The sequence below is a fragment of the Platichthys flesus genome, chromosome 22, assembly GCF_949316205.1.
Source record: "Platichthys flesus chromosome 22, fPlaFle2.1, whole genome shotgun sequence".
Taxonomy (NCBI): Eukaryota; Metazoa; Chordata; class Actinopteri; order Pleuronectiformes; family Pleuronectidae; genus Platichthys; species Platichthys flesus.
In genome coordinates, this window is record NC_084966.1 from 13,933,508 (window position 1) to 14,004,818 (window position 71,311).

At 44.1% G+C, this 71,311-nt stretch overlaps 6 protein-coding genes across 6 annotated transcripts in view; 4 read left to right on the forward strand and 2 right to left on the reverse strand.

Annotated features, from left to right (window-relative positions):
* The window catches only part of LOC133933440 (G2/M phase-specific E3 ubiquitin-protein ligase-like), a 3,384-nt gene extending 2,103 nt beyond the window's left edge, over nucleotides 1-1,281 (forward strand). Inside the window, exons 7-9 of the mRNA XM_062380552.1 lie at nucleotides 1-169; nucleotides 256-470; nucleotides 608-1,281. The exon at nucleotides 1-169 is cut by the window's left edge and continues 4 nt beyond it. Coding sequence (XP_062236536.1) covers nucleotides 1-169; nucleotides 256-470; nucleotides 608-852 — 629 coding nt within the window. The 3' untranslated portion in view covers nucleotides 853-1,281. The remainder of the gene's footprint in view (nucleotides 170-255; nucleotides 471-607) is intronic.
* Nucleotides 1,282-21,174: 19,893 nt separating this feature from the next.
* Nucleotides 21,175-21,549, forward strand: LOC133933555 (histone H2B-like). The gene has a single exon (XM_062380689.1). It carries the CDS (start codon nucleotides 21,175-21,177, stop codon nucleotides 21,547-21,549), a length of 375 nt encoding a protein of 124 aa, XP_062236673.1.
* A 1,934-nt stretch (nucleotides 21,550-23,483) lies between these two features.
* Nucleotides 23,484-24,059, reverse strand: LOC133933193 (histone H3-like). The gene is made up of 2 exons (XM_062380136.1): nucleotides 24,007-24,059; nucleotides 23,484-23,886 (listed from the first exon to the last, which is right to left on the reverse strand). The coding sequence occupies exons 1-2, from the start codon at nucleotides 24,057-24,059 to the stop codon at nucleotides 23,484-23,486; spliced, it is 456 nt and encodes a 151-aa protein (XP_062236120.1).
* Nucleotides 24,060-29,677: 5,618 nt separating this feature from the next.
* LOC133933525 (histone H2A-like) lies at nucleotides 29,678-30,064 on the forward strand. Its single transcript, XM_062380656.1, has one exon. The coding sequence runs from the start codon at nucleotides 29,678-29,680 to the stop codon at nucleotides 30,062-30,064; it is 387 nt and encodes a 128-aa protein (XP_062236640.1).
* An 11,911-nt stretch (nucleotides 30,065-41,975) lies between these two features.
* LOC133933459 (transcriptional regulator Myc-like) lies at nucleotides 41,976-43,567 on the forward strand. Its single transcript, XM_062380574.1, has 2 exons — nucleotides 41,976-42,259; nucleotides 42,603-43,567. Exons 1-2 carry the CDS (start codon nucleotides 41,986-41,988, stop codon nucleotides 43,238-43,240), a joined length of 912 nt encoding a protein of 303 aa, XP_062236558.1. The 5' UTR covers nucleotides 41,976-41,985; the 3' UTR covers nucleotides 43,241-43,567.
* Nucleotides 43,568-46,622: 3,055 nt separating this feature from the next.
* LOC133933194 (transcriptional regulator Myc-like) lies at nucleotides 46,623-51,629 on the reverse strand. The gene is made up of 3 exons (XM_062380137.1): nucleotides 51,472-51,629; nucleotides 47,740-48,092; nucleotides 46,623-47,401 (listed from the first exon to the last, which is right to left on the reverse strand). Exons 1-3 carry the CDS (start codon nucleotides 51,627-51,629, stop codon nucleotides 46,764-46,766), a joined length of 1,149 nt encoding a protein of 382 aa, XP_062236121.1. The 3' UTR covers nucleotides 46,623-46,763.
* Between the last annotated feature and the right edge of the window lie 19,682 nt (nucleotides 51,630-71,311).

Below are 71,311 nucleotides of genomic sequence, written 5' to 3' on the forward strand. Positions count from 1 at the left end.
AGGATGCAACAACAGTCAGAGAGGCAAACAATGCAATAACAGAGGCAGCAGATAGTCTCAGTATTATAGGTGCCTTGAGACATGTGTCCAGCCTGGAAGAGAAGGACTCCCTTGTCCAGTCAGCTGCTGACTTCTTTGTCAACGGCAGATTGGCGACTGCCCTGGACCAGTAAGTAATTGCCTCACCTGTCTTGTCTGTCAGAGAAATTAAACTCACTAGCCCAGGACAACTCACACTGTCACATGTTTTCATAGGTTTGCTGATGGGTTAAAAACCCTTGGATTACTCAAAGAGATGAGGGAGAATCCGGCCGTGTTCTTCAACTTCTTTGTCAATGAGGAAATTCCCCTTCAGGCGAAGGACCTGTGCAAATTATTTGTTCCAGACTTCTCAGCGCAGGGCAGCAACCGGAGAAACCGAGAAAATATGACAATCTGCTTCTGGCGTGACTGGTTGATTGACATAGAAGGTATACTAATTATTCTACCAGTAACAATATTGTATGTGAAAACATTTGATTTATTTTAAATTAACTTTTCTCCAATTCTATGAAGGTGTGAAAGGCATCACTTAATCACTGTTTCACACCACTTTCTTGTGTTACAGAAGGAGAATGCAGTCCAGTCACCCTTGAGAGGGTTTTGGAATTTTCGTCTGGAGCCTCTGTAGTCCCTCCACTGGGATTTCCACACCCTCCTCAAATACAGTTCATTCATGAAGAGAACCGAATCTTCCCTGAAGCAAACACGTGTATTGTTACACTATCCCTGCCGCTGCACTCTTCTTATGAATGGTTTAAAAAACATATGATGGAGGGAATTTTGCAAGCGCCGACCTTTGGTCTTGCATAATGTTACCGTGTTTGTTTTTAAAATTGTTCAGTGCAGGTTGTTAGAGGGCATGCCTCTATTGTTCCCAATTGTTTTCTACATTCTAGTTTTACAAGTGCTCTTTAACTTGGCACTTGTTGTTCTAATCACAACCCCATCACCAGATTTGTGCCCACCCTCTGCCACTCTGCCAATGCTGGGCCCACGACACAGGCCACAATGCCTGTTAGTTGGGCATCAACCACAGCTGCCATCAAGTGCCAAGTGCACTTGCACCTTCACTTTTAATGATGTGGTACTCTGTTAATGTTATGTCCAATTTCATGCACTTTTTAATATTTTCTATGTCCAAATCTTACAAGTGCTCCTTGCCTCTGTGGCACTTGTTGTTCTCTTTACTGTGGTCATCCCCACTTGCTGCACTCTCAATAAAGTGGTCAGTGCTACAATGATGCATTGTTGAGTGTATTTATATGCAGGGCCTATAATTTAACAAATCCTTTAAATCAGCATCCCAATAGCAGAAGGCCTAATAGACATAAGAATGAATGGCCTCTAGGCAGAATGGAAACATTCTCACACAAACATGGACTTTTGATCAATACTCGGACTAACAAGACTTTATCACTTTAGATCAAGCGTTTGCAATAATACACATTTGTTCCGTTTGTTTTGAAGACTTATGACCATGCATGATGCCAGCCTCTTGGGCACCTGTGGGCAGGACATGCAAATTAGTTAGACATCAAATGTATATTTATTTATTGTACAATGTTGACCAAGCACAATGGGAGCAGTAACGCAACTATACAGCCCATCCCCCTACACAGAGCAGCCTAAACAGAGTCAGGCAGGGCGTGTCGGCGCTTGTCAACCAACAATAGGCCTACAATATGACATGACAACACTTGTTGCTACTTCCAATGTCTTGACTGGCACACCCGGCATTAGCTACATCCTGGATAATGTATGCAACCAATAAAATGTCTCTGGGCTTGGAATTGGACTATACCTGATCAGTTTGCAAAATACTGACAATTGCAGTACAGCAAGCCTGATATTTAATCTTCAGATCAGAAAAGTGTTGGATTGCATTGTGCACAGATGTCTGTTGTTGCCGAGTGAGGATGAGTTGAGGTGGCTCTACCCTTACAGCTGGGAACTCTTCGTCAAGTGTAGGCAGTGTTTGAATTCCGTACTGCGCTAGGATGGCCTCAATGTTTTGGTCGCTGTAGGGATTTTCCCCAAACACATTGTTGACAGCTGTGCTGTCTGTGGCAATATTTCTGAGCATGCCCTCTGTCCAGAGTTGAGTTGGTGTGCGATTATTTTCTGTTCTCAACGGATGGAGGTTCCAGGCCTGTCTAAACTGCTCCAGTCTTTTCTGGATCTCCGGAAGATAAACAATATGCAGTGATAGTCTGTGGACATCATTATCTGGGTTTAGAACCTCTGAATCCTCTAAGGAGTAGAACATATGGTAAAAGTGCTGCAACACATGCAAAAATACATCACGCCAAAGGCGTTCAATTCTCTGATTGTGAACTGATCGTCCGGTTATGAAACCTCTGTGTTCAAGTCCTTGAACTAGATGCATGAATAAAGCCACAAGGATGTTTTCACCACCATGGTCAGATCTAACTCTTGATGGTAGGGCGTAGAGGCAGGTTGCTTTCAAAAACTGAGAAAGCACTGTTGTGGAACGATTGTCTGTGCTGCAGCTGAGGTAAGTAATCAGACGGGAGTATCCATCAATTGCACCATGAGTGACAAAGCCCCATCTAGAAAGGTTGAAAAACAAATAAAATGATTACTTGAAATTATAATACTATTGACAGTAGTCTTGAAACAATATAGCTGTGAACTCCAGTTTTTCACTTGCTGAAGTTCTCTTCAAAATATAAAAGAATATATTGACAAGTCTGGTAGTAAGTATGACAAGTCTGGTAATAATAACCTTATCAGACGCATGTTCCCATCAATGTGCCACAAACTGTTGGGGTAAGGTACATGATAAACACGTCTTGCAACTGTCCGGCTCCATCTCCTTGCAGCAGCAGTAGGATTCACCCGTGTCAACATCTCACGCACTCTGGACCGTGTAACAAAGACACCCCGTGTGCGCAACAGGGCTCGAATAATCTGAAACACATTTAAGAAAAGATCTACATTTTCTTGATATTCAAAAAACAATGGCACACAAATGTGAATTAAATACAGGCTAAAAATAAAGACCACCAATTACCTCATTTCCAGAATTAGGATATTGGCCCTGAAGTTTCCTCACATGTTGTTCTAGTTCACCATCATCTATTGCAGGCCGCATACTTCTTACAGGTATACCCATCAACTTTGACTTCTTGTACAGAAATGATGAGGAACATCCAAGTATTTCAGCAGTTTTTGCAATTGTATTGCCTTGCGCCAGCAGAAATTCTATCTGTTCTCTGGTAACATCAATAGCTGGTCGGCCTGTTCTCCCTACAAAAAGAAAAAGTCAACAAGGTTTAAGTGTTGAGGCAGCATTGGACTGTTTATTAATTATAATTTAAAGTAGGCCTATATATCAGCATACCAATTCTCAAACATGCATTGAAATTGCATATTGTTAATGAATAGGCCAATAGGCTACCCTGGGTGTGGAGAGGCTTGAGGATTTGCAAAAATACTGTATTTATTGCTGTGACCAGTCAGTGGACATAACAGTAAGACCAATACATTTAATGATTGCTGAAATAAGCACATGGATCAGTGTGCGAAATACCCATCAATATTCGGGGGGTCCCCATCTCCCCCGATTGTTGCGCCATATCGATCTAAATTTTCTCATGCAGTAGGCCTATTACATTACAATATTTCATGGATGCAAGCCAAGATAATCAGTCTAATAGGCTACATGACAAACACATGCACACACTTAACAATTTTGCAATTTTGCAAACTGAAATAAACATTTGACAAAACATCCTTTTACAACGGTGAAAAATCATTAAAAACACTGAACGGGAGCAAGTGTGCGGACTTTCCACTCTTTTTCATTTTGATAGTTATTATTGTCCAGTAGCAATTGTTTTTTATTTCTTTAGTGTGACTTCTCAACATTACGTCTTCTGTTTGGCGCACATGGCTAATTTGCATACGTGCGCACAGGACTGGCTGGCTCCGCTTGGCAAAAAATAGAACATATTTGTGAATAAATGTTTAAAATTCTGAATACTGGACATGGTGAGCTTAAACACATTGAAATTACCATTAGTGACAATAATATATATATATATATATACGAAATTTGAGACCCCTCTCAAATTTTGCTTTTGAGGCTTTCAGGCGGTCTCATGGGATAGGGGATAGACCCCCCGTATTTCGCACACTCTATGTGGTAGGCTATGCCACTCGTTTTTTTGTTTGTTTATTTTTTATTGACCAATGTACAAAATCCATAACCACTCGGTTATAGGGTCACCCATGCAGGAGCGATAGAGCAAACTCCATGGCTCTGACCCATGCAACTTGTTTTTGTATTTTCACAAACAATCAGAGTGGTCTGAACCGTGCACCTGCATGTCCGTAGGAAACACTATCGCCACTATGTCGCCACAACTATTTTACGTAGAGAACTAATGCATATTATAGCCTAATATATGAATGAGGTGATAAACGGACACACCTGAACGAATGCGCCCGACAGAGAAACTTCGGTCTTCCCCAGCCTGGAAATGTGTGCCTACTAGATTTTTCAGTTCAGCCAAACTGCTTTTGAGTTCGTTGTTGGTCTCTGGTGATAGCAAATCTTCAATTCTTCCGAGATTTCTTTCACAGCTTTCAATCGAACGACGTTCTCTCTCTCCACAAATCCCCTGTGTGAGGGCTCGTTCAATTTCATGGCATTTTCTGGTGATTTTTTCGATTACAGCCAACGCCATGACTGCTCCTTTCTTATTCCCACTTCTTCTTTGATTATGGCGGCAAACGGAAATTACGTATTTCTGGATATCTAAAACGTCATGCCCAATAATTCGCACTCAAATGACGTTTGAGATATCTTTAACTTTAATTCTGCCTAGTCAAAACTGAATTACAGATATCTGCAATTGTCATTTAAGATGTGTGACGAGTTGAATGTCGTTTTCTGTGACGTCATTGCAGATATCTGTAATTCAGTTTCGCCTAGTCAAACCTGAATTACAGATATCTTTATGTGTCGTTTCGACTAGTCACAATTACATTAAAGATATCTTGAATGAAAATTCCAACTATTCAAAATGTAATTACGACTAGTCAGAAAGAAGTTGTTGATATCTACAATGTTAATTCCGGATAGTCAAACGTAGTTGATAAATGACAATTCGGCTTGCCATACTTCCACCGCTGGTCAAACGAGGCACAGAGGAAAAATAGGCGGAGAGGAGCAACGAGGGGAGAGAACAGGAGGTCTCATTTAGAACCGTTGCGGGGGCTGAAACGTGCGTACGCCACTTCTCACGCAAACGTTGCGTATTTCCACGCAAACTCTGACCCATGCGTACGAACGTTTTGGAGAGGGGAAAGTGGCGACACAGACGTGAGGTGGTGAACTGAAGTCAGAGTATTGATCCACTTCATCATTTACAATAAATCAACAGCTTAGTTTTGCTCGAGCGACATGTCTGTTCCACTCGAACCTTTGAATTTAAACATAACTTGCAGCAAATTACGTTTAGATTCCATTTAACCGTGGAGTTACGGAGCCGAGTCATTCATAGGTTTTAATAATATCTTCTAACACTGCGTGTATCATCAAATCACTGCAGTTTGACTGTGCCATCAGGCTCACGGAGCGCACTGGAGATCACTTACAGGAAATGAAGAAACTTTCCAAATAATATCCCAGAGATATTTCGTTCGGTTATTTCCACCGCTTGCTCCCTTGTTAGCAAACTGACTCCCAGCTCTGCACTTTCCTCCAGCCATCCTCTTGAAAAGTTTCTCCTTAGATGTATGTTAGTTTCCTATGATCTGGTCTGGCTATGATTTGGCCTGAGTCATCAAAGCACACTGTCTGAAGTTATTGTTTGATCTGAATTAAACTGTACAATGTGCAAGGTTTTCTTTATGTAAAAGTTAATTTAAGACAGAAATAGAGTATCAAACGCAAATATAAGCATGTAAATATCAAGTTTTGCTAAGATATCTTGTAATTATTTCAGAGGAGCGTGACTCTGGATCAGTTCAAAGAGCTCCACTTGTTTTCTGAGCTTTCGACCACTTCTCAGGGTCTTCTTTAGTGAACTCAAATAGCTTTGGCCTCATCAGGTGAGCTTAGGTTGTAATGTTGGTCTAAAAATATCACCTGGAAAAACCCTCTTCTCCCTGTTAGTAAATTTGACCTCGTAACTTTCCCTCTGTTGGTGTTGCAGTGTCTGATGACAGTTCATCAATACTTTAGTTTAATGACAGACACTGATCAAGTTGATGCAGCTACAGAGCTCATTTGTATGACTCAAACAAGTAGCTGCAATAAAGCAGGAGAAACTTAGCTACTGGAAAACAAAGCTTCTGACAGAACATGGAGGAGAGTTCTTCTGGTAGTGGACTTTACTCAGGTTCACATCATTTGGAGAGCAGCTCCATCTGTTGGCTGCCTGAGGTTACTACAACACAGTATGGTTACATGATGTGAGGCCGGAATTGTCATTTTTCTAAGCAACTGTCACTTTTATATTTAGTAAGGAAAGACACAAGGTAATACGATAAATATAACAACTAAGGCAGACATTTTAAAAAGTATGGTATATAAAGTAATGACGATATTGCTGAACATCATGTTACATGATGCATGTGTGTAGGTAGGAGTAGGCTACCCCTTCACAGAGTTTAAAGCTATGTTTTATAATATTCAATGTTTTGATATTTACTAACTTCTTAATCTGAACATTGTAAGATGACATCTAATATTGCTCAATCTATCTAGACTCCCTGTAGTTAAGAACTCTGTCTCTACATATTTATGGACAGTGGTGATGAATGATGAGGAAACAGCTCTTTGTGGAAAGACTTGTGTGGCTCTTAAAAGAGCCTTTTACCAGGATGGACATGTTTCACAGTGAGGACAGCTCACTTCTTCTTGGCTGCTGACAACCAGCTTCTTGATGGTGGTGTTGACGCGGGAATTGTTCTTCTCCACATCGTAGCCTCCGGCAGCCAGAGCCTTCTTGAGGGCGGACACGGACGCGTCACTGCGCTCCTTGGACGCGGACACGGCCTTCACGATGAGCTCACTGACGCTGGGGCCGGCGGTCTTCGGTTTCACGACCTTCTTCTTGGCCGCTTTAACCTTGGCGGCGGCTGGAGCTGGAGCTGGAGCGACTTCTGCCATCTTTCTCTTTGAGTTTAGATCAACGACAAACTATCGGAGTGAGTTACCGGACTGATGGAGAGTCCCTATCAGGAGGTGGTACTTGAACACACCATGAGAACCGTGGAGACTCAATCAAGCCGTGGCTCCCGTGTGCAGTGTGAACGACACTTGTGTTTTCTCTTCACTGATAAACGAGTAAAAACTCAGTGGGTGAGCGGTGCTGGAGGCTGACAGTGAGGAAGCAGGTAGCGGACTTATTTGTCATAATGTTGAAGTCATGAAGAGCTCTGATGCTCTCTGCATTTGGTCGGTGGAGCCTCCGAACACGACCCGTTCACCGCGGTGAGCAGCGCTGCTCAGCGGCTTTTCCCACTAGTTTCTCTCCTAAAATGAGTTCAAAAGCACCACAGCTCCACCAAAACCCGTTTCCTAGCTGCTCCACATGTTTGTTCAGAGACACCGAGTGAAAACAAGCACCTGTTGAGGATCTCTTAGTAATAAAGTCAAGTAATTGTGCAGGAAGCAAACACACCGCTGATGGCCGAGGCTCCTGGTGAAGTTGAGCCAGATTTCCTATCAGAGCCGTGAACGTTTCATCCTGAGGATGCTGGAGAGTCATTATAGAAGTAGGGCTACATTTCATATCCATGTTGAGTTTGATCAAATGTTCATTTTAAGTCATGATAAAATTAATATTGGGGCACATTTGTCTCATTTGACACAAAAAGTCAAAAGTTTATATAAATTATTTTCCAGAAAATGTTTAAGCTTTACTGGGATTTGCTTTTCTCTACTTAGTAAATACCAAGTTGTGCTCATCATATTAACACTAGGATACATGTTTCTGTATATTATGATAATAATTATTTGTGTAAATAATCATTAAACCTGACAAACCATTCTGGAAAACTGTTTGACCAGTGTGTGAGATATCTCTGTTAATCTGTCAATATATGTTACCTATTGATCAATAGATCAAGTCTTCTCAGACTTTTATAGCCAATAACACATTCATATTACAAATGAAGGCCTTAGTGTCAACAAACACTGTGTTTATCCAGAATGTACACACGTGTGCAGTATGTGAAAGTGTTTGTGTAAATTGAAGTGTGGACACATGTCATTTTAACCATTCAAACAGACTTTATTTATTGTGACGACCCCTTCTCACCTGGACACTAGGTGTCGCTGTTCTTCCGTTCCCAGAGCTACAGGTGGAGTGGGCGTCAGCGACAATCAGAGCACATCTTGGCCAGGTGTGCTCTGCCCTATAAAAGACTTGCTAGATTCGTCTTGCGCCACCTACGGGACGAGGTTGGCTCTCCCGGACGCCAGCAGCCTTTTCGGTTTTCTTCATGGAGACTTTGGTTTGTTGTTTGTTCCATTAATAAATATTCTAATAGAGCCACAGTTCACCCGTGTCGTCTCCCTCCTTGCCACAGTCTTGAGCAAATGGGGGCTCGTCCGGTGCACGCTTTTCCTCCGCGTTTGTGAAAGACTGGATAGGCGGAGAATCGATTTTTGTGAATGAGACCTGTGATCAGGTAATGTGTGAGCGTAGTGTGACGTCCAACACCAAGTCAGCTGTGCGCCTCGTGTTTTTGTGAATGAGCGGTGTAGTTTGTTTGTGTGGGAGATGTTCGGCTAAGTGAACTGACGCTGTTGTGTGTTGGCTTGTTTCTCCGTGTTGCTGTGCCGGGTATTTCCTGGTGTTCCTTATTTTTTTTTGTGTGTGGTGTGAAAGTGGTTCGAGCAGTTGTCTCGGGAGCATGTCCGATGCTGCAGGTGGAGTCGCCAGTTTGCGGGATTCAGTGCATAAATACCCACCACAACTAGCACCTGGGGCCGGTATTTCAAAATGATCCGACAGGATTAATCCACCTGGTTTGGATTAAATCCTGATCAGATCCTAAAAACGGGTATTTCAAAGCAAATCTGATCATGAAGATTCAGATTCAGATTTGGCAATCCAATCCTGCCTTTGATCCGGATTAAAAGCTGCTGTTGAGTATTTCAAAACTTAAGTGGGAAATCTGGATCAGTTTGATCCTAAAAATCAGGATCACCCTGATCCCACCTCAGAGGTGGATTTGAGGGAGATTACATGTTAAGATTTGAACTGTTGAAGTGTAACTGCTCCCAAAGTTCTTTGTTTAATACAACTAAGCTTCACTGCTGTTTGATCAATGTTTATTTCCTTTTCACGTTCCTTTTTTTTTTTCTGCAAACATGCACGCTGTTCACTGCAATGCTTTAACAAATCGGCGTCAGAAGTGCAACACAGAATAAACATTACACTACTGCGTGCAAGTGACATTACAAACTCCAATTAACAAGGAATTATGAAGGAAAAACAACGTGATTTATTAAACAAACAGTGTTAAACTATGCAGTATACATTTCAGTCTTTTAACTGCTTTTCCAGCAACTGAATTCTTAACTTCACTTCTTCTTGTTTAAGAAGTGTTAGTTTGATTTGTTCATTTGTTAGAATTATTTGTTGCTGAGCCCGTTCCGTTTCCACCTTCAGTAGTTCATTGTAGCCATCCCCCTTCTCAGCTTGCCTTTTGCGCTTACATGGTGGTGGTGGTGCCGGTGGATTCCACATCTCCTCCAAGACAGGGCTCTGGCTTGTGCTGGGCTCTTCAAATGCCAGCTCCACAGGGGTGAGGGTGACCAATTCAGCAGACAGGTTCAGAGGCTCCGTGGGGTCGATTGACTCCCCTGTACCAGCTGGCAGTATTCCAAACAAGGCTTGGGAACTCTCACCTCCTATGATGTCCAAAACCGTATCAGTGAACTCCCCACGTTTTATGGACTTGTTCCCTGTTTGGGGGTTTTTCGCCTCAGAATGGTCCTTTGTAGCCTGTTGCTTTAAGTTTTTCCACCTAAGCTGAACCTGCTCAACACTCCGCCGTTGGCCACTACCAGTGGCATTAATTTGCCTTGTTATGTCGGCCCATATTTTATTTTTTATTTTTGAGGACAGAGAACTCTGTCCAGGACCACTAAAACCTCCAAAAAGGGCCTGGTAATTGGCACGAACACCCTCCAAAAGGGCCGTTGTCTCTGCTGTTGTGAAATTACTTCCTTTATTCTTCTCCATGTTGTCTAAGAAAGCCCTATCACTAAGGAAGGCCTTAAATACCATAAAGCTAAATTGAAAGCAGGTGAGAAAGAACAGGTCACAGACTTTAAAACTGGGCTCGTTAGGTCAATGACCTTTGCTTCTGCAACATGACATCCATAGTACATGTCCTGCGGCACCGTCCGAGACGATACAAGCCTCGTCAGTATGTCCAACAAGGTAATTTCATTGAGCAGTACTCAAATGATGAGCTTTATGCACGGTTTAGATTTCGAAGAGAAGATATTTTGTATATATGTGAAATTCTTCGCCCACATCTTCAACGTCCTACAAGAAGGAGTCATGCCTTAACTGTGGAGGAGCAGGTGCTTATTGCCCTACGTTTCTTTGCCTGTGGATCCTTCTATGAAGTCATTGCAGATGGCCTGGCTGTGACAAAGTCTACAGTGGGACACGTCATGCATTCAGTGGCAGCAGCCCTGGCTGGTCTAATTCACCAGTATGTGAGATTTCCAGATACTGAGGAAGAAATAACACAAACCAAGAGAAAATTCTTCTCAATTGCCAGGATGCCTAACACTATTGGTGCCATCGACTGCACCCACATACACATTCAGGCACCCCATGAAAGAGAATGGGAATTTGTCAACAGAAAGGGACGGCATAGTATCAACGTGCAGCTCATAGAGAATGCTGACCTTAAAATAACCAACTGTGTTGTGAGATGGCCTGGTTCTGTACATGATGCACGGATTCTAAGAGAAAGTCATCTCTACAGAAGACTGCAACAAACTGCGCCGGATGGTATCCTCCTGGGTGACAGTGGTGTCGTGGCAATTTCTACAATCCCAACTTTAGCAAGTAGGAAACGAGACACAATTCTCTCACAGTATTGTCACACATTTAATGCTCGAGCATGGTACATAAAACAGAGTTGAGTTTGTCATATGCACCCAGACAGAAGACAGTGGTTGGTATTTATACATTTGGCTAACCCACCCATTCGGGAGGGGGTGGTTAAACAGTTAATGACATGCAAAAAGGGAGCACTTCAAACATCTCACAGCTCCTAGAGAGGAACAAAACGTATCGATCAGCCTCTTTGATATTCAGGAAATAGGTGAAAGTATATCCCCTGTCCCCTGCTTTATCTCAGACCCCTGGAGTGTAACATCTGTCTTAATGTCTACTACCACCATAAATCCCCCGCGGTTTAAAGTCTTTGTTAGGTGAATTTGTGGGTGAGAAAGTCACATAACATCAAAGTAGTTCTTTACATCCAGACTAATTAGATTACTGTGACTGGAGTATTCAGGCTAACACTATTTCCTGTTGAACTCAGTTCAACAGGAAATAGCAACATCAAAGTGACATTTGTTAGAGATTCAATATTGATCAATCAAAGTATACCACATGTTACATTTCCCTTACAGTGGCTACCCACTTCTACGGTGGCTTATGACCCCCTTTGCTACTGTCACATGTGACCCACAGCAGAGGTATAACAATGCACACAGCGCAACAAGGGGAACAATTGAGCGTATCAATGGTGTTTTAAAAGGCAGATTTGCCTGCCTGAACTATCTTCGTGTGGAGCCGAAGCAGGCCTGCAATATAATATCTGCCTGCATTGATCTTCATAACATTGCCCAATTGAGAAGAGTTCCTCTGAATGAAGACATCCTGGACAGACCACCACTTGAGGCAGAAGTACCACAGCTGCAGCCACCACCACCACCACCACCACATCAAGCAGATGAACCAGCAGGAAGAGCAGTTCGAAATGCCATGGTTAATTTGTATTTCTCTTGATCCTCATTGATAAGGTCTGGTGCTTTTGTTTAACAAAACTTCGATTTGTATGTTTAAGTTTGAATATGAATGCCTTATTTAAGTAACAGTTTTTTTTGTTAAGTTACCCACTGATAAAGGCCTCCACTGAAACTCTGTCAAATGTTTTTATTCACGTGCATTCAGCACACACACTTAATTTTCATAGCCAAAGCTCAAAAAGTAATGCCATTTGGAGCAAGTCTGTGCAAGTCTCTTCCCACAGACATCTGTAAAGAAAATCTAATATTAAGGTTTTAGGGCTGTCCCCTTTGTTAACAACTGTTTCCTAAAAAGATATGTACAACACATTTTAAAATCTACACACAATGCCTTGCGAGTGAATGCATTCAAATGGACTGTGGACCGCGACATACAGACGCTAGCCTATTTACTAGCTTGTTAGCTCCTTAACACAGGAGTCAATGGAGCAGCGTTAGCTCGCATTAGCGCGAACTGTGCTTAATTAGAGATCGCCAAGCTCTTCTTTCAACTTTGTGCTGATTTACATAATTGGTTAACTCAATATAATGATTGCCTTTCATCTAGTCTGAGGACGCATCAACACTGGCTAAGATTATACTTTAATTCAGAGACAATAGTTGAGCTAGCTTCTCCTTTTTCTGTAAAATGTTGGCTCCATTTCCTGTTTCCTGTCTGTGATCCAGGGGGCGGGACGGATTTGGACATCCCAATCTGCCGGTATCAGGATCACTCTGATCCAATCCAGCAAAGTTTTGAAATACCAGGATAGATCAGGTTGATCCGTGGCTGAGGTAAGGGGGATTTGGTTATCCGGATCATTCTGATCTGGATTACAAGTTTTGAAATACCGGCCCCAGGAGACTGGGGGGGGGGGGGATCTTTAATCAGTTTCTGGTTAGGCAGTCAGCGGGACAGCGCTGCAGTGACGTGTTGCTGTGTACAGCTTTAGGAGTGTGACCACCGGTGCACAGAGTTAAATGTTAATATTCAGGCAGGTTAGCTGTGTTTTTCAGTCATGGCTACTGTGGATGAGTTTCTGAGTGCTCCGTCAGAGGAGTTATTAGACCGCTGTTCGTGAGATCAATTAATTCAAATTGCTGATCATTTCAAGATGGATATCGGGGATAAACGTTTAAAGGAGAATGTCAGGAGGATCCTCGTGATAATCTGGTGGAAATTGGAGTAATTGACACAAAATTCCAGGATGTGACTCATGGGGAAATTAAACGAATGGAGCTGGAAGTTCGCCGACTGAGTTTATCTCATGTTGAGGGCCCGGTCCCTGTTTATCCTGCGCTGTCACGCTCTTTCGATGTGACCAGTTGTCTGCGTCTACTTTGAAGTATCCTGAAATGATCGATTCCTCAAGCTAAAATTCAATAATCAGGTCCAATCACTGCTGTACTCAGCCAGATTCAATACTACGATTCTCATCTACTATTTGAAACGCTACGTGAACATGTCGCGCGATGGCGCTGCAGATGTTGTGTGGGTTCAACTCCACCAACTGAGAATGCAAACGAGTGAGAACGCATCACTCGCCCGACGGTCACTCTCATCGTTGACAAGTGAGTAAGTTGTTTATCGTTAACTGCAAATGACACTTGACAGTCTGCATGTATTGATTTTTCAAATTCTATTTGCACACGCTGCACGTTTAATTACAACCCTCCACTGTGCATGTCTCCATCACGTGCACAGATAACTGCCAGCATCGTGCACACTACAGCAGGTCTAATAAGGTCTGCTCTAGGTAATAATAGGTAATAATAGGTGGTCAGGTAAGTTACGAAAATATGTTAGCATGCTGATTGAGGATTATTCATCTGTTCATCTAGCCTATTTCTATTCAATTAACCATCATTTGTAAAATATTTTTAAAGTAGATTCCAATTGGTCATCTATTTACATCTCTGGCATTGCTTTAGTGTTTTTACAAACTTTTTTCTCATCTTATTCTACAGAACAATCCCAACAATCCTCTCATGGAACTGTCACCTTATCGTGGTGGAGAGGTTTGCGTGTCCCTATGAACCTGAGGGCTGTGTTGTCTGGAGCCTTGTGCTCCTGGTAGGGTCTCTCATGGCAGAGTGGTCTCAGGTGAGGGGCCAGACTAAGAATGGTTCAAAAAACCTTAATGAATAACGAAAAAAGAGGAGATGTGACCCGGCCCGGAGGAAGCCCGGGGCCCCCGTCTGGAGCTAGGCCCAGACGGAGGGCTCGATGGCGAGCGCCTGGTGGCCGGGTTTGCCACGGAGCCCGGTCGGGCATAGCCCGAACAAACTACGTGGCACCCCCCCTCTCTTCATCCCATGGGCCCACCACCTGTGGGAAGACCCGTTGGGGTCGGGTGCGCAGCCACATGGGTGGCAGCAAAGGTCAGGGGTTTCGACGGACCAGACCCGGGCGGCAGAAGCTGGCTCTGGGGACGTGGAACGTCACCTCGCTGTGGAGAAAGGACCTGGAGCTTGTGAGGGAGGTGGAGCGCTATCAGTTAGATCTGGTGGGGCTTACCTCCACGCACAGTCTCAGCTCTGGTACCGTACTCCTGGATAAGGGTTGGACTCTATTCTTCTACGGAGTTGCCGAGGGCGTGAGGCACCGGGCGGGTGTGGGGATACTCATAAATCCCCGGCTGAGCGCCGCGGTGTTGGAGTTTACCCCGGTAGACGAGAGGGTCGCCTCCCTGCGCCTAAGGGTTGTAGGGGGGAAAACTCTGACTGTTGTTTGTGCGTATGCACCAAACAGCAGCTCAGAGTAGTCGGCCTTCTTGGAGACCCTGAATGGAGTCCTGTATGGGGCTCCAGTAGGGGACTCCGTAGTTCTGCTGGGTGACTTCAACGCCCACGTGGGCAACGATGGAGACACCTGGAGAGGCGTGGTGGGGAGGAACGGCCTCCCTGATCGAAACCCGAGCGGTCGTTTGTTATTGGACTTCTGTGCTAGTCATGGATTATCCATAACAAACACCATGTTCGAACATAAGGGTGCTCATAAGTGTACCTGGTACCAGAGTACCCTAGGCCGAAGATCAATGATCGATTTTGTGATTGTTTCATCTGATCTGAGGCCGCATGTTTTGGACACTCGGGTAAAGAGAGGGGCGGAACTGTCAACCGACCACCATCTGGTTGTGAGTTGGATCAGGGAATGGGGGAAATTTCCGGATAGACCTGGTAAGCCCAAACGAGTAGTGCGGGTGAACTGGGAACGCCTGGAGGAGGCCCCCGTCCTAGGTATCTTCAACTCACACCTCCGGCGGAGTTTTTCTGGCATTCCTGTGGAGGTTGGGGGCATTGAGCCGGAGTGGGCGGTGTTCAAAGCCTCCATTGCTGAAGCTGCGGCGGCTAGCTGTGGCCTCAGGGTCTTAGGCTCCTCAAGGGGCGGTAACCCTCGGACACCGTGGTGGACACCGGTGGTCAGGGAAGCCGTCCGATTGAAGAAGGAGGCCTTCCGGGATATGATATCCTGGTGGACTCCTGACTCGGTTGCAGGGTACCGACAGGCCCGAAGGGCTGCAGCTGCTGCCATGTCGGAGGCTAAGCAGCGGGTGTGGGAGAAGTTCGGAGAGGCCATGGAGAAGGACTTTCGGTCGGCACCAAAGTGTTTCTGGAAGACTATCCGGCACCTCAGGAGGGGGAAGCGGGGAACCATCCAAGCTGTGTACAGTAAGGATGGGACTCTGTTGACCTCAACTGAGGAGGTCGTCGGACGTTGGAAGGAACACTTTGAGGAACTCCTGAATCCGAATACATCACGTATCAGTACTTATATGTAGGTTATGAGGCAAAACTTTTGAAGTTCATCAAACAGAGAGGTACAAATTTGGGATTTTGCAAAGAATGTATTCTTTGCCACACTTCATGTAGCATATGCACAACAAGTCTGTTTTTTTTCCTCACAACTATAAAATGATTACTGGGAAAATTGGTGAATATGTTTTTAAAAGCCCTTTACTCAAATGTTAAAGACAATAAAATAAATCCTTGATAAGCTCCTCTATCTGGATAAACACCAACGTTTAATTGATTCTTAAAGGGATGTTATGGTTGTCTTACTAATATGGCTGAATTACCAAATACATTTTCATGATCCATGCTATAATAAGTCCCAGTTGTTGATGTTCTCCCCACAAACATTTCACATGGAGCGCAAATTTAATAAATGTATAAAACTGGCACGACAAACTAGAAACTGAAAGCATAAAAAAATTGACACGGATGAAATGATACTCAATTTATTTCAGCGGACAGAACAGTGACATTGTTCATGGTATTTTCAGAACTTATAAAAGTAGAGCAGTTTATTACTGTGTCATTTGTAGTTTCTTTTATTTTGTTTGTCCCAAATAGAATGACATGAAAACAATCTGTTTTAATTTACATACAAGACAATGCACAACATTATTTTTAGAGATTGACATTTTGTTTAGAAGGTTCAGTTTGTATCATTGAGTGACATCTGGTGGTTAAGTGTCATGTTGCAGCTTAATGCACCTCACCTCACCCGCCTCTTTCAAACACATTAGAGGACCTGTGGTAACTTCCTCGTCATAAAAACTCAAAAAGTTTTTAGTTTGTCCAATGATTGTTTTTTTCTAAAACGGTGGCTGTGGGGTAAAATGGGACAAATGCTGTCGATAAAGTGAGACATGAAGCACAAGTTAAGTTTAGTCTTAAACATATTTTAGTGTAAATATGTTTATTTCTAATGTCATAAACATTGTAGAAAAGCCATCATGCCAAGAAACTACACCAGGAAGACAACCTGGGGCCAAACACCCCTCGCAGAGATGGAGAGTGCAGCCGCTGAGGTCATGCAAGGAAAGAAGTCCTTAAGAAAAGCTGGAAGGGATAGGAATATTGAGAGCAGTAGCTGAGGTAAAGAGAATATTCACAGATGAGATGGAGGAGGAGCTTTCCAAACACTTGAAACATCTAGCCGACCAGTTCCATGGCCTTGCTCCAGTTAAGTGCCGTGAACTGGCATTTGAATACGCAGAGAAAACAATATCCCTGTCCCTGCCAATTGGACAGAGAAACAATGTGCCGGTAAGCTAGGGTGTGCAAGAGATCACATGAATCATAATAATCATAAATGTGCTTAATTGACCAATCCCAATCATTCTGGTACTAGTCTGATATTAGTTTTGGAATGTGTGGTTGTCAAACTAGCTGTCATGTGTTGTTATGGTACTTTTAAAGTGGGTAAAGACCACTTTTTAAAAAACAATCATATATTCACTGCCCTTTGTCCTGAGGACATTCTGATCATTTCAATTGCTAGAAAACATCCTGAATTAATGGGAAATGTGTACATTTTACTGATATATCATTTTAGCTCGCCTAGAGGATAGATAGATAACTTTATTCATCCCCGAAGGGAAATTAATTTGTCATAGCAGCCAGTACATTTGAATACAATAAAATACAATAAAATACAATACAATAGAATAAAATATAAAATATGAAGGTAGAAAGAATAAAAACAGAAACACAAGATAAATGGGTAGATAAGGTGCAGTGGCAGATGATGGTAATAGTACTGATGATATGATGGTAATGTTATTGTTAGACAGTATATACAAAATAGTACAGTATGTATAGTATATAATATATATTTATATATGAAAGTAATTATACCAATATAATAGCAGTATATAGTAATAATAGCAGCAACAGTATATATAATAATAATAATAGTAAAATATAATAATAATAACATGTACACATGTATAAATATGTGTATATAGACTTATATATACAAAGAATATTTAAAGGGTATGATATAATATATGATATATAGTACGAGTATAAATATAAGTATTTGGCGATACAATAGATAATATAATATACTATGAGTGTAAGAATATGTAGACTGAGTGTGCAAAAGACAATATTATTGTATAAAATTATGAATTGAGACAGGTATGTTTAGTGCAGTTCTGTGATGGTGGCTCTGACAGAGGTAGATGCGTTGTACAGTCTTATTGCGGTTGGGAGGAACGATTTCCTGTATCGTTCCTTAGAGCCGCGGGGTTGAATGAGTCTGTGGCTGAAGCTGCTCCTTAGCTTGTCCAGTGTTATGTGGAGGGGGTGAGAGGGATTGTCCATGATTATCAGCAGTTTTGCCAGCATTCTGTCCTCCACCACCTCCTCCAGGGTGACAAGCGTAGAGCCAATGTTAGGAATTTAAATTCTAGATGGTATTTGGGTCTGACTGAAACTATTTGCAACTAAAGGGGGGGGGGGAAGCATGAGCAGTTGGGCCATATATAAGGCCTTTATTCAAATGATTTATAAATAACCCTTGCTGCATATTGTTAATAATGAATCTTATAATTGTTCTGAATTCTAACTTTTAGTATTAAACCATTATTCCCTTAGACTCATCCAAATATATTTCAAGCAGCGGTCTGATAAGTTCTGGAGGTCGGACAAAGTGACTTTGTTGACATTGTTTTGTCTAGTTGTTTTGGTTTCGAGGATCCTAATGTTTACATCAACAGGACATTGTTTGAATATAGCAGGAACATCATATTCCTTTCTCCAATGGCCCACATGGCATCAGCTGTGTCAAGGCCTTTCATGAAGTGAACATTTTGCTTAGCAACTATCAGAGTAGTAGTAGCGTCACAGAGAGCGGCTTCTTGTCACTTCCTGGATTTCTGTGCCAAGAGGCGTGGACATGCCTGTGCACCAACAAGGGAGAACCAAATTGATTTGCGGTGACTCCCCTTCAATCTTTCATAACCAATCATATTAAATCTACTGTTATAACTATATCAAACCCCTTTTGTTCGGGGCCATTATTAACTACCTATTGCTAACTTAATTAGCCTAGGTTGTGATAATTGTCCATAGCTATGTTGTTAAACTTTTATTGCATCTCAATAAATATTTAAATTGGACCAGTCCGGCTCTTCTCTTATTTAGGATAAACCAACACGCCTGGTGAACTGTTATATATATATACACATATATGTGTGTATATATACTGTAGTAATACCAGGCAGCCAACAGATGGAGCTGCTCTCCAGATATGTCAACTGGAACAACGTCCACTACCAGTTGAACTCTCCTACATGTCCTGTCAGATGCTTTGTTTTCCAGTAGCTCAGCTTCTCCTGTTTTATTGCAGATTCTGATCTGTTCTGAGCTTTGAAAATTAGCTCTGTAGCTGCATCAACTTGATCAGTTGAACACTAAGTTAAATATCAGAGTGTAATTAAAAAGGACCAGGGACAGAGCTGTTTGATTAGGTGCTGCACCTCACCAGTTTGTTGTTTTGAATGGATGTTGAGGCGTAGGTGAAAATGAGTCACCCCCTGTAACAGCATCACTATAAAATATCTATAACAACAATCTGACCACAAATTAAGGAAGTGAAGTTGACATTACTCATTCCATCTTTCAGTCAAGCACGTGGGGAGAGTGGTGAGACAAGAAAAAAGAAATGTTGGCCAAGTTAAATAAATTCATCATGTTACTTACATTATCTGACTTGTATTTTAATTCAAATAGGTTAACAAACAGACATTAACATGAATACACAGACACACAGACACTCACACACATATCCACACGCACACATAAATATTCACATATCTTCATTTGCTGCTATGAAGAACACACGAGTGGTCCTCTACGTGCACACCACAGCGTCCGTTAGACACTGACGTTCCCTCGTACCTCAGGAGTTTGGTAAGGGCCTTACACTGAAGCCTTCTGGACCCTGACTGACTGACCTATTGACCTACTCACTGGTTAATGGACACACTGTTGCAATACACTCTCAAATAAAACACAGCACTTGATTGGTTGTGCAATGAGAAGTTACCAGAGAGAAACTTTGTAGTATACCTGTGTCCACTGTTCTTCAACAAAGTCCCTTACCAGATTGTTCATGGTAACGCTCCTCACGTATCACTGTGTTGCTCTGAGCGAGTAAGTGGGCCCCCGGGGCCTGTGTGTGTGTGTGCTGTCTGGGATTGCAGCGCCTGCACTTTGAAAGACAGCGTGTTATTATGAAAGTCTATCAGAGTGATGTTGGCGACTTTTAACCGGCTGAAATCTCCCTGTACTCTATTAAACAGGTCGTGACGTTGAAGCTAATTGGACTATACTATTCAGAGGCAGCAGGCAGGACCACGTTTCTATAGAATTTGTCTAATTTAATAAATTACAAATAATGACGATTATAATAAACACGTGCCAAATTTATCACAATCATCTTTTTCCCTTCTTTTCTTTGGCAGGGCGGTTCCCCAGTGGCCAGCTACACCTGTATATGTTCCACGCACAAAGGAGACGATACCGGTTCTGCTGATGGGTTGATGCTCTTCTACGGCACACAACAAACCTTCTTGCTCCTGCACGTTTGGATGTTCTATCCTGGAGGAGCTAGATTATCTCTGCTACCTGAAAGGACTTCAGGCACCGCCTCATGCTACAGGTAGTGACACGGACACTAGCAGAGCACGAAACTTCAGAAGATTCAGTCGGGAAGGATGAGGAGAGAGCAAATGTCAATGGCCAGCACGTATAAAACTGTTCCCTTTCTGTTGTGGTCTTGCTTTTGCCTCTTTATTGCACTTATTGTCACTTTCATTTGCACCAAAACCGGTGAAATTCATTCACAATCACTTGGGCTTCCTAAATGGACAGGTCGATGAACCTGAAGTTGAACTTACTGTGTGTTTCACTGTAACCATTAGACCAAAAGTCACCAAAAGTCACCGTGTCAGGGCTACATATTTCCCACATATTCTATCATTTAGAGCTGTGCATTTATCAGGTTGCTTTGGTTTAGATTGTTTTTAATGATACTTATGTGATACTAACATAAATCCTAATAAGTTTCAGGGACATCTTAAAGTTCTCAACACCCCAAATGTTCCAGATGAGCTGAACAGTTCAACCTCTGTCGGCAGCAGAATAATGGACTCACGAACATGGAGACACTCCCCCGTGCTGTTACACTGGCACTCCACATTCAGCCAATGACAGAGAGGGAACGGCACACAATGATTTACATGTGATATGTTCAAATACAGCCTGGCCAGCAACGTCTGTATTCATTTGAACGAAAAAATCTCGTGACAATGCCTGAAGTAGCGAAGCCCGCGCCCAAGAAGGGCTCCAAGAAAGCGGTGGCGAAGGCCCCCGGTAAGGGCGGAAAGAAGAGGAGAAAGTCCAGGAAGGAGAGCTACGCCATCTACGTGTACAAGGTGCTGAAGCAGGTCCACCCCGACACTGGGATCTCCTCCAAGGCCATGGGCATCATGAACTCCTTCGTGAGCGACATCTTCGAGCGCATCGCCGGTGAGGCCTCTCGTCTGGCTCATTACAACAAGCGCTCCACCATCACCTCCAGGGAGATTCAGACCGCCGTCCGCCTGCTGCTGCCCGGGGAGCTGGCTAAACACGCCGTGTCTGAGGGCACCAAGGCCGTGACCAAGTACACCAGCTCCAAGTAAACCACTCTGCGGAGACCTCAAACCAACGGCTCTTTTAAGAGCCACACACTTTTTCTATGGAGACAAACTGTCCTGACTCTAATGACATGTCCATCAATATTTAAACAGCCACTTTTAACTAATAATGGAGCATGGTTTAATCAATTTGAAAAGGATTATCATGATGAATACATTCTTAACATCCTGCATAGTCACTCCAACTTAAAAATATGAATTTTTAAATCTAATAGTGGTTTCTATCAGTGATCCGCGATATTTATGAGGAGGTGTTCTACCCCCTGGTGGTTAGAATGGTATGTATATATATATATATATATATATCAGGCTATCTTCCATAGCTAGATGTAAATCATTTTGGGTGTTGGAATGCAAAATGGTCAGAGGAATAAATTCTTCAAAGTTGTTTACAGTATTATTAAGCTTGACAAATATACCTTGTTTGTTTACTACTCTGAGAATAGATAATATACAGAATATGTTAATATGCTAATCTTTCAGTAAGCATCATTGGATACTGAACAGTTTGAAAAGCACCTCATGTATGTGTGAAAGTGTTGTTGATTTCAAACTGTCATTCTGCTGGATTCTGTTTTACTAAATTCATCTGGTCTCTAATGCAGATATGGACCTTAGGAAAAATGGTCATGGTTTTGTGGTTGCATCCTTAACCTGCTTTTTTCATCCCCCGCCACCTGTAGCTGTCCGTCCACAATGATGAGTTATCGCAGTGAGCATGGGAATTACAAAAATAAAGTATTTTTGAATGGTTTAAATTACCTGTTTACGTGCTACGATTTACCCACAGCAAACTATACAAACACTCTCACATACTGCACATTTGTGTGGATTCTGAATACACAGTATGTCTGTTGACACTAAGGCCTATATTAGTAATATGAATGTCTTATTGCCTATTCAAGTCGGAGAAGACTAAGAGTAACGTATGGACAGGTTGACAGGGATCTCTCACTCACGAGACAAATAGTTTTCAAAAACATTTGTCATGTTTTAATTATTATTTTACTTACATAAACAGATATCCTATTGTTAATGTGAATAACCAAAGATGGTATTTTCTAAATCAGACAGCAGAGACATTGCAAATTCCAGCAAGGCTATACATACTCATCCATACAAATAAATGATACAACCTGTTGAATTTTTGTATTAAACGAGAGAAATGTGCCTCAATATTAATTTGACCATTCCTTCAAGACTTAAGATTTTTATTATCAAATGCAAAACAATAACATTAAGCAGTCACTGGCTATCTTCTAGCAATGTTCAGTAATTACAACCCCCCCCCCCAAAAAAAATGTTAGAAAAAATAACATAGAATATCTAAATTTAAAATAGATAATATATATATATAGCTGAAGAGAAAATCAAACAAGAAGTGAATATTTAGTCAAATTGACTATTTCAACATGGATATGAAATGAACTCCTAATTATAGAATGACTCTCCAGCATCCACAGCATTTATTTCATTGCATCTCTAACGATGGTTCCATTTAACAGGTGAAGTGAAAGCAGCGATATTAATTAATATTAGATTAAAAGCAGGCCAGGTCTTACTTTGCATAATTTTCTATGTGTATTCTTTGCAGAGCTAATAATGTAACAAATATGTGTCACTGTGAACTATTTATGTAGTATTATGAAATAGTAACCGTTTGCTGTTAGTTAATGTTATAAAACTATACTGCAGTTAAATGTTTAAACTTGTGTAAATGCTCCTTGTGCTGTACTATGTTTACTTTACAGAAAGTGGTTTATTTATGCTTTAATGGTATTGATATTTACTTTAATCTCTGCAGTCAATTATATGTATTAACAGTCTTGCACAAGCAGGGCAACAAAGGTCTTTTGTCTTGAGTACAGTGAAGTGGCTCTTAAAAGAGCCGTTGTTATGGTCAGTGGAGCAGCAGCAGTTTAAGCTCTCTCTCCGCGGATGCGGCGGGCCAGCTGGATGTCCTTGGGCATGATGGTAACCCTCTTGGCGTGGATGGCGCACAGGTTGGTGTCCTCAAACAGGCCGACCAGGTAGGCCTCGCTGGCCTCCTGCAGAGCCATGACAGCGGAGCTCTGGAAGCGCAGGTCGGTCTTGAAGTCCTGAGCGATTTCTCTCACCAGGCGCTGGAAGGGCAGCTTGCGGATCAGCAGCTCCGTCGATTTCTGGTAGCGACGGATCTCTCTCAGAGCCACGGTACCGGGCCTGTAACGGTGAGGCTTCTTCACGCCGCCGGTGGCCGGGGCGCTCTTACGCGCAGCCTTGGTGGCCAGCTGCTTCCTGGGGGCTTTGCCTCCGGTGGATTTACGGGCGGTCTGCTTGGTTCTATATCGTATAGGCTTCGCCCTTTAAGGCTATCGCTAGTGGGTTTATCCCTCGCGCGCATGCGCAGCACTGAAACCTTTAGTCCACGCCCACCAACGGTGGGCCCCGCCCCGGTCTCACCTGCATAAATTGGGGTGAGACCGGCCGCTCGCTTCCCATTTTTCTTCAGCCATGAAGCAGCACACTACTTCCAACATTCGCCTGTGCCCGGAGTGCCGAACCGGGTACATAATGTCCGATGACCTCCACCCGCGCTGCGAGTCCTGGCTCGGCCCGGAACACGCCGGTCGGGCGCTCACCCCCGGAGCTAACTGTGCGTTCTGCAAACTCCTCGAGGATTCAGAGAGACGCAGACGGGCTGAGGCTTACGCCGAGATGGACGGCGAAGGGTTCGCCTCGCAGCGTGTTTTTGGGTTGGATGAAGCCATCGACTTTTTTAATGATGATCGTGGACCGGAGTCAGCCGACTCCGCTCCCGGAGCTGAAGAGCATTATCCTCCCGTAGGTTCCCCCCTCGGGACCGAGGGGTCGGACCACACAGACACTCCGGTGTCCGCTCAGCCTTCTGGTATTGGTGCCCTCGTGCAGCTGATGCCAGCAATGATTGAGAAGGCGGCGACTTCCAGGCAGCTGTCGGTGCCATTTCCGCAGGTCGCGGCTACGCCAGATAACCTCATCGGGGTCGTCGCACCGGCACGACGGCCCCGGCAGGACGCGTGCTGGCCCTGTTTCCCGGGCATCCAGGATTACGTGGCCCGATCAGCGGAGGAGCCTGGGAAATTGAAGTCCCCGGTCCTCTCTTACACCCCCTTCACAAGAGTGGCGGGGATTTCCCAGGATGGTTTCCCACCTGTGGCCCCTTTAGAGCCGAGCTTGGCCGCTGTCTTCGGCGTGAAGGTGAATCCGCTCGGGGGTCGGCGCCCTGTACCGCCTTCCCCTATGGGCCAGACGATGACGAGACTGGCGGACCGCTCACACCAGTGCGCCGTCCAGACAGTGGCAGCGGCTAACAATGTAGTGTTACTGTCCCACTGGTTACACTCCATGTCTCTGGAGCCACACCTCCTGGCCGATAGAGCGGAAGATCTGTCCGAGGCCACCCGCATGCTCCAGACCTTGGGTGCGTCCATCGCGGTGGCGGGTTCCCGCATCTCATCATGGCAGACGCTTTTGCATCGAGGTGTGTGGCTGGAGCGCTCCAACCTCCCGGAGGGGCTGAGGAAGGACCTCCTGGAGGCGCCGATTAGTCCGGGCGGACTCTTCGGGCCTCGGCTGCAGACGGCGCTCGAAGAGATGCAGAAAACAGCAGATGAGGCCGACAGGTTCCGGAGACACTTGTCTCGAGTCTCTCGTCCACAGGATCCCCGGCGGGACCACCGGGCTCCTTCTTACCAGCGGTCAAGGCGCCCCGCCACAGCCGTGGCGGCAGCGTCTCGCCCCCCTGCTTCGGCTGTTCAGCCCCCACCTCCTCCTCCTCGGGCGGGCCCGCCAGCTGAACGACAGAATCCTCGGTGGAAGAATCGGCGCCCGGCCTGTACCTGGTCCAACCCACCGGAGGAACCCCCCAGGAAACAGGGGAAGAGATTCTGACATTCGGGGGGGAATATGTGTGATAAGTTCAAGGGGAGTTTTGTAATAAAACAAACACTTTTTCCCCAGAAGAACAAATCCTTTAAACAGTCTGCCCCTGAGTCCGCTGGCTCTGCTGCCACTGTTTCACACACATTCCCCACACTGTGTGAACTGTCCGTTGATCCACGGCACAGATTCACGACACTAAGCCGATACATCTCCTCTGTCTCAAAGACAGGGTGTTCCCCCTCACATGTTTCTGCTAACAGTGAGTGTGACCATGAGCCATCGAGCGCCGTCTTAACGCCTCGTATGGACGACACACACACTGTATCTGCAATCAGCGTCTCCCTTCCTCCTCTTTCCGGGAGCGAAGGTTTGATCGCACATAAGAGATGCGTTCAGGAGCCTTGTAAAATAAAAGGGCTTCTTAAACGGCCGCTCTCGGACAGCGGCGCGTCATCTCCTTGTCAGCGTCTGACTACAAGTGTGGTTGAGAACCTGTGTGCCCTGGGGGCTTCTGCTCAGCCCTTTCGCTGCGAGCCCCCCATGGGTTGTTCCGGAGAGTCCTCCGATGCGAACAACGGCGGTCAGGGCTCTGGCTTGGCTCGTCACCATGTCAGCCACAGAGCACCAAGCAAGTGCACGCCCCCTCTCAGAGCATTACTCAGAGTGGCAGCGCGTGTGTTTGATGGACAAATGGATGGACAGGATTATCAGCCGAGGTTACACTCTGCAGTTTGCTTCCCCTCCCCCGCGGTTCAACGGGATAGTGGAAACAATCCTTTCATCTCAGGAACATCGTCTCGCTCTTCAGTCAGAGCTACAGGAACTTTTGGGGAAAAATGCAATTTCCAAAGTTCCCGAGGGAGAGGAGACACAGGGTTTTTACTCCCGTTATTTCCTGGTTCCAAAGAAGACGGGAGGAGTGAGACCGATCCTCGACCTGTCTCTGTTCAACAAGTCGATCATGGAGAGGCGGTTTCACATGCTCACGATCAGACAGGTGTTGGAGTGTGTTCACCAGGGAGACTGGTTCACCTCCATAGATCTGAAGGACGCATATTTCCACGTGTCGATCGTGTCGAAGCACAGGAGATATCTGCGCTTCTCATTCCAGGGGATACAGTACCAGTACAACCGCCTGCCATTCGGTTACTCTCTGGCTCCACGCACTTTCTCCAAGTGTGTGGAAACGGCGCTGGAGCCGTTGCGCAGGACAGGGATGAGAGTGCTATTCTACCTGGACGACCTGCTATTATTAGCTCGCTCCAGGGAAGAAGCTGTTTTAAAGACAAAAACACTGGTGTGTCATCTGTCGAGTCTGGGCTTCACAATCAACTGGAAGAAAAGCTCCGCTCTCCCCGCCCAGTTCGTGACGTATCCGGGGGTGGAGTTAGACTCCGTCAGCATGAGAGCGCGGCTCTCACAGCAGAGAACAGAGGCTTTGACAGCTCTTCTCCGCCGCGTCCCGCCCCCCAATGTTTTGACAGCTCTCTCTGTCATGCGCCTGCTGGGCATGATGTCAGCAGGTCACGTGGTAGTGCCCCTGGGTCTGTTACACATGAGACGTCTGCAGAAATGGTTCATTCGTCTGCACGTCGATCCTGTGCGTCAGCGAAGACGCATGGTAGTCGTTCCTCCCTCAGTGAACGCAGATCTTCTTCACTGGAAGAATTCCCGCACACTGTCAGCGGGAGTGCCGCTGGGCAGAGCTGCATCACACATTTCAGTGTTCACAGACGCATCTCTCTCGGGATGGGGGGGAACGTGTCTGTCGCAAGTGGTGGGAGGACAGTGGCCAGCTCACATGTCTCTCCACATAAACGCGCTGGAGCTCCTCACGGTGTGGAAAGTACTCCAGCATTTTGCGTCACTGCTGCGGGATCAACACATCCTGATCCGCACAGACAACAAGGCGACAGCAGCCTACATAAATCGCCAAGGAGGAGTGCGCTCCGCGCAGCTGCTGAACATAGCGAGGCGGCTGCTGCTGTGGACACACACACACTTTCTCTCAGTCAGAGCAGTGTATATTCCCGGTGTTTTGAACACGGGAGCGGACATCATGTCGAGGGGAGGTCCTCGACACGGGGATTGGAGCCTTCATCCCGAACTGGTGATTCAGATTTGGAACAGGTTCGGCAAAGCAGAGGTGGATCTGTTCGCCTCTCGCGGAAACGCACAGTGCGCTCTGTGGTTTTCTCTGAGCGTGCGGGACAATCCTCCGCTGGGAGTGGACGCGTTAGCGCATCGGCCGTGGCCCAGGACGCTTCTTTACGCTTTTCCACCGGGTCCATTGATTCCACGGTTCTTGGATCGAGTACTGGAGGAACGGCTGTCAGCCATCCTCGTAGCTCCGGAGCGCACGGGCGCGTCATGGTTTCCATGTCTGCAACGGCTGATCTCAGGGTTGCCATGGGAACTTCCGTGGCGCGGAGACGCTCTCTCTCAAGCAGGAGGAGCGATCAGGAATTACCCGAAGATAGGTCAGCGTCTGTGGGCCTGGCCGCTGAACGGGAACATTTAGAGAGGCAGGGTCTCTCTCAAGATGTTGTGAGCACTATCCAGGGCGCCAGGGCCGCCTCTACCAGAGCTTCATACACATCCAAATGGAGCGCTTTTCAGCGTTGGTGTGTAGACAGGAGTCTGGATCCCACGGTGTGTCCCCTGCCTCAGGTATTGTCATTCCTCCAGCTTTTGATGGATAGGAATTTGGCTTTCAGCACGGTGAAGACATACGCTGCTGCTATTTCTTCCTGTCATGAGGGGTTCGGTGGCAGAACAGTGTTCAGTCATCCTCTGACAAAGCGTTTCCTGAGGGGCGTAAGAAGAGACAGGCCAGTGTCACGTTCTTTGGCCCCTCAGTGGGATTTAGCATTGGTTTTACGTGCTTTGGTGAAAGCTCCTTTTGAACCATTGGAGCAAATTCCACTTAAATTGTTGTCAATCAAAACAGCTTTGTTGTTGGCTTTGACATCTGCAAAGAGGGTTAGTGATTTGTCTGCTCTCTCTGTGGCACCTTCATGTCTTCGGATCCAAGGAGATGGCAGCTCGGCTATTCTACGCCCTAATCCTGCTTTTACTCCTAAAAGCATCACAAGTTCTTTCCGATCCAGAGTGATCACTTTGGAGGGTTTTTTCCCACCCCCTCACAATTCAGAGGAAGAGGCAACTTCCAATCTTCTCTGTCCTGTGCGCGCGCTGGCCTGTTATGTGGCGCGCACGGCCCCGGTGAGACGTTCTCAGCGTCTGTTTGTGCATTACAGGGAGCATTCTCAAGGGCTCCCTCTGTCGGCACAGCGCCTGTCTCATTGGCTTTGTGAGGCCGTTTCACAGGCTTACCTCTCATCAGGCATGGACCCCCCACAGAGCATCAGAGCTCATTCCACCAGAGGAATTTCTTCCTCGGCGGCTCTGCATGGAGGAATGACGGTAGAGGATATCTGCACTGCAGCTTCCTGGTCTTCTGCCTGTTCCTTCATCCGCTTTTATCTGCGGGATGTTTCCCGTTTTTCCATGACTCACTCTGTACTAAGTGTTTTGTCAGAGTGATGGATTATTGGATGCCTCTGTATGACGTTCTCCCTCCCATCTTTGGAGATGGGGAGAGACGTTTGGTTTCTACTCTGTATTTGTTAGACTGTTACAGTGCGTAACGTCGTCTGCCACGTCTTACAGCAGTAGTCTTTTCCTGACCATTCCATATTGGAATATTTTACATTATTCCATCACGACGTCTGGAATGGTTGATGGTTATTAGGCAGATGTGTTTGTGCTTGTGGAACTGTATAGACCCAGTGAGGCATGGACTACATCGAGCTTCGCCTTTAACCCACTAGCGATAGCCTTAAAGGGCGAAGCCTATACGATATAGAACGTTAGTTACGTATTGTAACTCAAGATTCTATGAGTATAGGCGCAGCCCTTTAAGTCTTGGGCCTCACTGGTTTTCCTCTATGGCTGAAGAAAAAGCTATTAGTAGGGAAGCGAGCGGCCGGTCTCACCCCAATTTATGCAGGTGAGACCGGGGCGGGGCCCACCGTTGGTGGGCGTGGACTAAAGTTTTCAGTGCTGCGCATGCGCGCGAGGGATAAACCCACTAGCGATAGCCTTAAAGGGCTGCGCCTATACTCATAGAATCTTGAGTTACAATACGTAACTAACGTTTCCACCGCAGTTTCTTTTGACGTGTGTTAGGAAACAATCTACATCCATAATGTCAGGCAGAGGCAAAACCGGCGGAAAGGCCAGAGCGAAGGCAAAGACTCGCTCTTCCCGCGCTGGGCTCCAGTTCCCCGTCGGTCGTGTTCACAGACTGCTGCGTAAAGGCAACTACGCACATCGCGTTGGTGCCGGCGCCCCCGTCTACCTGGCGGCTGTGCTGGAGTACCTCACCGCTGAGATCCTGGAGCTGGCTGGAAACGCCGCCCGCGACAACAAGAAGAGCCGTATCATCCCCCGCCACCTGCAGCTGGCCGTCCGCAACGACGAGGAGCTCAACAAACTCCTGGGCGGAGTGACCATCGCTCAGGGCGGCGTGCTGCCCAACATCCAGGCTGTTCTTCTGCCCAAGAAGACCGAGAAGGCCCCCAAGTCCAAGTAAAGCAAAGTTGCTGGAAACCAACGACACAAAGGCTCTTTTAAGAGCCACACACTCACCTCTGAAGAACAAAACTCCTCATATCACCCATCAATTTAAAGCACACGCACAAGTCATTTTTAGATTATATTAGATTCAACTTTAATCTCATTGCACAGTAGAAGTGCTTATATATAACCAGAAGTGCAATGAAGGCAGTAAAAGTGCAGAGTAATGTGCAAGTTTAAAAAAACGGAAAATGTGAAGTAAAATTTGTAAATACATAAGATATGTACAGTAATAAATATATATGGAATAGAGCAGTATTAAGAGGTATTCTATTATATAAGAATGATGAATATACTATGAGCAAGATCAATAAATATGAATACACTATTGGTGGGATTATACAGTAGTAAACAAAAAAAATAAGTAGCAGTCTAGTGCAAATGTTTAATGGTTGGAGGACGGTGGGTGGCAGTCCAAGCCAGGGTGGAGGAGGGAAGTATAGTCACTGGAGGAGCTGTGTGTGGTGCGGGGCAGCTGCTTTTACTGTGGTGCAGAGTTTAGCAGGGTGACAGCCACAGGGATGAAGCTGTTCCTGGACCTGCTGGTCCGGGAACGGAGGACCCTGTAGCGTCTCCCAGAAGGGAGGTGGGCAAACAGTCTGTGGCTGGGGTGTGAGCTGCCCTTGACAATGCTGCGAGCCCTCGCAGACATCTCTTGCTCTGGACAGCCTCAATGGTGGGGAGGGAGGAACCAGTGATGTGTTGGGCAGTTTTCACCACCCTCTGCAGGCCACTAGCATTCAATATGTATTCATTGGTATGGTTCATTCTGTGTCAGATGTTTGTGTCATCTGGTGAGGAAACCATCACTCATATGGAAGTTTAAATATAAAAGATACACACTTCAAATTTCAGTACGTCTAAGGTTCATGGATCCATGGCATACATCTCTCATGATGGACGGTATGAATGCAAAAACAACACATACTATCTTCCCAATGAAATAGAAACTAGTGTGGGTAGAACAGATTTAATGCAATTTGAACGCTCTTTACATTTGTCATTATGCAAATATAGGGTGAGAAGTAAAGATAGCTATTGGTTAAACATCTTACAAACTCTCATAAGATAGTAATGTAGTCATAAACAATCACTCTGGTACCTTTGCTTAATCTGTAAAATCTGCTTTTAAAAGTTAGGTGCTGTGTGTCCGGTCACATGTGGGATTATAGACGTGTTTCACATGAGACAGGTTTTCATCCAAAACATTGACCAGGTCCTCTGTTGTATTAAAGTGCCCCAGTACACATGACAGTTATCCAGCATTCACAACACCAGGACCATTGAAGTGGAGCAGCTAAATGGAACTCAGCCATCATTATTATTATTGTATACATTTTCTCCTGTGATTCTTCTGGTGTGACAGTGCATGGAGCTCTGTCACCATCTGAATGGTTTGGATTCCTCAATAAACGTGTTGAGCACTGAAGTTTACTCTTTTTCCCCAGAGGAGCAGGACTCTGGATCAGTTCAACCAAGACCTCCACTTGTTTGCTGAGCTTTCGACGACTTCTCAGAGTCTTCTTCAGTGAACTCAAATAGCTGTGGCCTCATCAGGTGAGCGAAGGTTGTAATGTTGGTCTTGAGATAGTATATTTTAATTATAAGCTGAAACATTTACTTGGTGTTTAAATCACAAAGCTGAGCAAAACATCACCTGGAAAAACTCTCTACTCCCTGTTAGTAAATGTAACTTTGTGACTTTCCCTCTGTTGGTGTTGCAGTGTCTGATGACAGTTCACCAACACTTTAGTTTAATGACAGACACTGATCAAGTTGATGCAGCTACAGAGCTCATTTCTATGACTCAAACAAGTAGTTGCAATAAAGCAGGAGAAGCTGAGCTACTGGAAAACAAAGCTTCGGACAGAACATGGAAGAGAGTTCTTCTGGTAGTGGACTTTACTCAGGTTCACATCATTTGGAGAGCAGCTCCATCTGTTGGCTGCCTGAGGTTACTACAGCACAGTATGGTTACATGATGTGAGGCTGGAATTGTCATTTTTCTAAGCAGCTGTCACTTTTCTATTTAGCAAGGAAAGACACGAAGTAAAACGATAAATATAACAACTAAGGCAGACTCTTTAAAAAGTATGGTATATAAAGTAATGGCGATATCGCTGAACATCCCTAGGCAACGTCTATGTCGCCAGGATCTGAAACAGACATGGAATTAATGGAAAAAGTAACACCAATAAGGAAAAGACAGAACACAGAGAGGCAAATGAGGATGAATAAGAAAAGTAAGAGTAAGAATAAAGATTGAAAACAAGAATACTAATAATGCTAACACTAATTTCATTAAATACCAGGGGGCTGAAAAACAAAATACATCAGACATATAGGATGAGTAATTATGACATATGTTTACAAGGAACACAGTGATTTGAAATCCAAATGAGAGAAGTGCAGAATGAAAAGATGGGAGATGTGTATACAAACAATGGCGATGGGAACATGAGGGGAGCTGCTATATTAAGAAAAGGAGGAGTGAGAGTGATTGTGAAATATTTGTTTTATTATTGTTATTATTGATAATTATATGTAATATATATATTACCTAACACTGTTCAAATCAATTCAAAGATCATATCCTTAGATAATTTGATCCTATGATGCTGTCATGTCACATAGATAATTGGCTCCTTTGATACCATAGGTCATTTGATTATTTGACTTACTTATAAAGGAGCAACAGGTACAATTGACTAATTATGAAAGAACAGCACGTAAGATTGACTTACATATAAAAGAGATGAAATAACCTATTACCATCAGGGTAATTATAAGAAATATGTGTTTATTATTGTTATTGTTATTATTTATATTATATATATATATATATATATATATATATAGGAATTTAAGTCGATATTTAGTGCTTTTTTCTAATACTAGACCCAGATAAGTGGGTCTAGTATCTAGTATCAACAATAATATATTTATATATTATCGTTGAGTACTAGTTTATGTCAAAGAACTAGTTGAACAAATGACCAATTTATTGAAAAATCAACCAAACAATCACAATATAAAACAGTATAACATAATACAAACACAATAAATGATGTATTCTCATAAAATAACTGTCCTTTCAATGTGTGTGTATATATTCAGTTCCCAGTGTAGTGTGTGCTTGAAGATTCACTGGTTCCGTTCTGGTCCGGGTCTTTATGTCTCTAAACTCAGTACTACCTGTCTACCTGACGGGCAGTACTGGGGTCTGATGTCTTCTGGATAAACGATCAGGTTCAATCTGGATCATACAGTTGGCCACACTGCATCCACGGTCTGGGTTCTGCTCGCCATCTCAGCATTCAGAATTACAGGATTGAGATTCTTCTGGTGTTCATAAAAAAACAAAAAATCTACACAAAGTGCAGAATAATCAGTGTCTGTTTCCTAATTATATTTCTAATGTTTAAAAAGTATGGTATATGAAGTAATGACTATATTGCTGAACATCATGTTACATGATGCATGTGTGTAGGTAGGAGTAGGCTACTCCTTCACAGAGTTTAAAGCCATGTTTTATAATATTTGATGTTTTGATATTTACTAACTTCTTAATCTGAACATTGTAAGATGACATCTAATATTGCTCAATCTATCTAGACTCCCTGTAGTTAAGAACTCTGTCTCTACATATTTATTGACAGTGGTGATGAATGAAGAGGAAACAGCTCTTTGTGGAAAGACGTGTGTGGCTCTTAAAAGAGCCTTTTACCAGGATGGACATGTTTCACAGTGAGGACAGATCACTTCTTCTTGGCTGCTGTCTTCTTCGCTTTGGGTTTGGCGACCTTCTTCGCGGGGGACTTCTTGGCAGCAGGCGCCTTTTTTACCACCTTCTTGGGGCTCTTCGCCACCTTCTTGGGAGTCTTCGCCACTTTCTTGGGGCTCTTGGTGGGCTTCTTGGCCGCTGCTGGTTTAGCCACCTTCTTCGGGGACTTTTTAGCGGCTGCTGGCTTCATGGCTCCCGCCGACTTGGGCTTTTTAGCCACTGCGGGTTTCTTGGCGGCGGGCTTCTTCGCTTTGGGAGCGCCCTTCCGTCGCTGCCTCTTTCTTGCTCATCTTGAACGAGCCGGTGGCCCCGGTTCCCTTGGTCTGGACCAGGGTCCCGCTGACCACCAGCTTCTTGATGGTGGTGTTGACTCGGGAATTGTTCATTATCATTACAAGATTAAAATTGGGGCACATTTGTCTCATTTGATACAAAAAGTCAAAGTTTATATAAATTATTTTCCAGAAAATGTTTAAGCTTTACTGGAATTTGCTTTTCTCTACTTAGTAAATACCAAGTTGTGCTCATCATATTAACACTAGGATACATGTTTCTGTATAGTATGATAATAATTATTTGTGTAAATAATCATTAAACTTGACAAACGTTTCTGAAAAACTGTTTGACCCGTCCGGAGAAATCTCTGTTAACTTGTCATTATATGTTACCTATTGATCAATAGATCAAGTCTTCTCAGACTTTTATAGCCAATAACACATTCATATTAAAATGTAAGGCTTTAGTGTCAACAAACACTGTGTTTATCCAGAATGTACACACGTGTGCAGTATGTGAAAGTGTTTGTGTAAATTGCAGCGTGTAAACATGTCATTTTAACCATGCAAACAGACTTTATTCATTGGGACGACCCCTTCTCACCTGGACACTAGGTGTCGCTGTTCTTCCGTTCCCAGAGCTACAGGTGGAGTGGGCATCAGCGACAATCAGAGCACATCTTGGCCAGGTGTGCTCTGCCCTATAAAAGACTTGCTAGATTCGTCTTGCGCCACCTACGGGACGAGGTTGGCTCTCCCGGACGCCAGCAGCCTTTTCTGGTTTGTTCTTGGAGACTTTGGTTTGTTGTTTGTTCCATTAATAAATATTCTAATAGAGCCACAGTTCACCCGTGTCGTCTCCCTCCTTGCCACAGTCGTGGGCAAATGGGGGCTCGTCCGGTGCACGCTTTTCCTCCGCATTTGTGAAAGACTGGATAGGCGGAGAAGGCGATTTTTTTTGTGAATGAGACCTGTGATCAGGTAATTTGAGCGTAGTGTGACGTCACACACCAAGTCAGATGTGCGCCTCGTGTTTTTGTGACTGAGCGGCGTAGTTTGTGTGGGAGATGTTCGGGTAAGTGAACTGACGCTGTTGTGTGTTTGCTTGTTTCTCCGTGTTGCTGTGCCGGGTGTTTCCTGGTGTCGTTTAACTCGAGTGAGCGCGTATACTGTCGTTAGTGGCTGCTGTTCTGTCCCGGTTAGGCTAAAGGGCGGACTCCCTTTGGAGTTCGTTGGGGTTTGGTAGTGTGATGTGAAAGTGGTTCGAGCAGTTGTCTCGGGAGCACGTCCGAGGCTGCAGGTGGAGTCGCCAGTTTGGTTGCTTCGCCGGGTTGGCGGGATTCAGTGCATACATACCCACCACAACTAGCACCTGGAGACTCAGTTTCTGGTTAGGCAGTCAGCCGGACAGCGCTGCAGTGACGTGTTGCTGTGTACAGCTTTAGGAGTGTGACCGCCGGTGCACAGAGTTAAATGTTAATATTCAGGCAGGTTAGCTGTGTTTTTCAGTCATGGCTACTGTGGATGAGTTTCTGAGTGCTCCGTCAGAGGAGTTATTAGACCGCTGTTCGTGGGATCAATTAATTCAAATTGCTGATCATTTCAAGATGGATATCGGGGATAAACGTTTAAAGGAGAATGTCGGGAGGTTCCTCGTGATAATCTGGTGGAAATTGGAGTAATTGAGACAAAATTCCAGGATGTGACTCATGGGGATATTAAACGAATGGAGCTGGAAGTTCGCCGACTGAGTTTATCTCATGTTGAGGGACAGGTCCCTGTTTCTCCTGCGCTGTCACGCTCTTTCGATGTGACCAGTTGTCTGCGTCTACTTTGAAGTATCCTGAAATGGTGTATTCTACAGTGAAAATGTTGGAATTTACTTTGAACAATTGTAAACAGTGAAAATTCCTGACTCAACTTTTTAAATTTAAAACAGTGTAAATGTTGGAATTTACTTTGAAAAGTCTCTAAATATATTCAGTAACAATCTATGATATCCAGTATGTAGTTAGTCAGTGAGGTGCTGAACACAGGCATCTCAGTATCTCTCTGAACTTATTGATGTGACGACCCCTTCCACCCTCACCTGGACACTAGGTGTCCCTGTTCTTTCTTCCCCAGAACTCTAGGGGGAGTGGAAATCAGCGACAATCAGAGCACATTTCGGCCAGGTGTGCTCTGGCCAGCACCCTTCTGTTTTGTTTTTGGAGACTTTGGTTGTTGCTTATAATTTATTCTGTTAAATAAATATCCTGAAATAGTAACAGCTCACCCGTGTCGTCTCCCTCATTGTCACAGTCGTGAGCCGGGCTGTGACATTCATCTTTACAGATTTACTTCTATTTCAAACACACTTCACATTTCATTAGGGGCTACTTAATACTTAATAATAAAATATTATATACATCATTATGCACACATAATAAAAATAGTATAAGTATGAAGAAAAGTAATGTCATTGCCAATGGATGGTTTCTTACATCATGGTGTAATCTTTACCTTTTTCGGCCAAGGCAAAACACCCACTCTCTCTACTCCTCTGATTGTACAAATACTTCAGCTTTGCAACCGGTACATTTGGTATAGGCATAGAAATCAGAGGAATCTTAGACATCATAGAAATCAATGACACTGTGACATTAAAGCAAACCGACAACAAAATAGAATAACTTGACTAATGAAATCCTTTGTAGTTTAAAAGTGTTTTCCCAAATGGATTTTATTCGTTTGAAGGAGTTCCTATTTACTTAAATTGTACTGGATTCGGCTACAATGCTTTTTGCCCCTGAAACTCCAAATGGGATCTACATTTGACTGTTTTAATTCCAGAAAACAACAAAAATGTATTTATATTTTTATTTTCTAAGTATTGTAACTGTATTTACACAAGCTTAAATTATACACGAATGTAACCTTAAAAACGACGTTTTTATGCAAAATATTATTAGGCTGTGTCACCGATCAAGAGGAGGATGTGGTCCGAGTACCAACGTGGCGGACGGGACAAGATTCCTCAAGCTAAAATTCAATAATCAGGTCCAATCACTGCCTTACTCAGCCAGATTCAATACTGCGCTGGGTGCGGAATACTTTAGAGTAATTCACGACAAGCAAATTAGAGTATGCAGGATGTGTATACAGCCGGGACATATACTAAGGGAATGCCCAGAACAATACTAAATGCAGCCTGTGTTTAAATAAATTGGAGTGTGTGTGCAACAAAAGTGAAACAGGGGAGGTTCAAGATGAGTCTGGGGACAGTGAGGAGGTCAGTCTGATCGAGGAGAGCACAGGTGAAGAGGAGGAGGAAATGGAGTGCGCGCAGGAAGAGGAGGCGGATGGTGCGAAGCGGGAGGGAGGAGGAGAAAACAAAGGAGCGGAGGAAAGTGCAGAGCTGGGAGTCAGCTTGCAAACAGGGGAGCAAGGGAAGAAAATAACTGAACTACAGACAAAAAAAACAGAACGAAAACAGCACGGACTGCGGAGAACGGGACAGCACGGCGCGGCAGTCAGCTGCCGAGCTTAGCTCCGTGAGAGAAACACAGAGCGGCGCGGCTCCTACAGAGACTGCAGCCCAGGCTCTCGATCCAAAAGCACTCGACTCAGACTCAGACAAGGACTCTGCGATGAAAATAACACAAATAAGGAGAAGACAAAACACGGAGAGGCAGCAAAGAGTTAACAAGAAGAGTAAATCTAAGAACAACAAATATCGGAATTTATCAAATGTGGCATATTATGTGTACAGGAAACACACTGGGATGAGGAGTGTATGAGGGAGATCGAGAAGGAGTGGATGGGAGGCAGGGCCGGCCCTAGCACATTTGGCGCTCTAGGCAAGCGTCACTCCTAGCGCCCCCCCCCCCCCCCCCACCCACCCACCAAAAAACATATTTTTTAAAAACGATTTTCCAAGAAAACTGATAAAATTATTTCTTTCATTGTCGAAGTTGCTTGGATACACAAACTCTAACCATAAGCCTCAATGTGCTAGCATGTTCTGAAAACACCAAGGAGCCACTACCCTTTCCGTTTTTACGATTTTTGGCTAATTTTACCCAAATGTTAGATCTTTTTTTTTAATGTCAAACTATTGGTTGGAGATATATGTTACGGATCCCAAGATTGATACCAAAGCAACTAAGTATGTCTGTAGAATTCAACATGAATGCAGCAGCAGTAACGACATGGAGCCTTCAGTTCCTCATCCGGACTGCATCTTATTCAAATTAAACACAATTTCAAGTACAAGCATTTCTCTGAGTGTAACTGCATGTTAAAGTGCATTTTATTAGGAATAATCTTAAATTACTGTTAAAGTAATTAAATACAATATTTTGGGCAGTACCACATATAGAAGAGGGCGCAAAAAACTCTGCCTAGCCAAAAAGAGAATTATATATTTTTTTTTGCTGGACGCAGTTTTTGGCGCCCCCCTCTGAGTGGCGCCCTAGGCAACCGGTTGCCATGTCGCCTGTAGGAAAGACCGGCCCTGCCTGCTCTGCCACCTGCTGCTTTAGAGCAGCGTTCTCAGCAGCCAGATGTGCGACGAGCTGCTTCTTCTGGTCACTATTTATTCTTGTTGAATCATCGAGTCTTGCAGCCTGATCTGCCTCCTGCTTTACAGCAGTGATCTCAGCAGAGTGATTTCATTCGACTGCATTTGTCCAAGAGACTGAAAGAAACAAATATAGATATAAGAGGTAAATACACAGTCCCATCCTAACGTCAGATATATTCAAACAGATCTTCTCCATGTTTGATGAAAGCAGTTGATCCAATGTAGGAAAAGTTCTTGTAAAGTAGTTTTGCTGTGAAGCGCTTGTCTGCTGACTGTCGTCTGTCGCGGTTTGAGGAAGTTGTCAGAGAGAAGGTTCTCGTGCAACTGAGGTCTACTAATGGTGTGATTGGACTCATGAGAGGTGTTGTTCCTTTATATATAAGGCAATTGTACCTGTTGCTCTTTTATATGTCAAATAATCAAATAACCTATGGTATCAAAAGATCCAATAATCTATGTGACATGACAGCATCATAGGATCAAATAATCTAAGGATTTAATCTTTGAATTGATTTGAGCAGTGTTACGTAATGTATATTATATATAATATAAATAATAACAATAACAAAAATAAAACAAATATTTCTTATAATTATTCTGATGTTAATATGTAACATCATCTCTCTGTGTACTTTAGCTTAATTAAGTTTCAATTGATAATTTAAATAGATTTCCCTTCAAATCTATCTATGGCCTCAGATGATCTGCTGATTTGTTCTGAGAGAAAAGTGTTTCCTCACAAACGGATAACGGCTCTAATGTCACATGACTGTTTGGGATCATGTGATGCAGATGTAGAACATTTTCTCTGATGAACTGAAGTGACAGGACTGGATCTGATCGTCACAAAGTGAGGTCTATATACGCTGTTCACTTCGGCTGCACCGATACCTGCGTCAGGTATTTGTCTTCCGCTCGCCGCGATCGCCGGGTTGTCGCCAGATGCGGAAGCGCCGCACAACTCTCTGGAGCGGAAAGGACGCGCACAGGTTTTCTCGGGGCTGCGCCTCGCGCTCTGCACTGAGGGTTTCGGCGCATCGATCGGGGAAACCCACTGGGAAATGATTTAAAGCGATATTAATGTAGTGGTTCTAAAAGGTTTAGGGTGACAGTTGAATGTCAATTGGGTTAGCCGCACATATCCAGAATAAACGGGACGGGAGGCTGTGATTTCAGAAATATACAATTGATTTAATACGTGCAAATGATTTTAAAGACTGATCCAACAGCACTGGATCATGTGCAAAGGTGGAAGTACTGGCCTGGACTTGATACAAATAACATAATTAAAAAGGGAGAAGTTAAGGGCTCCAGACCCAATTCAACAAAGTTAAAATATCATGCATTAAACAACCATAGCACGCTTTAAGAATCCTACGCAAACGTTGAGATTTATAAAAACAAACTTGCCGGGGGAATTTGCGTATTTCCACGCAAGCTCTGACCCATGCGTATACAAACGTTTTGGAGACGGGAAAGTGGCGACACAGACGTGAGGTGGTGAACTGAAGCCAGATTATTGATCCACTTCATCATTTACATTAAAACCAACAGCTTAGTTTTGCTCGAGCGACAAATCTGTTCCACTCGAACCTTTTAATTAAATAATATATGGAACAACTCACAGCAAATTACGTTCAGATTAGATTAAACCGCGGAGTTAAGGAGCTGAGTCATTACCAGGTTTTAATAATATCTTCTAACACTGTGCGTGTATCAATAATTCACTGCAGTGAACGTGACTGAGCCATCAGGTGCACAGAGCGCACAGAGGGACCCAGCGCGCAGAACGCAGATCGCGCAGAGCTGCGGGTGAGAGAAGAAGTGGCTGCAGCCGATTGACGCTCTGCTGCATGAGGAGGAGGAGGATGGGGCACGGTGGGGGCTTGTGTGCTGCCGAACATCCGCCTGGAATTATTCACCTCCCTGAGTTTTAGAGGTTTTCTTCTTTCTACCGAGTCCGGACGCCGAAAGGCGGAAAACAGCAGAGAGAGGGTTCGACCGTCCCAGGAGAAGAGAGGGGAGAGCTGGGATATGTCACAACGGGACTTAGCTAAAGAGGAGACAATGTGAGAGCAAACAAAGTGTATGTTTTTACTCTGCAAATTAGCAACGATTCTCATCTACTATTCGAAACGCTTCGTCAACATGTCGCGCGATGGCGCTGCAGATGTTGTGTGGGGTCAACTCCACCGACTGAGAATCCAAACGAGTAAGAACGCATCACTCGCCCGACGGTCACTCTCATCGTTGACAAGTGAGTAAGTTGTTTATCGTTAACTGCAAATGAAACTTAAAGCAAAACTCAGCTCCATGAAAGTGATTCATCAATACGACAGTCTGCATTTATTGATTATTCAAATTCTATTTGCACACGCTGCTCGTTGAATTACAACCCTCCACTGTGCATGTCTCCATCACGTGCACAGATAATTGCCAGCATCGTGCACACTACAGCAGGGCTAATAAGGTCTGCTGTAGGTAATAATAGGTAATAGTAGGTGTTCAGGTAAGTTTCGAAAATATATTAGCATGCTGATTGAGGATTATTCATCTGTTCATCTAGCCTATTTCTATTCAATTAACCATCATTTGTCAAATATTTTTAAAGTAGATTCCAATTGGCCATCTATTTTTATCTCTGGCATTGCTGTAGTGTTTTTACATCTTTTTTCTCATCTTATTCTACAGAACAAAGCCACGTGCACAGTTCAGCCCAGCCAATGTAGAAGGACAGGCTGTGTACATTTGCAAATACTGTGCAAAGACCTATGTGAAGAATGACACAAAGATGCAGAAGCATGTAGTCAAGTGCCCAAAGTTTCCTCAGGGCTCAAATCAGCCTATGACAAAACAAAATGTTCGTATTTATGTCTGTATATGACAAGGTAAATACAGTTAGTATAAATTACCCACACAATTTCCAGTTTATTCCCGTTAATTCCCGTATGTTCCTGTTAATTCCCATGGAAAGTTTCCAACTTTGAATATTCCCGGAATTTTTCAACCCTAATCCTGATCACTATTTGCAGCTGCAAGTTTTTAATAACTGTTAATTAGTTCATAGGTGTTTTATAGCAACCTAGGTTTTGTCTGTTTCCCCTCAGATGGCTCTATCTGTGATGTTGCTGACACTTTGCGCTGCCTCCAGGTTCACTGCCCGGCAGCTGTATGAAGCCGCACATCTGTATGAACAAGCTCTAACCACTCGTCCTTTGTTGTCTTTCCCAGCAGAGACAGGACGAGGACGCATCATGCCGCTGGATTCAAGTTTAGCGAGTAAAAACTATGACCTGGACTACGACTCCCTGCAGCCGTATTTCCACTCTGACAACGAGGATGACGCGGTGAACCAGAGCATCGTCTGCGGCGCTGACTCCATCATCATCCAGGACTGCATGTGGAGCGGCTTCTCCGCCGCGGCCAAGCTGGAGAAGGTGGTGTCCGAGCGGCTCGCCTCCCTGCACGCCGCGCGCAAGGACCTGGGGCCGGACACGGCGCCCAACAGCAGCAGCTGTAGTGAATCAGGTGGGTGGTGAACGTCTCGCCGTGCAGGCCCACCCCTCTGTGCTGCTTCCCTCTGAGCGTGCATGTGGCTGTGCATCACACACACACACATCTCCATCACAACCGCTGATGAGGAGGAGCAGAGCCTCAGTACTGTTTTGATGCATGCAGTCTGCAGACAGGCAGTAGAGCCATGCTGCCATGTCATGTTGTAGACAGCTGTAAGATCAGCAAGATGCATGTTAAGCAATCCACTCCTATGCGGGGTAGGGTTAGCCCCCCCCCCCCCACTGCTGTGACATACATTTAAGTCAGGAATGCTGGTGCTGGAGCAGAGTGTTTCTTTTTTCTTTTTCTTTTGCAGAGGATGAGAATGGAGACGAGGATCATGATGAGGAGGAAGAGGCGGACCAGGAGGAAGAGGAGGGGATTGACGTGGTCCCAGTGGAGAAGAGGCAGGCGGTGAAACGGTGCTACCCAAGTCCGCTGGAGACAAGGCCCCCCAGCCCGCTCGTGCTGAAGAGGTTTGACGTCTCCACCCACAAGCATGATTACACTGCCCATCCATCCATGAGGCAGGAGCAGCCGGCTGTCAGGAGGCTGAAGCTGGAGAGCAGCAGCAGCAGCAGCAGCGGTGGAGGAGGAGGTGGAGGCAGCGGCGGCCACAGCAGGGTCCTCAAACAGACCAGCAGCATCCGCAAGTGTCTGAGCCCCCGGACGTCAGACACCGAGGACAATGACAAGAGAAGGATTGGAGGAGCCTTTCGGGAGCGCCAGAGGAGGCTGAAGCTCAAGTTGAGCCTTGTCGCGCTGCGGGACGAGATCCCCGAGGTGGCCAACAACAAGAAGGCGGCGAAGTCGGTGATCCTGAAGAAGGCGACAGAGTGTATCTACAGCATGCAGTCAGATGAGCAGAGACTCCTCACACACAAAGAGCAGCTGCGGAGGAGAAGTGAACTTTTAAAGCAGAGACTGGCACAGATGCAGGGCTGCCGTGCTTGAAGTCTGAATCAAGACTTTTTGGCCTTTTGTCTTTTATGCAAGTTCCAGACTTGGGGGTTGTACAGTTCTTGTTGCATGGAAATTAAAAAACGGATCAAGTTGTTTTGAAATCTCGTTTGATTTCGAAGTTAAAACTGCCTCAATAGATATTATAGGTGGATTCAATGTTTAAAAGTTTATTTTTATTAATAAAATATTAAAAATAGGGCCGTCTCGTTGGGGGTCCAAACTAAAATATACATTTTTATATATAATTTATATTTCCTAAGAAAATTTATTTTTGGATCTCAATTGTCTGGATGTTCAGACCCAGTGTTTGCTTTTATCCATTATGTGCATAGATTATTTTTGAAATATAAAAAATGTTTCCTCTTGAAATTGTGTCCTTGTTCTTGCAGTGAAAACACACACACACACACACACACACACATTCCATCACAGGTTCTGCTATGAGTAGATGTAGGTTCAAAATAGCTCAAGGTACATGTTGGAGGTGGAGTGTGGGTACAACAGAGAGAGGAGACAAACCACCTCAATGATAAAAGCATCATGAATGACGTCCAGTTCTGATTAACAGGTTAATGTGGTGATGCAGTTTTGATGCAGGGTCTTGAAGACCATCAGGTCATTTGGCCACCTTACCTGTTTTTAGAAGAGCCTGTTAATAAAGGCATTGCATTATAATAAACAACCATATCCCTCCTTTGTTTCCTGGTTAATTTATTCAGATACAAAATAAATATACCAGAAACAGTTGAAACGTATTTGGTGTTACACAAAACTAATGTCTCACAGGATTTACCTCTTGACCATTGAGAGCTTCAGGTCACTGGACTGAAATAGCTTGTATGACAGATCTGTCAAATCATTTGAAGTCAAGTCTCAGATTCATAAGAACACAGATGTAGTGTTTGAAAGATAAATAGGTTGCTTTCTTAAGTGCAGAGTCATGATAGAACTCAAATAATATAGGATTTTATCAAAATAAACAAGTTTACATTTTTTAAAGAGTCAAATAAACCTTCCTCCTCGAACTTAGCTGCTGTGTCTGATTCTGATCAATGATCACTTCATGTCATGTTTAATATGAAACACAACATAATTGTGGTGCAGGAAAGTTGAACAGGTTTTTTTAAAGTTGCATTCATAAGTGCAGCATCATAATAAAACCCAATGTATGATATTAACTACTCAAACCAAACCAGGTGAAGTTCACATTCTTAGTTTAAACATACCTGCTGCTTTGATTCTGATCATTAATCACTTCATGCTACGTCTCAGATGAAATTTGCAGCAAAGTAAAACATGTTGGTTTACAGTTACATTTATCAGTGCAGCATCTTCATGAAAATCAAAAAGTGTAAAAATAATATATGAAATAAAGATACCAGGCTGAACCTACATCCCTGAACCTTCCTGCTCCAACACACCTGCTGCTTCTGATCAATAATCAATTAATTCCGTTGCAGCATCTTGATAAAACTCAAATATTACATGAACTCAATCATAAATATCAAGTATTATTATAAGTATACTTCTGATTGTGATCACTTTAGGTCATGTCTCATGTAAAAGGTTGAACTTCTGCTTGATGATTTGGATCTCATTGGAGACTTTGCTCTCATCTAAGTGAGGAGAAACGATGAGGAGAAAGGATGAGGAGAAATGATGAGGAGAAACGATCAGGAGAAACGATGAGGAGAGACGATGAGGAGAAATGATCAGAACAAACGATCAGGAGAAACGATGAGGAGAGACGATTAGGAGAAACGATGAGGAGAAACGATGAGAAGAAACGATGAGGAGAAACGATGAGGAGAAACGATGAGGAGAAACGATGAGGAGAAACGATCACAACAAACGATCAGGAGAAACGATGAGGAGAATTGATCAGGAGAAACGATGAGGAGAAACGATGAGGAGAAACGATGAGGAGAAACGATGAGGAGAAACGATCAGGAGAAACGATGAGGAGAAACGATGAGTAGAAACGATGAGGAGAAACGATCAGGAGAAACGATGCTCCATGGTGCTGGTAGTTCTAGAGTCCCTGTGCATCCTCCTCTGCTTGTATAAGGGTGACCTAGATCTTCATTTCCTATGGATGAGCTGTTCATTCAGGGATTTCTCTTTTTCCAACTGTTGTTGGGTCTCCAGCAGGTCATTGCAGGCCTGGACTCTCCACCCTTGTTCATATTGAGCGTTGTCCCTCTCGTGGTTCAACAGGTCTTTCAGATGTATGATCTCTTTTTTTTGCCCTGGTACTCATTCCTGGTGTATCAATATTTCTCTCTCTCTCTCTCTTTTCAGAATTCAACCTGAATCGTGACATGGTGGGACAACTTGCTCCTTCTTCCTGGGGTTGAATCAGGTTGAATCAGCAGTAATCTTGCTGTTTGATTCTGTCGTTGAGCAGATGCCTGATATTGTTTATCAAAAATCTTTCTCTCTCAAAGCTGTGAGATGCTCAGAATGATCAAACGCTAGTTTATAGGCAATGATTAAGTCAAGAGCTGCATGACACATCAAAGACACACAATGTCTTTAATCTTAGAGTATTCAATTCTTCTTTGATGTTGTTTGCATTGTTTACATTCTAAACAAAAATCTGTAATTCAAATTTAAACATTTAAAGATGCTTCCCTTTTAATATTGAAAACATGGTTAATTGATCCTTAAGTGATTGACAGGCCTAGCAAACCTTACACACCGTTTTTATCAATGATCAATTGAAATGTTGATGTCACTCCTTGTTTTGCTGAGATCAGCTTCTTCTTCAGTGACTCTATAACAAGTGTGCTGCATCAAAATACACATCCATATATTTACACCTCAACTCTCTGTGAGGTGCACTGAGCTCTGAGTCAGGCCAAAGTGCAGATGACCTACAGTCAGCCCAGTATCTGAAGGCATCCTGTACAGACAGTGATGAAGCACTAACTAACTGCTTTTAAGCTTTACCCCCCGTTTATTTCATAATATGTATTTGATAATTAATATCCAATATTATACTAAATCAGAATTGGACGTCATTCATGATGCTTTTATCATGGAGGTGGTTTGTCTCCTCTCTCTGTTGTACCCACACTCCACCTCCAACATGTACCTTGAGCTTGTGTGTGTGTGTGTTTTCACTGCAAGAACAAGGACACAAATTCAAGAGGGACATTTTTTATATTTCAAAAAGAAGCTATGAACAAAATAAAAAAAATCAAACACTGGGTCTGAACATCCAGACAATTGAGATCCAAAAAATTAATTTTTAGGAAATATAAATTATATATAAAAACATAAACATTTATATTTTAGTTTGGACCCCCAAAAGGACGGCCCTATTTTAAATTTTTTATTAATAAAAATAAACTCTGAAATATTTAATCGACCAATAACTTATATTGAGGCAGTTTTAACTTCGAAATCAAATGAGATTTCAAAACAGCATTTGGATGCAACAAGAACTGTACACCCCCCAAGTCTTGAACTTGCCTAAAAAACAAAAGGCCAAAAAGTCTTGATTCAGACTTCAAGCACGGCAGCCCTGCATCTGTGCCAGTCTCTGCTTTAAAAGTTCACTTCTCCTCCGCAGCTGCTCTTTGTGTGTGAGGAGTCTCTGCTCGTCTGACTGCATGCTGTAGATACACTCTGTCGCCTTCTTCAGGATCACCGACTTCGCCGCCTTCTTGTTGTTGGCCACCTCGGGGATCTCGTCGCGCAGCGCGACAAGGCTCAACTTGAGCTTCAGCCTCCTCTGGCGCTCCCGAAAGGCTCCTCCAATCCTTCTCTTGTCATTGTCCTCGGTGTCTGACGTCCGGGGGCTCAGACACTTGCGGATGCTGCTGGTCTGTTTGAGGACCCTGCTGTGGCCGCCGCTGCCTCCACCTCCTCCTCCACCGCTGCTGCTGCTGCTGCTGCTCTCCAGCTTCAGCCTCCTGACAGCCGGCTGCTCCTGCCTCATGGATGGATGGGCAGTGTAATCATGCTTGTGGGTGGAGATGTCAAACCTCTTCAGCACGAGCGGGCTGGGGGGCCTTGTCTCCAGCGGACTTGGGTAGCACCGTTTCACCGCCTGCCTCTTCTCCACTGGGACCACGTCAATCCCCTCCTCTTCCTCCTGGTCCGCGTCTTCCTCCTCATCATGATCCTCGTCTCCATTTTCATCCTCTGCAAAAGAAAAAGAAAAAAGAAACACTCTGCTCCAGAACCAGCATTCCTGACTGAAATGTATGTCACAGCAGTGGGGGGGGGGGGGGGGGCTAACCCTAGGAGTGGATTGCTTAACATGCATCTTGCTGATCTTACAGCTGTCTACAACATGACATGGCAGCATGGCTCTACCGCCTGTCTGCAGACAGCATGCATCAAAACAATACTGAGGCTCTGCTCCTCCTCATCAGCGGTTGTGATGGAGATGTGTGTGTGTGTGATGCACAGCCACATGCACGCTCAGAGGGAAGCAGCACAGAGGGGTGGGCCTGCACAGCGAGACGTTCACCACCCACCTGATTGACTACAGCTGCTGCTGTTGGGCGGCGTGTCCGGCCCCAGGTCCTTGCTCGGCGGCGTCCCTGCGTCCTGCTTCGGACACGGGAAAACCAAGGAGAGGCCGCTCCACATGCAGTCCTGGATGATGATGGAGTCAGCGACGCAGACGATGCTCTGGTTCACCGCGTCATCCTCGTTGTCAGAGTAGAAATACGGCTGCAGGGAGTCGTAGTCCAGGTCATAGTTTTTACTTGAATCCAGCGGCATGATGCGTCCTCGTCCTGTCTCTGCTGGGAAAGACAACAAAGGACGAGTGGTTAGAGCTTGTTTATACAGATGTGCGGCTTCATACAGCTGCCGGGCAGTGAACCTGGAGGCAGCGCAAAGTGTCAGCAACATCACAGATTGTGTGGGTAATTTATACTAACTGTATTTACCTTGTCATATACAGACATAAATATAAACATTTTGTTTTGTCATAGGCTGATTTGAGCCCTGAGGAAACTTTGGGCACTTGACTACATGCTTCTGCATCTTTGTGTCATTCTTAACATATGTCTTTCCTTCTACAATGGCTGGGCTGAAATGTGCACGTGGCATTGTTCTGTAGAATAAGATGAGAAAAAAAGCGTTTAAAAAAAACACTAAAGCAATGCCAGAGATATAAATAGATGGCCAATTGGAATCTACTTTAAAAATATTTTACAAATGATGGATAAATGAATAGAAATAGGCTAGATGAACAGATGAACAATCCTCAATCAGCATGCTAATATATTTTCGTAACTTACCTGACCACCTATTATTACCTACAGCATATCTAATTAACCCTTCTGTAGTGTGCACGTGATGGAGACATGCACAGTGGAGGGTTGTAATTAAACGAGCAGCCTGTGCAAATAGAATTTGAATAATCAATACATGCAGACTGTCGCATTGATGAATCACTTTCATAGAGCTGAGTTTTGCTTTAAGTTTCATGTGCAGTTAACGATAAACAACTTACTCACTTGTCAACGATGAGAGTGACCGTCGGGCGAGTGATGCGTTCTCACTCGTTTGCATTCTCAGTCGGTGGAGTTGAACCCACACAACATCTGCAGCGCCATCGCGCGACATGTTGACGAAGCGTTTCGAATAGTAGATGAGAATCGTTGCTAATTTGCAGAGTAAAAACATACACTTTGTTTGCTGTCACATTGTCTCCTCTTTAGCTAACTACCGTTGTGACATATCCCAGCTCTTCCCTCTCTTCTCCTGGGACGGTCGAACCCTCTCTCTGCTGTTTTCCGCCATTCGGCGTCCGGACTCGGTAGAAAGAAGAAAACCTCTAAAACTCAGGGAGGTGAATAATTCCAGGCGGATGTTCGGCAGCACCGAGACCAGACGTCCCAGTTTATCCGGGCATGTTCCGGTTTGCTGATCTAGATATCTATAAAACACTTGATGTTTTCAATTCACTACCTAATTTTCCCGGTTTCAATCAGAATCTAAATAACAATTACTTATAGTAATACATAGGTTCCAGCGCTTACATAGGGCTTTAGCAGGTTCTGGCGTTAGTAAAGTTACGTAACCCTATAAAAAAAAGGTAAACAAGACACCACGTAGTGTTCCGCTGTCACGGCTATTGCTAGCCTATGAGCTTGTATCTCTATCATAGGACATGTCAGAGGGATACTAGTTGGCCAGCAAGCCTGTCAATCAGGCTCGTGCACAGATAGACCCCTAGTGGTGCTCAATCACTGGTCCTTTTGCCTTGGATGAGAAAGGTGGCCCTTTCTGCTGGAGCCCAGTTTTTTCTTTATTCATCAATATTTAAGAATAAAAATGAGTCTCTGTCATCAATTCCCCCCAAATGTGTTTTGATATCTGACGGGGCATTTATTGGAGTTCTTGTGAGAATTTCGCCCCGACATGCTCCGCGGCGCTCACAAGCCGTGCCGTGCCCGCCGTGCCCCTCCCTCCTCCTCCTCCTCCTCTACCTCATGCAGCTGAGCGTCAATCGGCTGCAGCCACTTCTTCTCTGACCCGCAGCATCAGCCAAACAGGTAATAACGCTGTTTGTTAGATCCCCCGACGTTGTTTGGTGATAAATTAACCACAACGTTAGCGCCGCTTTGAAAACATTACGTCGCAACTGGTCCGACGTTTCCTAAAAAATAAACAAACAAAAAACTCACGAGATCCGTGATTTCAAATCCTTGTCCAGATGCTTACTGACGTGTGTCATGTTTAATGGAGAGAGAGAGAGAGAGAGAGAGATACAGACAAGCAGACAGACAGACAGGCAGAGAATTTAAAGGAAGTTTTACTGTTCTACTAGTTTTGTTTCATTTAAAATCGTAATTATTGAAATGAAAGGTAGGTCTTAAGTTGAGCTACATGACAGTCTGGTGAGGTATATTGTGGTATATTATTAGTGTAATGCTTCTTATGCTTCAACTCTGTCAGAGTGTTTTGTCTGTTTTTGCCTGTTATTCATTTATTTATTCAATTTGATAATTTGAGTTAGTTTGTTAACAAACATAAATATATGAGTTGTAAAACATCATACTGTGTTTTTTATTTATTATTATTGTTTTTAAATTCATAAATAATTTGGGCGATTGGTGCCCTTCTCTGGGGTTTGAGCATAATACCAAAATGTCTGTGCACGTGCCTGCTGTCAATCACTCATTTCCCTGTCCGTTGCTAGCCAATGGCTTTGAGGCTGAACAGACCAACACGCCCCTGCTAGCGGTTAGCTGTAATGCTAAGGATACGTTTTTCAAAGAGCTCCAGGACGCTCACTCGTTCCAGCACAAAGTTCCCGTCAACGTCCTGCGCATCTATAACACAATGGTCCCGGTTTGGGAGTTTTAAACTGCGGTTTCTTATATGTGAGTGCCGGCCTATGGTGGCAGCGAGGGAAGCGTCCATAGTAACAACCATAACAACAAAATGAATCAATTAAAAGTAAACTAACAACAAAATATCAGACAAACCGTCTGACAGTCTGTGTCGAATTCATACAGATTTTTAGTCGATTACTTTTAGTAATATTTCAGAGAAATTTTGATGAGACCAGCTTGAACACTGGTACCAGTTCCTCTCTAAACTCAATGTAAATTCTCCTATTATCCCATCTGTACCTGGACTTTTGTTCCTTCCTAACCCACTGTCTCTATTCCTTTCGCCCCTATCTCTCTTTCGCACATCCCCCTATCATCATCACTCATCCTAGCTTTCACCTTATCCATAACCCAGCTGCTACTCTTTTCATCGATCCCTTCTTTCCTGAATAAATCCCTATACAATCCTTGTACCCTTTCAATACCCCCACAAAATCTGTGATCTTCTCTCCATCCTTCCCCTCCACTAGTTCTAAATAATGAATATTCTGCTTTATTCTTTCTAATCTTAAAAAAACCCTGTTCATATCTCGCCCTGCTTCTAACTATCGCTCCCTCACACTTTTTCTGTTCCATTTCCTTCAAATTGTCTTTAATCCTGATCTACTCCTCTAGATCATAGCTTGCTTCCCTTTCTGACCCTTTTTATTTCTCTAGCTAGCTCTTCCTTTAACCTCCTCTCCCTTTCTCTCTCTATTTCTACCTCTGCTATAATTCCTACTCAGCTCGTTTATTTGTCCTTTCAGACTCTCCCACCTCCTCCTACCCATGTCTTCCTCATACATACTGTCATTCTTTCTCCCCATCATACTTTCTCTGCCTTTCTTTTTATATTTTCACCTTTCAGCAGCTCACCCTTCAAGCTCGCTTTGCTGCTTTCCTCCCTCCGTTTCTCTTTTCCTGAGTGTCTCCTCCTCCTCTTCCATCGTGCTCCCCTGCTCTCCGTCCTGTTCCTCCTCGTCCTCCTCCAGCTGCTCCTCGTCCCCGCTTTGCTGCTCGCCTCTCTCCTCCATCTCTATCTTTTATCATTGACGCCGGCCTCAGTCCCCACTCAGCTGTAAAATGATTGTGATGTCCTCCATGTACCCTGGCAGGTTTATGAACGACACCACCATATCATCGTTTGTTATGTCTCTGGCGAGTATATATCAGCGCTCCTTTAACTCGCGCTCCGTCCATTACTTTCTCCTTCCCCCTTTTCTTTGTCTTTCAATTTAATTTTCAAAAGTCTTCTCTACTCTCACTCTGCAACCCACCACGTATCTACATTGTTTCTTCGCCTCCTTTAATACATCCATCTTTGTCACGTTCTCTGGTCCCTCCACCTCCACTTCCACCGTCAGCTCTTTGTTGTACTGCGCTGTTCTCTTTCCTCTGTGCCTCGTTTCACCAGCGGTGGACTTGTTTGGTCCGTGTGGCCTCTCACTGGCATTTTCCTGTCTGTTTTCTTTCTCTTGTTGTCCGTCCTTCACTTCATCTTCTCCTCTTGCTCTGTCCCTGATTGTTTTACGGCTGTCTGCTCCTTCTCGTTTGTTGCCGTGCTGTCCGTCTTTTAAGAAAAAAAATCGAAATTTCCCCCAAACAGCAAAAGCTGTCAGGGGACTGCTAAAAATAATATACTCTATTTTTCTATTAAACGAAAAACGGACAATACATTGACGTAGAAACTTATTTTACCTGTGGAATAGACACTTAAGTTTGGCTTCTTTCACTGCTCTTGCCATCTCACTCTGACGACCTCAATGGGCGTGTTCAGAGTGGTGTGTCTGTGAGCGAATGATTCCACCCACAATACCTACATGTAAATAAATCAGGGGAAATGTTCGGAAAAATTAAGGTGCAATGTTATCATAATATTGTGTGACAAACCTGGAGTTGTCCTGCTGTGGTGTTGTGCTTGTGTGTGTTTCAGGTTCCTGTAGGCGGAGTCAGACCTTAGTAATCAGCAGTGATATGGCACATCTGTTGCTGACCAGTATTTAAGAGGGCTGCACATTGGGCTCTCCCCTTCACCAGATCTACCACCACATCCCAGCTTTATTATTTTACTCTAGATACTTCTACCCTATTCTTCTTATGTGTAAATCCAACCGGACGTTAGCGTTGTGCCTGTTTGGAAGTGTACCTCGCGACAGTGGCGGAGGCAAGCACGGAGCGGGTGAGTGGAAACGCTGTGACCCACGGAGGTGACAGCGGGAGAGGCACGGAGTTAACGCAGAGCAAGAGCTGCTCAAACAATGAGAGGGAGCTAACCGTAATGGTAGACAGTGGCGGTTTTGGACACGGGCGAACCGGGCAGCTGCCCGGGGCGGCTCCTTGTCAGGTCACGTGGGGGGCGGCACGGGCATTTAAAAAAAAAAAAGTAATCTGACCTGCGAAGCGGTTTTCTATTATCTATCATATCACTGTGTGGGGAATTGGCAAATTGGCGCTCCCTGCAACTGCATCGCCTCTGCTTGATACTGTGTGGGGAAGGGGAGGGGGTGCGGGGGACAGTTAATCTCTGGGACTCCAAAATGGAACGGACAAGGGGGGGGATCCACTGTATAGAGCAGTGGTTATCAAACTGTGTGGCGCGCCCAATGCTTTAACGTCCGCATCTATTTAAAGGCTGAGCAGTAAAAAAATCGCTCTTTCGCGGTAGACAGGGGTGTGCAACCCGCGGCTCTGAATAGCCGCCCCTCTGCAGTGGCTTCCTGAACAGTGTTGTGTGTGTCGCGGACGGCACACACACACAGGCGTCGGGGCTTTGTGCCATTCAGTGTTTCTTGTTGCACACATAAGCCAAGGTGTAACAAGTGGGGGCTCGTCCGGTATCCGGATCCAGGTTTGTTTCTCACTCTTTTCTGTCCTGAGAAAGTAATAGGCCTCTAGTAGGTTAAGTTTCCCCTTGAATAGTGTACTGGTTGCCCAGGGTGTGTGATAACTTTAGAGTGTGAATGTAGTGCTTTGAGCTTACATGGGTGGGACTAATTACATTAATTATTAGGCACTAATTAGAGGGATTTACCTTTGGAGTTACCTTTCCTGGTAGGAATAAGAAACAGCATCTCTCTCTGGGGGTCTGTTGGTTTGTTATTTTTGTTTGTTATTTTTGTGCATAAACATGATTTGACTTTGTGTCTTGGGTACACGTCCATGTCCGTCTGGTGAGTAACAGCAAAGCTGGGGCTTTACCTGGTCATTGGTTTTGTGTTTAAAACACCTGTCATGAAATGCATGAAGACTAGGGTCTAGAGAAGGTAGTTAGCATTGGTTAGGCAGATAGTCAGGGGAAAGGTATTCCAAAGGTGATGATATATATATATATATATATATATATATATATATATATATATATATATATATATATATATGGGTTGGTACTTTTGAAAAGATGGCTACCATGGAGGATTTTGTGCAGTTTCCAAGTGTGGAGGTGCTAGGAAAAGGTACGAGGGAGCTGTTGCTAAAAATTGCAGAGCATTGTGAAATAGAGCTTCCTAAAACGGTTTGCAAGGAAGTAATGCACTCCACTTTAAAAGCCCAGTTAGGACAGGTTGGTGTTTTGCCAGTGTTTCCCCCTTCTGTTAGTTCCAGAGATGAGGTTGTTGCTGAAGAGGAAGTAGCTGCTAGATCAAGGTTAAAGGGCAAGTTTTTTCCTTTCTGACTTTGATGACATAACATTTGAACAGAAGAAACAGGAAAGTGAAGCACGTGCCCATGAAGAGTGAGTTCAAGCAAGGGAGCAAGAATGGGAGTTTGAACGATTAAAGGTAACTACTAGGCTGCGTGAGGTTGAACTGGAGCTGATTAAAGAGCTTAAGTTGTCTCCAGTTTCGCCAGCATTTTCCACAGATACTTTTGATGTAGATTATAATTTAAGGTAACTACAAAAATTGTGAGAAGGCTGTGGATAATTTCTTTTGTCTTTTTGAGCGGTTAAGTCGAGACCGCCAGTGGACTGATGTAGAGAAGACGTTGCTTTTACAGTGTGTGCTCACAGGTAGGGCATCGTTTTTTGTTGTCTTGTGCTTTAGTTAAGGTACAGGTGTCCATGGGAGTCCAGCCATCATTACCGTTTCCAGGAGTGGTGATCATCCTAGGGAGTGATCTGTCTGGAAACAAAGTATGGCCTGATCTACTGCCTTCTCTGGTAGGTTGTTCTACCCCAGTGATGAGGGGACCTGTTGACCCAGAGGTATTTCCAGCATGTGCAGTAACCCGAGCACAGACTGATAAAGAGAACAAAAAGTTATTTCTGAATATGTTGACATATGTGTGTCGCTGCCTATTGTTCCTTTGTCTGTCTCTCGTAGTGATTTGATTAACTAGCAGCAAGACGATCCTTCTCTATCAGAGCTTCTCTCTCAGCCTCGCCCATCCAGTGAAATGTCCAGTTCAGCCCACGGGTATTTCCTACAAGAGGGGGTGTTGGTAAAAAATGGGTGCTTCAAGGTCAAGGGGTTTCTGGTAAGGAAATATTTCAAATTGTAATACCTAGCCCTCTAAGAGCAGGTGTGTTGCAAACTTGAAATGAGGTAAGACGTACAAACAAGTGTTTTGGTATTTTTATTGGCCTCAGTTAAAAAGGGATATTTCAGTGTACATCAAAACATGTCACGCTTGCCAGTTAACAGGTAAACCAAACCAAACTAGCAAGCTTGTTCCGCTGTCACCTAATCCTGCAGTATCCTCCCCATTTGAGCGCTTGCTGGTAGACTGTGTAGGCCCTTTTTTCAAAGTCTAAGAATGGGAGTTTGTACCTGGTGACGGTGATGTGTCAATCCACTCGATACCCTGCTGCCTATCCTTTGCGAAACATTACAGCAAAATCTGTGAGGAAGGCGTTGCGTCAGTTTGTGTCGTAGGCGATCAGAGACTCGTATCTTAAGTCCAGGTGATCAGGTACTAGCTCTGTTGCCTGTGGTTACCTCTTTTTGTGTGGCAAGTGTCAGACCAGAATTATGTCATCTCCACCCTACATAGGAAAAGGTTCACCCAGCTTTGCCATACTAAACTTTTGAAACCTTATTTTTTCTCGCACTTCCACAGGAGCAGTGGTGAAACTGGTGGCGGTGGCAGTTCATTTTGAAATAGTAGACTTTTCCCCAATCTAGGGGCATGAGAAAGCTGATGAAATTGATGTCACCGGCTGAATGACAAGTCCGTTGGAAAAATTCAGAGACTGTCAGCAAATAGAAGTAAGGTGCCTTGCTCAGGGGCACTAGACAGGGTAGGGAGACTCTTGGATTTTTGGATGGATCAATCCAGGTTTCGTCTTTCGTTGTCTCTCCTTGGAGTCGAACCAGAGACCTTCTCTAGTCCAAGTTTCCGCCACTAGACCACCGCCTCTCCTCACCTATAAGGATCAGTCACCCCATTCGTGATGTGTCGTTCGTGAAAAATTTGTTCATTTTGAACGAATCCCTACAAGGACTCGGGAGTAACGAGTCCTCTGAAAGAGAGATTCGTTCATTTTCTCGTGGCCACGCATCAGGACTGATGCATAGGCTCAGTCAAGGAAACAGAAATGATTCTTTCATTTCCCGACTGGGTTTTCGGGTACAATCTTAGGATCCTCAGATCAAATTCATTTATCCTGGGAATGTCAGCTGACGTGTTGAGATTCCCCAAATAAGTGAATTTGAGTCTAACACATTTGTAAATGTATTAAATGGATAAGACCCCAGCTGCAGGGGAGGGAGACAGACACATCATGAGAACGGAGCCAGGAATAGAGGAGTGAATTTTATTATATACAGGGGTTGCCTGCCAGTTCCAGGGTTTCAGCCCCTCTTCCCAGGCCGATTTTAGTGCACTTTTCTCGGCATGAAGTGGCATGAAGTCAACCCACTGTGGATTTTTCACAAGTGATGAAATTCTAGAATTAATGTTTAAAAATAGAAAAAAGCATCTGAGGTCACGAGTCTGGGTCACTCACATCTTCCCAGAAAGTTAACTTACCGAAATTAATGTTATTTTTCCATTTAAAAGAAAATCCCTCTTCAGCATATGGCGAACAGTGTATGCAAATGTACAAAATTAATTATAAATGTCGACATTATTTACACTGTTTTGTATTGTACAATAATGGAAAACATTTTTTTTCTTAAAATAAATACGTAAAGACGTATATACAGTTGGAACACTGTTTTTATTCTTGAAAATTAAATAAATAAGCAGGACAGTGACATGAACACTCAGGTGTCTGCAACAATGCCCCCCTGCCAGCCAGGCCCCCATACTGAATGCTTAAAATGAGTTGAAATATTATGAGAAGATGAAGAGTACAGCAAATTATTTGTATTAGCATCAAAACACTTTACTGTAATTGTGTTTTAAAAGTACAGAGACAATATTTGCTAGTCGTCGAGCCATTCAAAACTTGCACCCTCTCTGTTAAAAGAGTTCTTGTTGACTCCATAGTCAAACATAACTTCCCTATCCACCAGTAAAGTCGTGTTTGCGAGGAAAAGGATGATATCCTTTTCTTCTCCATCCATGTCAACAGCAAAATGCATGGGCCTTATGTTGGATTTTCTTTTGGAGTGATCAGCCTGCCAACCGTCTGCATCCCAGGGTGGCAATGACAAGTCTCTGAGTGGGCATCAATGCACATTGCCTGTCCTTTGCTGTTCCAGAAAAAGAAGATATAGCCAGTCTCCTTTTCATTGGTGATTTTGTGAATTTCCTCACCCTTCTTTCTGCTAACAACAGTTCCATGGTAGTCGCAGACAACCTCACCAGCCTTAAATGTGCGTGTCGTAACGATCCCTCTGCCCCTTTCGTTGAAATCCTGAATGTAAAGTCCTTTCCACTGCTGTGTTTTCACCATTGTCTAAATCTGTTTGCTGTCCATGATACGGTCAACAGATCCAGAAGGTGCCCAGTTGTCGATAACTGCACTGCCTACGTTGGCAGTCATCCCCTTCCATCCCTGCTTTCGTACCCATGCGTCGACTCGGTCTTTTGCTGGCATACGCCGACTGAATTGTTCTGTCAAAATAAATAACAAGTTTTGTTAGTCATGAATACAATAATAGAAATCTTTGATTTGTGCAATCAGTCTTACTTGAAAGTAATGTTAAATATAAATAAATATTAATACATACTAAAAAATTAAATAATAAGTACTCACCAAGGGTATGGTTTACACGCTTTTCAAACTGAATCTTCCGCCAGCGTGTGTAAAGCTTCTGCTCCCAGTCTTGAGAGACATTCCTGCGCTCTTTCACTTGTGGCGGTTTCCCACTCAGTGTAACAGGGTGTTTTTTCAGGAGTTGATTTAGTGCCTCATGGAACCTGACCTTTTCATTTTCCCCTGGAAGCTTGTGCAAATGTATCACTGGCTGTTTCAATGAAAGGTCAGCACAATGGTCACCATGGTTGGAAGACTCATCAGACAGATGAATAGGCCCTTCTCCAAACGGCTCATGACTGTTGCCTTCTCCGGAAGGCCTGGCACTACATAAAAATGAAAAATAGTGAGATTAGAAGAAAAACAACTGCGTTCGATATAGATAATGGTGTGCTTGACTATGTAGGCATTGTCTTGACAAATATAAAATATGCTCACCTTGACGCCTCAACCATCTTGGCCAATATATCAGCGCCCTCCACAACTGGCCCCCGATTTTTCGATCGATAGTGTTTTGCAGCTGTGTTGACAGAATGGACCAGGTAGCCAGCCACCAATGCCTTCTTTGGCTCATCCGAGCGGTTAGCTTCCGTCTCAAATGTTCTCCGCACAGTCTGGCTGTTCACATGGGGGAGGTTGTGCTTTTCATGCAGGCGGTCCAGGTCAGCGGTTGGGTTGTTGATTTTCTTCCCCGTTGAGGAGACAAAGAAAAATTCATCACCATCCTTGTCATTCCATTCATCCTGCTTGCGTTTCCCTTTGGCAGCAAGGTGTTGTGGTCGCACTCTTGTGTAGTACTTTTCAAACCACTCCTCCTCCTGCTTCGACAGGGCAATTCCAACCACAAAATGTGCTGCATATATGATTGTATGTTCCGCTTCTTGTTTCCGCCCAAGCCATTCGGCGAGTTAGTAAATGTAATGGCTAAACTGTCAAGGGAAATCTATCAATAGAGGACAGTAACACTCACCTTCATGTTCTCCACCACACATGGCCTTTGACAGTGCTTCAGTATGACGATTGCCTCCAGATAGTACAGCACAAATGTGCACTGAGAAGCCGCCAGGGGGAGGGGGGGTAGAGCAGTCACCAAGTTGATTCATGATGTTCAAAAATCCTTCCTCAGCTTTCTCAAAAATGGCCCAGCAGTCACGAGGACTAAGAACATCTTTATCCATGAACATGGCATGCCTCTTTGATACAATCTCTTTGCTCACTTGCTTAGAAAGCATACTCTGCACAGAGCCAATGTAATCCACGAAATCAACGCAGCCATTGCAGAGCGCCTTGTCATCCTGTCTCAGATTGGTCAATGCAGTGTTGTAATCCAAGAATCTGTAAGGAGGAAGGAGATGGATTTAAGTTAAGTTATGTACATGCAATAACAAGTTTTTATGTGTATAGTGTAAACTGTTGACATAGTAATAAAACAAAAGTACCAACCTTTTCAAGCACTTTAGGTAATTGACTGAAGTCTGTGCCGTGTAGTTTGCCTCCGACTGTTTTCTTGTGTAGCTTAAGAGCTTCTCTCTGTCCCTGACAAACTTCAAGGATGGTTCGACAGGGTCGGCATAATAAAGGTACCGAGAAACAGTCAACCTCCTGTTTGTACTTCGTATTTTCCAAATTGACCCGTAGGTGTTCGGCAAAGCCCTGAAGCAGTGGATGATCTATAGAATGCTTTTCCAGAATCCCCATTTCGTTCGCTTTCTTCAATGAGGTTCTGGCCTTGTAAGCTGTTTCCCGGTTACATTGAAACAATTCACCGCTGCTAGCAGATTCCACGTCAGATGACCCTGCCTCTCCGGATGGCTCACCAGTTTCTGCGACAAACCTTGGATTCCCTTGGGGCAAAGGTGTAGGCTCTCCGGTCACCAACATGTGATGACTTTTCAGCTCCACAATCAGTCTTTCGAGTGGATTTGAAGATGAGATAATGCGTCTAAGAACTTTATAGCTAAAAGCCCGTCTAGTCTTCAGGAGGTCCAACACATCACTCTTGGCCTTTTCAACCACCTCTTCTCTGTCTGATTCTTCTGATTCCTTCATGCATGATCTGCGCAGGTGACAGCTTAGGGATTCTTGGGTCTTCATACAAACTGGACAGAGGAGGCAGTGTCTGCTTGATTTCCTGGAAAAAGAAAATAAATACATTAATCCATATGTCATTACAAACAAAAGTTGTACAATGGTTACACATGGTAATACATCAGTGGTGTATAAAGTACTTGAATGCCATACTTGAGTGAAAGTACAGATATCGTACCTGAAAGTGACTGCGGTAAAAGTAAAAGTCACCCGTAGGAAAATGACTTGAGTAAAAGTCTTAAAGTAGCTCATATTAAATGTACTTAAGTATCAAAAGTAAAAGTACAAGTACCAAAATTTAAAATGCAAAGTGTTTTTTATAGTGGGCCTATACAGACACAAAACAAAACAAAATTGCTCTCCTCAGGATTTATTTCAACTGACTGAAAAATTATAACAAAAAAATACATATACTCTTTTGAACCCCCAGATGCTGAGGTTCAAATAGTAATGGACTAGTGCATCTGAGCTTCTAGGGATAACAAAGAACGAACATAGTAAGAAACAAGTGTCCCTTGTGTCTGCCTAAGACCACTTATAGACCACAGTATAACCGCTAAACAATTCTGTAAATATCACTAAACATGGACCTTTCGTTTTCTAATCAGTAACAGGAGTGATACACAATACCCCTTGTGATAAGTCAGCAAAAGGAAACAAGTTCTAGGCACAAAAAATAGGATAGTTTTCCTCTTTGGTTAACAACCTGCACAGTGCTAGGAAAAAAAAATCACTGGACACGTCCAGTTTTGAGAATAGATAAGTAGAGAGTACAGAAATTTGTGTTCAGGAAAATAAATACTCAAGTAAAGTACAGATATGTGAAAAATCTACTTAAGTAATTTACCTCCCACCACTTTAATACATGCTATTAAGGAAAACTTTAAATATTTCTTACCCTGGAGCCATTTGTCAAACTGAGATAGGTCAGTGAAGATGAAGCAATAACAATTGGTTTTGTTTGTATCCAGCAGTTGAGGGATGATTCTCCAGTCCAGCAGTTGAGGAAAGGTTCTCCAGAGTGAACTACAGCTGGAAAGCCCAATACTTATACACAGATGAGACAGGGAATGTTGATGGGTGGAGCTACAACAAAATACTGGGTGCAAACAAAGGTGGCCTGCTATTCATATCAAATAAAAGTGATAATTCTTAAGAGAACCCTCAAACAAAGGGTGCATGGTATTCCCTTAAAATAAACACCTTTTTTTGAGAATCTTCTGAATACAAACAAACAAATGTCATAGATTCCAGCTGTAATTCATTCTGGAGAACCTCCCCTCAACTGCTGGATACAAACAAAACCAATTGTTATTGCTTCATCTTCACTGACCTATCTCAGTTTGACAAATGGCTCCATGGTAAGGAATTTTTAATGTTTTCCTGTTTTCCTAACCCTAACCCACATGTTTGGAATTATTTATAGCCTGTAGAGTTAAACTAAAAAAAGTTAATCATGCTTTTTCTTTTCTTTTACAAGAAAGCTCCAAACAGGCACTATTTGCTATGTCCTGCTTGTTCCAAAACACAAGATATCCTGTCTGTCCATTTGACGAGGGTATGCATGAAAGATGGCTCGAGGGAAGATAGACAAACCATTGTTGAAAATGCCAAGAAAGACGCAAGCGAGATCCTTAAGGAAGGCAGAATTTTCAATTATTCAGACCTCACTGAAATCATGTCAAATGAAGATTCCAATCCAAAGGTAAGTGGCTTACAGAACGTTATCTTGCTCCTTTTTTTTTTGATACGAATTTTTATATACTGATATTTTCAAATATCTTGTTTTCTTATTGACAGACTGGTTGAGGAGCTGAAAAATCGCCACATGGTTATACGTGGCACTTTCCAATACAGATGCTGAAGCTGGACCATCCACTAGAACGACTTCTAACAATGAAGGGGGTGACATGGCTGACGAGGCCCCTGTTGGCACTCGAACAAGAAAGTTTGCTCAAAAAAGCACGCAAGAAATGTATGAGAAAGGCCTTTACCACAGACATCCTCTGAGCCACCCACTTCTCAAAGATGTTGCCATGCACCTGAAAAAAGACAAAAAGATTCGAAATTACAAACAGGAGGTAAGGACCAATAAATGTTTAACACTTTTTCTGAGAATCTTTTATACGCATTTATATGAAGCAAAACAGTCATTGCTAGAAGGTCACTGAACATGTCTTTTATTTTCAGGTTGAAAATGTCTCTCGGTATCTATAAAAACGTTCCTCACTAAAACCTCTGCTACTCTGAAGAAGAGAACACAGATAAATTACCTCAAGAGCTTGAAAAGATTCCTGAAATTCCACACGGACACAACCAACCTGATAAATACGGATAAGCAGCTCCATGAAGAGGCCAAATGTTTCACTCAGCTCCTCAGCCAGATGATGCCGATACTGGGCAAGAAAGCAAGGAAGGAGATCCTCAACCAAAGGTTTGTTTCATTGTACCCATATAAATGGTCAATACCTGGTAATCTTTTCTCTGCCTGCTGAAATGTGATTTGTTATCACATTTGATACTGGTGCAATTAACTGAGTTTCACTTCTGGCTTCATAATTCATATGTCTCATATCACACTCTTTTTTTTTTCTCATAGGCATGAGTGGATGCTGAACGAAAATCATTTGACAACACAAGACTGTCATGCTGTATTGGTGGAGGCCAAGGATAGATTCTTGGCATGTTTGGATGCACTGTCTGAAGAGGATCCTGCCACATTGGATTCGAGCGATAACCAGATTGTGTTGTACTACCTTGAGGCTGTTGTGGTTCTAGGACACATGCAACGGCCGAGTGTGGTGGAAAACATGACTGTGAGTGAGTGGTTATCAAGGTTCAAAGAACTTTCACCGGAGAAGGGTCATCCACGTTGGGTGATTGCGGTAAAGGAGCACAAGACTGCAGCAACACAACTGGCCTCATTTGCGCTTTCACAGGAGCAGGAGCAAGTAAGTTCACCACAATTCCTGCCTGAACCTGTTAGAGATAATTTCTGTTACAGCTGAAAGTAACATAATTATTGTATTTTTCTCCCATCAATGTCCTTTCTTTTGTCCAACAGTGGTTTGATATCTACTACAGACGGTCACGGCCAGTCTTCCAGAGAGCCGGCAGGAAACGCAAGAGGGGTGAGGACATTGAGGACGTCGAGGATCCAAAAGATTTATTCTTCCTCTCCACCACAGGGAAGGGGGTTCACCGGACCACCAATGACATTGCACGGTTGCAAAAAAAGTTCAATGTCCCGGCAGTGAGCAGCAAGGTGGTACGCAGAGTCTTTGAGACGAGCACCAAGGATATGAGCGATTCTGCAAAAACATTGGTGGCGGGCTACCTTACCCATTCAAATGCGGTAGCAGAGCAGCATTACCGCTACCCCACACCTGGACAGCGTGTAAAGGGTATACACATTTTGAAAGGCATGGTTCCTTCGACAACGTCATCTTCAGGGGATGAAACCAGTGTTGGGACATGGTTTTTGTGCAAACCACAGGCCTCCTTTCAGTCAAACTTGTAACAAACATGCCGCATGTGCTGGAGTGGACTCAATCCCCCAAGATGCCACAGGTTCCATTGATCTTAGAAAGACAAGGAACTCAGTCTCCCAGAGGATGTAACAGGATGCTGCATGTCCTGGGGTCTGGGCAATGTCACACAAAGGTGTCAAGAACCACAAGGGTCAACTCCTATTGGTCACTCTGGTCCAAGACCTGTGAGGTCACCGGGGCCAATATAAGGAGAGGTCTCCCCAAGATCTTTCTCTTTCTACAATCCTTCGAAGGCCAGCAGGCTATCCAGCTTCTCTTCTCCTACATCGCCAAGGAGGGGGGGCCTGGCTGATCCAGCTTCCTTCCTCCTTATCCAACCCACAACCGGAGGTCAGAGGTGCAGCTCACAGCTCACCCTTCAAGGAAATCTCCTCGCCCTTCAAGCTCTACCAAACTCCTCGTAGCGACGCGATGTCCTGCAGGAAAACTTCAACCAGCATCTGAGCACACGGCTCGACAGAATCGCGAATGCAGAACTCTACGACCACAAAGCCAGGAGACGTCACAGAACTGCAAATTCTTTTCCTCTTTCCCTCAGACTGGTAACATAATCTGGGCTTAATAATTATACTACGCTAAGCAAGACTGTTTATTTGATCGGTGTGTGCTTATAAGTTTGATATATGCTCTGACGTTGTAGGCATAAGTTAAAGGAAGGTTAATAGTTAGGCTCGCCACAGGCTTTGTCCCTGACTATCATTATCTGATTAACATCCACACAGACATGCATAGCATCTCACCTAGTTAAGCCTTCCCCTTGTGCCGTGAGGCAACCTCAGAAGAAGGGGGGGGGGGGGGGGCTCTTATCTTAGGGAGCATTCTTTAAAGCATGCTAATTTACATTCACACACACACTGACACACCTCCTAGTTAGTTAGTTTGATTGTTTAGTAACTTGTGTTTTTATACTTTATTATGTTAATAATAAATGTTCTTCTTTCTCAAATGTTCTGTCATTAATATTGCATAAGTGAATCTTGCCAACCGTTACACTGCTAAGAACTCCATAACCTTCATTGTTCATTATATAATCTTTAATGGTCAAATATTGAGATTTCTAATTGAACTAGATCTAAATAAGACTGATTTTAATCAATAAATTGGCTCTCTTTTCCCTTCTATGAAGGGTGGTGCCCTTTAACCAACTTTAACCAATTAAAGTTATGATTTAATATTAATATTTTAAATATTAATGTTTTACAATTATTTTGATAACCAAATTTATTGAGTGCCTAAAGGCACACCATTCTATGGTAACTCTTTTCAAGCACTATTGCACAACATCTGTATTTGAATTAAACAGTGCACTACCAAGACAATGCAGTATAGAGTTGTTCCACATTATCTTTGCTTTGATTGTTTGTAAGGTATGAAGACAAATCTGTACCTGGAGTCAGTGCATAGGTGATGACACTTAGTGTTCAGTCTTGTTGGAGTCCTGTTCTGTCTCCTAATGTTGGACATCCACTGGTGCAGGCTCAAAAACACACCGATATGTGATACACCGGTATAAAAAAAATCATTGTAAATAGAGTAGAAATGTACAGTACACAGATCATGCTAAAATTGTAGTTGCCATGTAACAATCAAGTTGCTTGATATCTCAAAAGTTATTAAAGCATTTCTGTGTACCCTTTTGTCAATGCTCGAGTGTGGTCTCTCAAAATGTTGACTGCAGAGACTCGGAATCCAGTGTTGTGCAATAGTAGGAGTAGAATTGACGTTGGCTTATTATTAATAATCATGAAATATGATTATTAAATTAACAATTATTTATTAAAAATAATCAAAATTGATAAAGCTATTAATTAAGAACAGTAACACATTTAATTAGAAATGATACGGTTATCCATTAATAATAGTTAAAATAATTAATGAAAACAATACAATTATCAATTAAGAATAATACAAATCTGTAATCATTGCTTATTGTCGCGGGGCACCACCCTGGTTACAGGGACCAACAATTCAATCTTTAAATATCAGTCTCATAATGATAAATGTCAAATCAATAATCTCAATATTTAATATTAATTATTTAATTAACAGTGAAGGCTTCTAAGTTCGAGCACAGGCAATCATAATCCAGCTGCAATCACATACATATGCACAAATAATCACAGACTACAGATACTTTAATTACAAAAGCATTTATTAAAAAGGGGAAATAAAGTTATAATGTTCTTCAATGATTCATCATTTTAACAAGCTCCGATATTTCAAAGATAAACACAGCCGCAGCACTTATCACAATTCAGAAAATACATGTAAAACCGGCGGTCTACCTATGTATGTCTGTCTCGGTGTGTGTGTGTGCGTCTGTGTCAAAGGGTCTCTCTGTGTGTGTGTGTGTCTATGTGTGTGCATGTGAAATACAGTTAGTGTTATTTAATGATTCATCATTTTAACAAACTCCCATATTTCAAAGATAACAGCAGCAGCTTATCACAATTTAGAAAACACATGTATTCATCTATGTGTATCTGAGTGTGTGTATCTGTCCGTGTCTATCAATGTGTCTCTGTGTCTGTGTGAGTGTGTGTGTGAGTGTGTGTGAGAGAGAGAGAGAGAGAGAGAGATAGAGAAAAAGAAGAGAGAGAGAGAGAAAGAAGGGGCGTGGCGATGACGCAGTCACGTCACAACCAAGATGGCGGCCGATCATGATTCGTGGAACCAAGGCCTAAAAACTCTCAAAATGGCGAATTGACTACAAAACAAGATGGCGGAGCCGTTATGAATTTAGAGCCAGAATGGGAGGAGAGTGAGAGAGGAGGCGTGGCAATAATAGACTCAAAATGGTGGTTTAACTTGCGTTCTTCAAAATGGAGTCTATGTTAATGACACCATGTGGCCGGAGCTCACACTGGTGGTCGTCACATGAATTACACAAAGGGATTTTCAGACAAAGGGAATTCTTTGTCTCTACTTTGGCGTTCGGCCGCATGGCTTCCAGATGTGTCCAGCCTCTCTGAATATAGATTTAACTATGTTACCTGAACTGTATTCTAAATACAGATCGGATGTGTGTATAGGTCGGTTTAGAAGGAGAGAGAGAGAGAGAGAGAGAGAATACAAGGAGAGAGCAAAGCTCTTAAAATTACCGTCAGAGACAAGTTACATTTACTTTACCACTCAGCACCCAAGTGGCGTTGTGTGCTGAGGTTTGACCGGTAAAGTATCTTTAAAGTTGTTCAAACGGTCACAATGAGCTGGAGACGCTGCTCACGGCACTTAAAACTATGGCACAAGGCCGTAACCCGGAAGTGGCGAATCGCCGCTAAAACACTGGAGACTCTGCGGTCTCATACAAAACAAATACATTCAAGTATTAAAACAATACGCTACGTATTAGATTAACATCTGCCCAGACAATAAAGCCTCTTACTGTGACCTTCACGGTGTTGCATGCGCGTGTCGCGCGGATCTTTCGGAAGTCCAGTGAATAATCGTGGCCGCTCAAGCTCTGTTGCGCTGGTTCCTCTGTCGCAGCGGCGTCGGCTGGGCCGAATAGGAACGGATTCTGCTTGCTCCTCAACGGGATGAACGTCGTGCTTCTTCTTCAGGGGACGGCTGTGGAAGCCGTTTGTAGATCATTGGGAAAAGAAAGTAAAGTCCGTGGGGAAAGTGAAACAGTCTGAGATTGTTCCGCGTGCAATTTCCTGTTTGGTCTTTTCAAGTTAAAACAAAAATAGTCTCTTTTGAAAATAAAAACGTCGACTGAGTTAAAAGACAATGAAAGAAATGAGAGAAAATAACTCTGGTTGCCCCCTTTAGCAACTAAATCATCTGGAAAGACCCGGAGGGGTCTGTTGACGTCTTCAGAGCAGGGAAAAATGGCTGATAAACTAGAAGTTAAGGTTACCCCCTTTAGCAACTAAAACAGCTTGGAGGCCCCGAAGGGGCCTCGTGATGTCTTCAGAGCAGGGTAAAAATGGCAGCGATTATTGATGTCTCAGAGGTTTTATTCTACCTGAGAGGTTCTGCCTCCTTGAGGTGCTGGTCATGGGATGATGCTGGCTTTTAGCCAATTGAGTGTCAGAGGTCAAAGGAGATTGGGAGGGGCCAGGAGCAGAGCAGGGGTTTCTGGGGAGACCCCAGGGATTAAGTTAACACAAGAAGATACAATCTCCATGCTGGATCTTAGAGGGAGACTTTAGCTGGCTTCATCTTGGCTCAAAGGCCACGCTTTTACGACCCATTGTGTGTGGATCCTACCACATGGTTAGTTCTGTAGGGACTCTTGCCCAACACCAGTTCTGTCTCTTCATGTTGATTACCCACAGGTCTAGCCTCTCAGGATCACCTAGAGGAAAACTAAACGAATAAAAAATATGTAAAAAACAATATCTGTCAGGTTACCATCTTCATACTTATGTATATGCAAACAATACAATGTCAATAACTTCAGTCTTTTTAGATATCCCACTTCACATAATCCATCTGTTGCATTGCCTCTTTTTGTTATTAGGGCCTATTTGTTACACTTATATTTGAAGTTATTTCATATTCATATAGTTACTATTTCATGCAATATTCTAGTTTCTAACACACAAGTGAGATAAGTTTAATAGAGTTTGAAAGCGGACAATTATGGAACACAAACTTAGTATCACTGAAACCACAGATGACATCATCTAATGAAACAAATATATATAAATATAACTATTATTATTATCAACTACCCTTGCCAGATGTATATAGCCTTAACATTAACAAATAGGGTTAGTCTCGATAATAAAACTCATGCTAAAGAGATAATATAACATCATTTAAGCTTTGATTCCTGGTGACCAGGCTTACATATGTGCGCAGTAGTTTTATATGACGCACCAACATTGATCGCTGTAACTCATTATCCCCATATCTACATTGAAACACTTCTCCACTCTGTGTAGACTGCGCTCCGGTTTACTGTGACTAGCATTAACGCTCCATAATGTAGCATCAGGACCGCATCAGGCTGTGCTGCTCAGAGAGGAACCTACAGGCTATGCGGTGAACACAAGCTTAAACAACATTAGCTTAATCTCGACATAAGCTAACAAGCCATGCATCGTGAGCAACACTAACTGCTAATCATTGCTACGCTTCTAATATATGAATTAAATAAAAATCGATTTTCACTCAGCGGAAGAACTTGACAACAGAGTTGTGAGACGGTCTGTTAGTACAATGAACTGCACAGCCAGCCATGGTTTGTGTCGAGTGAATCGGCGGGGATCCGCCGACATGAAGCTACGAGTGGACCGAGCAGCTTGCAGGTGGCTTGAGGGGAGCTAACGAGCGGCTAGTGACAAGCTGTGCCCGCATCGGAGCCTGTGCCCAGGTGTCAATCAATAGACCACGCCCCTAATTATGCGTAATTTTAAACCTCAATACCGCTTAAACGGGTGAGTTAGAAAAAAATTCACCACCCTCAGAGTTGTCATGAATGAAAAACCTCGCGATTGAGACTAAAACCATAGGTTGAACCATGCTGTAAACAGGTTTAATTCTGCTCTAAAGTTGGAAATTTTAACATTGGAGTCAATGGGACTTTCTGTTTCTTGGAGCCAGCCTCTAGTGGCCACCCAGTGAACTGCAGCTTTTTACACTTCCGTATCGGCCTCATCGCTCAGCCCAGGATGTTGCCCCTTGATCCGGTGTCGGGTCGCGGGGGGAGCAGCTCAAGCAGGGGGCCCCAGACTTCCCTTTCCCGGGCCACATTGACCAACTCTGACGGGGGGATCCCGAGCCGTTCCCAGGCCAGTGTTGAGATATAATCTCTCCACCTAGTCCTGGGTCTTCCCCGAGGTCTCCTCCCCACTGGACGTGCCTGAAACACCTCCCAAGGAAGGCCCCCAGTGGGCATCCTTACCAGATGCCCGAACCACTTCATCTGACTCCTTTCTAAGTAAAGGAGCAGCGGCTCTAATCCGAGTTCCTCACGGATGGCTGAGCTTCTCACCCTATCCCTAAGGGAGACGCCAGTCACCCTTCTGAGAAAACTCATCTCGGCCGCTTGTACCCGCGATCTCGTCCTTTCGGTCATCACCCAGCCCTCATGACCATAGGTGAGGATAGGAACGAAGATCGACCGGTAGATCGAGAGCTTTACCTTGCGGCTCAGCTCTCTTTTCGTTACAACGGTGCGGTAAAGCGAACGCAATACCGCCACCGCTGCTCCGATTCTCCGGCCAATCTCACGCTCCATAGTACCCTCACTCGCGAACAAGATCCCAAGGTACTTGAACTCCTTCACTTGGGCTAAGGACTCATTTCCTACCCGGAGTAAGCAATCCATCGGTTTCCTGCTAAGAGTCATGGCCTCAGATTTAGCAGTGCTGATCCTCATCCCAGCCGCTTCACACTCGGCCGCCAGCCGATCCAGTGAGTGCTGAAGGTCACAGGCCGATGATCCAATGAGGACCACGTCATCTGCAAAAAGCAGTGACGAGATCCTCAGACCACCGAACTGCAACCCCTCCCCACCACGACTACGCCTCGATATCCTGTCCATGTTTATCACAAACAGGATTGGTGACAAGGCGCAGCCCTGGCGGAGACCAGCATCCACTGAGAACGAAACTGACTGGCTGCCGAGGATGCGAACACAGCTCTCGCTTTGGGAGTACAGGGATTGGATGGCCCTGAGGAGAGACCCCCTTACCCCATACTCCCGCAGCACCTCCCACAGTTTCTCCCGGGGGACCCGGTCATACGCCTTCTCCAGATCCACAAAACACATGTAGACCGGATGGGCATACTCCCAGGCCCCCTCCAGGATCCTTGCGAGAGTGAAGAGCTGGTCCGTAGTTCCACGTCCGGGGCGAAAACCACATTGTTCCTCTTCAATCTGAGGTTCGACGATCGGCCGAACCCTCCTTTCCAGCACCTTGGAGTAGACTTTACAAGGGAGGCTGAGAAGTGAGATGCCCCGGTAATTGGTGCACACTCTCTGGTCCCCCTTTTTGAACAGGGGAACCACCACCCCGGTTTGCCACTCCTTTGGCACTGTACCCGACTCCCACGCGATGTTGAATAGGCGTGTCAACCATGACAGCCCCTCAACACTCAGAGCCTTTAGCATTTCTGGCTGGATCTCATCAATCCCTGGGGCCTTGCCACTGCAGAGATGTTTGACCACCTCAGTGACCTCCACCAGGGAAATTGACGATGAAACACCATCAACCTCGAGCTCTTCCTCCAACATAGAGGGCGTGTTATTCGGATTCAGGAGTTCCTCAAAGTGTTCCTTCCAACGTCCGACGACCTCCTCAGTTGAGGTCAACAGAGTCCCATCCTTACTGTACACAGCTTGGATGGTTCCCTGCTTCCCCCTCCTGAGGTGCCGGATAGTCTTCCAGAAACACTTTGGTGCCGACCGAAAGTCCTTCTCCATGGCCTCTCCGAACTTCTCCCACACCCGCTGCTTAGCCTCCGACACGGCAGCAGCTGCAGCCCTTCGGGCCTGTCGGTACCCTGCAACCGAGTCAGGAGTCCACCAGGATATCATATCCCGGAAGGCCTCCTTCTTCAATCGGACGGCTTCCCTGACCACCGGTGTCCACCACGGTGTCCGAGGGTTACCGCCCCTTGAGGAGCCTAAGACCCTGAGGCCACAGCTAGCCGCCGCAGCTTCAGCAATGGAGGCTTTGAACACCGCCCACTCCGGCTCAATGCCCCCAACCTCCACAGGAATGCCAGAAAAACTCCGCCGGAGGTGTGAGTTGAAGACACCTAGGACGGGGGCCTCATCCAAACGTTCCCAGTTCACCCGCACTACTCGTTTGGGCTTACCAGGTCTATCCGGAAATTTCCCCCATTCCCTGATCCAACTCACAACCAGATGGTGGTCGGTTGACAGTTCCCACCCTCTCTTTACCCGAGTGTCCAAAACATGCGGCCTCAGATCAGATGAAACAATCACAAAATCGATCATTGATCTTCGGCCTAG

Coding starts and splice junctions, on each gene's coding strand:
- LOC133933193 (XM_062380136.1), bottom strand. CDS start 24,059: ATGGCTGAAGAAAAATGGGAAGCGAGCGGCCGGTCTCACCCCAATTTA. Junction 23,887..24,006: donor TCTCACCCCAATTTATGCAG/GTGAGACCGGGG, acceptor TATACGATATAG/AACCAAGCAGACCGCCCGTA.
- LOC133933194 (XM_062380137.1), bottom strand. CDS start 51,629: ATGGAGGAGAGAGGCGAGCAGCAAAGCGGGGACGAGGAGCAGCTGGAG. Junction 48,093..51,471: donor CAGCAAAGCGAGCTTGAAGG/GTGAGCTGCTGA, acceptor CGCTGCCTCCAG/GTTCACTGCCCGGCAGCTGT. Junction 47,402..47,739: donor CAGCAGCTGTAGTCAATCAG/GTGGGTGGTGAA, acceptor TTTCTTTTGCAG/AGGATGAAAATGGAGACGAG.
- LOC133933459 (XM_062380574.1), top strand. CDS start 41,986: ATGCCGCTGGATTCAAGTTTAGCGAGTAAAAACTATGACCTGGACTAC. Junction 42,260..42,602: donor CAGCAGCTGTAGTGAATCAG/GTGGGTGGTGAA, acceptor TTTCTTTTGCAG/AGGATGAGAATGGAGACGAG.
- LOC133933555 (XM_062380689.1), top strand. CDS start 21,175: ATGCCTGAAGTAGCGAAGCCCGCGCCCAAGAAGGGCTCCAAGAAAGCG.
- LOC133933525 (XM_062380656.1), top strand. CDS start 29,678: ATGTCAGGCAGAGGCAAAACCGGCGGAAAGGCCAGAGCGAAGGCAAAG.